Source organism: Melanerpes formicivorus, unplaced genomic scaffold, assembly GCF_026170545.1.
Source record: "Melanerpes formicivorus ecotype bairdi unplaced genomic scaffold, bMelFor1.0.p_v2 SCAF_69, whole genome shotgun sequence".
In the NCBI taxonomy this organism is placed as follows: Eukaryota; Metazoa; Chordata; class Aves; order Piciformes; family Picidae; genus Melanerpes; species Melanerpes formicivorus.
Window position 1 is genome coordinate 1071240 of NW_027142421.1, and position 71453 is coordinate 1142692.

The 71453-nt window shown below is 44.8% G+C and overlaps 1 protein-coding gene across 1 annotated transcript; it reads right to left on the minus strand.

Moving 5' to 3' along the window:
- Positions 1 to 17227: 17227 nt before the first annotated feature.
- Positions 17228 to 53141, minus strand: LY86 (lymphocyte antigen 86). Its single transcript, XM_068162942.1, has 5 exons — positions 52839 to 53141; positions 36283 to 36369; positions 34576 to 34704; positions 21654 to 21706; positions 17228 to 17896 (listed from the first exon to the last, which is right to left on the minus strand). The coding sequence occupies exons 1-5, from the start codon at positions 52957 to 52959 to the stop codon at positions 17801 to 17803; spliced, it is 486 nt and encodes a 161-aa protein (XP_068019043.1). The 5' UTR covers positions 52960 to 53141; the 3' UTR covers positions 17228 to 17800.
- Positions 53142 to 71453: the final 18312 nt, after the last annotated feature.

Consider the following 71453-nt stretch of genomic DNA (forward strand, 5'->3'; position numbering starts at 1 on the left):
ATAAGAATTAATTATGAATAAAGGCTCTGCTTCCCCTTTAGCTTGCAACTTTTACTCTGGCAAACATCTCCAAGGGTCTCTTGAGTTTTCTGATTTGTGCCATGGTCATCATGACTACAAAAGTTCCAAGTATCGGAGAAAAGAAAGAGGTGAACTTTTTTTAATGTTGCTGCCTTGGGGACTGTGAAACTAGATACCTGCTGAATCTTCAGCTGATCCTAGGGATATCTAGAGGAGAGAGGAAAGCAGCTTAAGTTTGAAATGTAAAATAGAGGGAAGATGAATCAGCACAATGTTGATGCTGGTGGATCCACCCACCTGTTTTAATCTGCATCTTCACCTTTTCCCTGCTGTAATCTTTCTCCGTGCATAGTTAGAATTATTTTACAGATCACTGAAGGCCAGAAATGATGCAAGTTACACTGTCCTAGTATCAGTGACACACACATCTTGCTAATTTATATTGGATTTGAAGATAATTACCCACGACTTTGGGCAAGCAAGTCTACAGTTTAGCTGAGGGAGAGTTCTGCAAAATACAGATGACAAAACACTGCAGCATCTGTACTGCTGGTGGTGTACTGAAGGCTTTCTTGTCCCACTGCTGTGCAAACCCCTGCATTATCCCCTCCCACAGCCATCCCATCACAACCAAAAGCTTATCTATCTGAAGAGCCAGGCAGTTGGGAAGACGTTGGATGATATTGAATAACAGCTCTGTTTCTCCACATACATACAGTTTTCATGGTTAATCTCTCATTCCTTTGCCTCTAAGAGGAAAAGTTCATGCATCTTAGCCCTGAAAACAGCTCTGTGTTGCCCAAGACAGTTAGCTAAACTTGAGATGCACAAGATTATTCCACAAAGGCATAATTAAGACTGAGGACTGAGTTTGACAAGAGGGTACAATACCACCTTTTACTGCCTGAAGTATTGGCCAGATGCAAGACACTGCCTTTGCTGTGAGACTGCCTCACAATGAGCAAAGTCTCCAGCCCAAGTGTACCTATACTCCAGCTTCTTCCCAAAGCCTCACACCCACAGATTCCTCCCAGCCTCTCTCAAGTTTTAGGCCTCTCATTTTTTTGGTACATTCTGGGCTGCATATCTTCAGTAGCTCTTTGGCCAGCCTAGCTCTGCTTCTGCTTAGTTTTGCTATGGGCTTTGGCTGGGAACCATGATTATATTGCATAGTAACAAACCCTTAATTGCCCCTCCATATAGATGCTTCCTCCTCTTAGCTGAGCTGAACTTACAGTATGTGAGTTCAGTTTTAGGTGCTAATAGAGAGCTTAGTTACAGCTGGGATCATTTCCAAGCTGTAAGGCCCAAAAGAGCCTGAGCAACTTTGTATGTGGAGCTAGGAGAAGGGGGATTTGCCAAATGCTATTAATTCAGCACTCCCTTCCTTTTAGGGCTATCCTAAGTTGCTTACCTGCTTTAAGTCAAATGATGAAGCAGCAGCTGGTGCAACCCACCATTTTCACTGTCTTTATATTTGGCCCTCCAGCAGTGAGGGAAGACAGTCTGGATGAGGTCTTACATTCTCTTGGAGAATGAAGGTAGAGATCAAGTGGTTAGAAACATTGGTCTTAGTGCAAGTTCCTGTCCTCTCCAAGGAGAGAGAAGCTGACCTGACATTCCCTCTATCTCCAGGAGCTTCTCTGTTTCTGAAGATACTGTTGCCAGGCTATTTTTAGAGAAGTGTATTATTTCATCCTGTAAATATGAGCAGAAGTTCACAGGCAATTGTCCTTTTAATTGTTCTGCTTTGAGAATTGTTAGACCTAGGCTGATGCTCATTATCAGAACTTGGCATTCTGTGGTGTTTTGAGGAGCACAGGGAGGAACAGCTGCCTGTGGAGTGCTTTTTAGCAGCCAGTGGTGTTACCCTTATAAAGATCTTGGGAAAACAGTTTCCATGGATCACAGTCCCTCATTGGATGGCTAAGCAGTTAGATATTTGATACTGCTTCAGAAGTCATGTATTTCTGAAGTCAGATGCTGACATCAAACACTTGGTAACTTAAGAAGGTGGAAATGGATGTGATGTTGGTGTATTCTTCTTTTTCCTCCATGTTTTCCATTCCTCTAGATTGCCACTCTGTTTTCTGCTTTAACTCTGTGGTGTCAGAAGGCATTTGAAACATGTTGTTCTCTCTTTCAGCTTGAGCAATTCTAGTAAAATCCAAAGAGTTAATCTTTTCCACATATGCTAAATACAAAGGTTCTCTCCTGGCTCAAGTGCTGCTTTGCTGAAGCAGCACTTTTCCTCCCTCTGCTCTGCTAAGGTCTGTACTGCCTTTTCTCTCTCGTTCTGGAAGCAAATTTAGGGTTGCTTCTCCACAGAGGCTGAAGGTTTCTTTATATTATTCTTATTTTAAGTGAAAAATATAACTGTCGTGGTGTCCCACTTCCTGCATTACATTGGGAACTTTATGTGTGGCTACTGACATTTCAATGGAACTGTCTTATACAGGCAGCCTCTGTCTGGCTAAATTTAGCAGCCACAGATCAAGTGGCAAGTATGTTCCACCCTGAAAACTATTTTAGGGAGGAACTTGCCAGAGACACTAAGAGGTTAATAAGTTGTGGGGGGGAGAAGAGGGGAAGTAAAAGAAAAAAAAAGAAAAGAAAAAGAAAGATGCAAGAATTTTGCAAGAATCATTGCTATGTTCTGAGCTTCAGCTCTTGAATGCTGGGGTTCTGAATCACATTCACTGGGGAAACAGCTGCAGCTGTTCGAAGATGCTCCTGCTCCTCAGCTCTTTGTTACCATCCTTTTGCAGGTTGGGCTCTGAGCACAAACTTTCCTCTGCAGCTCAGGCTTTGTGTACTGGCTTCTAACCTGATGGCCTTTTCCCCCAGCAGTGCCTGCCAAAGGGCTGGGGATGGTGGATGGTGTAAACAGCCCCAGCAAGATTCTGCCCTGGGTTTGTAAGGGTTGTGTTTCTGTGTGCTGGAGTGTCCTGACTGTTCTCTGCAGTCCCAGATCATGAAATGTTTCTTTGGATTCAGTTGTGACTGAGTTAGTTAAAATTGCTTTGGAAAACTGACTTGGTTAAATCACAGAGAAACTGTGGTGTGGACATACTGGTCTGTAATTAATCAGTGAGAGCTAATCAGGTAAACACTGGTTGTTGGCTCCCATAAGTGCATTCATACAGGTCTGTGTGCATTTAGCCAAACAGTTCAAACCTTGTTTTGATTCAGCTGCTTCTGGACCCTCTTTAATCTCTCCTGTAAAACTGTACATAAGCAGAGAAGGGAGGTGTACCTCTGTGTGCCCATCCTCTCCATGCTGCCAGGGCTGCATTGTGATGGAAGATGCAAAGCCAGCTGGGACCCCTGCCAGGAGCTGACTCAGGGTGAAGTACCTCTGGGACTGAGTGTAATGGATAAGAGCCACACCCTGGCTGGTTAAGCAGAGCACCTGGTGCTGTCTGCTCTGGCACCGATTGAGAAAGACACTAGTGTTCACTGGTATAGCCCTGTGACATCATGCTCATAGCTTACCTGGCCTGTGAGCTCTCACAGCTTCAAGGTCTTGCTTTGTCCCAGCCTGTATGAGTGGGGAGCTGGCACAGACCCTGTCCTTGTGGGAGGATGGAGATGCTTGAAACTAGGCTGGGGGCAGCTGAGTCACAGGCTGGCTCCTTTGCTTTTTCTTGGGGCTTCTTTTTGCTTGAGGATCCAGAGGTATGTTAAAAACAGGAAAGGGACAACTCATTTATTGTGGGGATGCTGGGCTGGGAATCTGAAAGAGTGCAAGACTCCTAGCTGTTTACTGACCTCAGCTTCCTCTAGGAACAAAGTAGGGCTAATACCTACTCTGCCATGAGATTCAAGCTCTGGATTATCGAACAATACTTAGAATCATAGAACTGTTTTGCTGGGAGAGACATTTAAGGTCATCAAGTCTAAATATCAACCCAGCACTGCTGGGTCACCACTAAACCATGTCCCTCAGCACCATATTTATATAGCTTTTAAGTCCCTCCAAGGCCAGGGACTCCACCCCTTCTTGGGGCAGCCTGTTCCAGGCCGTGACAACCTTTTTGGGAAAGAAGTTTTTTTCTAATCTCCAACCTAAATCTCCCCTGGTGCAAGGGAGTGTTTAAAGGAGCCTTCATGGGACTATTCAGTGGTTTTGTGGTTTTACTGGCAACACTGACACTTATTAAAATGAAAATAATCTGGGGATCTAACAAGCTCTTCCTCATGTAGTTGCTTGCCTCCACTGAGCTCCAGTCAATTGACAAAGCAGTTTAGGGTCGTCTTTGTCAGGTGTTAGCACAATATGAGACTAAGGTTGATAAAGACTGTTTTGTTTTGTTTTGTTTGTTTTTAACAAAGAAAAAACCCCAACAAAACCTCCCAAATTGTCCCCAAAACAAACAGACCAACCCCCCCAAAACCCCAAACAAATATTTTTGTACCATACTTGCGAGAAAAAGAGGAGGGTGTTCCCTTTTTGTATTAGGATGGAAGGTATCCTGGCTGTGAGTAAACTAATGCAGTAAGTACTTTTGGTACCTGAATGCTTGGGAGAGATGCCTTCCCAAGTGTTCAGAACTCTTCTTGTTCACAGAAGTGATGAAAAGCCTCCTTGCTCAGCTCTAAAAACCTCTTGGTTTCTGCAAAACCAGGTATTCCTAAAGCCAGAGAAGTGGGAGAAAAAATCCAACCCCAGACCTGAAAGCAAGCATGCTTAATTTCTTCCTCTCATGGGAAACAAAGTACTTCTCAAGCCAAGAAACTCCCCTGAAAAAGAGCTGAAAATAAATTTAATATTGCTATTTTTTGCAAGCAGCCTTAATCACAAGAAAAGGCAGTCAAACCTCTTGAAAACCAGTTCCACCTTTTGGCTGGATGTTAGGAAGAAGTTCTTCACAGAAAGAGTGATTGGCTATTGGAATGGACTGCCCAGGGAGGTGGTGGAGTCACCATCATCGGAGGTGTTTAGGAAGAGACTGCATGGGGTGCTTGGTGCCATGGTTTAGATAGTGTTGGATGATAGGTTGGACCTGATGATCTCAAAGGTCTTTTCCAACCTAGTTAATTCTATTCTAGTCTAGTCTAGTCTATTCTGTTCTATTCTAAAACATCCTCTTTGTGGGGCAACACCTGTTGGAGTAGGAGTTTTGAAATTAGACTTGTCCTCTCCCATTTTCATGTCTCTGAAAGTGAGCAGATGCTCCAAGCAGTCATTTCAGCCCCTGCTTGCAGGATGAAGCATTACTGAAAAGCAGAAAGTAATACTTCAAGGCTGCTTGGAAAGAGAAGGAATCTCATTCCCATCTTAGTGAGTGCAATGGGCTCATTCCTATCTACTTCAGTGAGGGCTGCCTCATGCTAGTAGACTGAGGTGAAACTGTGAACAGATTAAGCCTTGTGAAAACTGGTGGTGGAAAGAGAATCTGTGTCCTGCTTAGGGCACAAATAGGAAATAGCTGAGCTTCTTGAGGGACCTTGCAAGGTAAAAATACTGGAGTCCCTGCCCCAGGCACACACCTGTGACAGGTGGCAGGGGCTGCAGCTGGCTATTGACTTGTCAAATATGAAAGGACTGAGAAATGCAAAGGAAAATGGTGCCCTTTCAAGGGGAGAGGAAGGCTGTCTTAATGCCTAACTGCTCTTGAATACACCATCCAGCCTTCTCTTTTCCTCTGTTCCTCCTCCCTGACTCTGAAGCAAGCTGCTTGGGAGGTTCTCTTTCCCCTCTACTCTGAACTCTTGAGGCTACTTCTGGAGTATTGTGCCCAGTTCTGGGTGCCCAGTTCAAGAGGGTCAGAGAACTACTGGAGACAGTCCAGTGGTAGGCCACAAAGATGCTGAGGAGACTGGAGCATCTCTGAGGAGGAAAGGCTAAGAGACCTGAAGCTGTTTTAGCCTGGAGAAGAACAGAAGGAATCTTCTCAAGGTCGGGGGGCAAGAGGATGGGGCCAGTGACAGGACAAGGGGCAGTGGGGACAAACTGGAACACAGGAATCATGAGTGAAAAATCTTTCTTGTGAGGCTGCCGGAGCCCTGGAGCAGGCTCCCCAGAGAGGTTTATGAAGTCTCCTTCTCTGGAGAGATTCCAAATCTGCCTGGACATTGTGATCCTGGGCAACCTGCTCTCAGTGACCCTGCTGTAGCAGGAGGATTGGACTAGAGGATCCCCAGAAGTCACTTCCAATCTCTCCCATTCTGTTATTCTGTGATACTCGGAGAGGCACAAACTGTAGCAGTCCTCCTCGCCCTCCCAACAGGGATTTTTTTTTTAATTGGTTTGTTTTTGCTTTTGTTTTTTTTTAAACTTTTTCAGTAGGATCAGCTTGCTGTGGAATGGCAGAGATGGTCATGCTGGCCTGATGGAGAAGCACAGCTGCAGCCGGGTGTTGTGAGGAGGTAAGAGGCAGTGATCTGAGGGTTATTCTCCAGGGGGGGAAAAAAATCTGCTGAGTCTTGTGTTGGCAGATGAAGTTCTTAATGAATTAGCTGTGCATCTGCTGGCAGATGGGCAGCTGTATTAATGGCTGGTATTGACAGGTTTGCTGGTGCACCAGCCTGTTACTGGAGGTAACTGTGTGCTTCTGCTTCACCACCCCCTCCATCCTCCCCCCCAGACCCCTGTAAAAAAGTGGCTGGTGACTCACGGCTTGCAATGCCCTTGAGACCTGCAGCAGGAACAGTCATAGCTGCTGTCGAGGTTTGAAGAGGCTTTTAACTAGAATATGGATGTTAAAAGGTGAAATGAGAACATGAGCAGATACCTTACTTTGTCTTCTTTGATCTCTGCTGTGTTCACAGGGGGGGAGGGGAGGGGCGAGGAGGGGGAGAAAAAGGAATCTGTGCATTCTTTTCAAGGGATGGAGGGAACATCTCCTTCAGCTACCAATGAGATGAGAACTTGCCGCTCCCTACATTTTTGGCTTGCTGCTGAGGTCAGAAGGGATAACAGTGGCACTGACCTGGGGTTAGCATTGCTCTGCGTGTGAGGAGGAAGCTCTGCCTGGTCAGTATAAGCTGAAATCATTTCTTCCTATGGATGCAGCTGATACCTAAACCATTAACACTTCGGCAATAAACCTCCTCTCATAGTAAATTCCTAGGAAGGTGGCTTTGATAAACATCAAGATTGCTTAACTGGAAGCCTTCTGTTTTCAAGGCACTTGCCCTGCAGTGTATGATAGTAGATTTATAGACCTCTAAGGTCGTAAAATCCAACCGTCAACCCAATGCCACCGTGCCCACAAGAACATCCCCTGAAGTACCATGTCTACATGTTTTTTGAACACCTCCAGGGATGGTGACTCCACCACCTCCCTAGGCAGCCTGTTCCAATGCCTGACCACTCTTTTCAGCAATTTCTGCCCCCCTATCCAGTTTCCAATCTAAGCCTTCCCTGACACATCTTAAGATCATTTCCTCTGAGCCTATCATTTGTTATCTGGGAGAAGAGACCAACACCCACTCCCTTGTTTTGAGGAACTGTAGAGAGCAATAAGGCCTTCCCTCAGCCTCCTTTTCTGTAGGGTGAACAAATGCAGTTCCCTCAGCTGCTCCTCACAAGACCTGCAAGCTTGCAATCAGGTTAGTTTGCAGAAAAATCAGTGCTTGAGGGTAGCTCTACCAACAAACCCCAAGTGCTCTTGGAAAGGGGTTTGTGCTGGTACCACCAACTCAGGACCATCCTTCTGATAGCCTTGATGGAAAGTAATGTGGGGATAGGCTTGTGTGAATGCCTGCAGTGTTTGAGAGGTGTTGAAGGGACTTCATGTCTGCAGGTCAGCTCTTCCTCCTGTGTGTGAAATGTAATGTTCAGGGAAGATCAGATATGTGGAACTTGTGGTGAAAAGAACTTGTGGCCTGTCTCTAGCTAGAAACTTAGGCACTGCTGTCCTAGAGCATGTAGCTCACAAATCCTTAATTGATAATAGTTTCTGCAATTGTTGTAGATAAAGGCCAGGTTTCAGTGGGGGTGGGGGGTGGAAAGACACCATGAGAACTTTTAAATCACTAAATAGAGACACAGACACTCCAGTATTTGCTATGACTCATCTGGGCTCCTACTTAAAAAAAGCAGGCTGAGCAGTCATGGATCTCCTTGCTCAAGGGAACAGCACTTATTTGTGAACTTGCTGAAACTCTGAAAGCAGAATTGGTGAAGGGGAGAAGTTCTCAAGCCTTCCGCCACTGATTTCCCTCCAACTATGGTAAGATGCACCTCAGGGAGAGCTAGCAGGCTAGTTTCTTCCTGCATGTTCTTTCCACTGCTGCTAAATGCTTTTGGGCAGTAAAAAAATCAGGAAGTAGGTTCTAGTGGTCATCTTTCTCTTGCATGCAAACAGTGAAATAGCTGCAGGTATCAGTAATTCCTGCAGGACAGGACACTGAGTGTTGCAAATGAGAGGTGAGGGTAGGGGGAGGAGTGTATGGGGGGAAAGCTGGTGTCTGCATCATGAAAGCATGAGTGAAGCAATGTTTTCCCCACTTCTTTTATTCCAGGTTGACAAGAGAGTCAAAATGCTGCCATGAACTGAAGCAGCATATCCGGTCACTTCCCTTCAGTGAACAAACCACACTCCCATGGGGCCTTTGCTGGGAGATGAAAGTGCTGACAGATGAGTTTTGGCAAACTTTGCAGTATTGCTGCCTCCTCCCTAGGGATTAGAGACTCAGTGAGTCTCTGAGGAATGATTCTGTCCCCTTGATTTGGCAGATCTTGGTGCATGCTGCTGAGAAGGTAGGGTAGGTAGGTCTGTACTTTTTCACTGTCGGGCAGCCCAGTTTCACTGGCCAAAGGAGCGCTACTGTCCCCAGCCACCGCTGGTGTTTGCTCAGGGAGCAGGAGCTGAGGTGATAACGTGTCCTTCGTGATAAAGCACTTTGGTTGTTTGTCTGCTGGGTCACAGCGAGGTAGGTGCTGTGCCTCGCTGTGCGTTAAGGGTGTAGGCTCTTTAACAGAAATTTAAAAAGGGACTTTGAATGGGCTGGGTCCAGGTGTCAGAGGGTTAAACCAGAACAGTTCCGGCAGTTGCAGGAGGGAGTAAATTGTGTAACATCACCTTGCAGGGAGTAAACATCCCTATCTGGGCTCGCCAGCCTTTAGAACCTTGATGCGAGAGAGAAACACTCGTACGTTCATAAGGCCATCATCTGCTCAAGGAGCTTTCTCTCCTTTTTAGCCAAGTTTTTGCAATACCCTATCGCCGTCCTCAAGGCAGGAAAAAAGATTAGAGGGGGGGAGGTAGGAGGGCGGAAAGGGGGGTGGTGGGACGAGACTTCTGGCCAGGCTTAGCTGCTTAACAGTGCCACCTCCTGGCTGGCCGTGCGAGGAAAGGATGTCCTAGCTTCGTACTGACGTGGCCCGCAGTTACCACATCCCAGCAGCCGCCCTGAAGTCCCACACGCACGTTTCTGGGGAAGCGAAGGGCTGCGAAGGGGAAAATCGGCCGTGCCTTATACCTGTAGTGTGCCAAGCCTGGCCCAGGCAGGATTTATCCACTTAAAGCAAAGGCTTTTAGTTTAATGTGATTATTATTTTATTTTTACTTTCTTTCCTCGTATATTTTTATTTCCTTTGATATTTTTATTTCCTTTGATATTTTTATTTCCTTTGATATTTTTATTTCCTTTGATTTTTTTAATGCAATTTTATTGATTACATTTCATTTTATATTTTAAAAAATTTCGTTAGATCTTTTTAATTTCATTTTCTATTTGTTTAAATTTTATTTTACCTTTTTTTTTTTTTTTTTAATAGTTTATTTATTTTATTTTAATCTGCATGGAATGAAGAAATGTCCTGATAGAATCGTAGAACCACAGAACTGTTTTGATTGGAAGAGAATGTTAAGATTGTTGCATCCAACTGGTAACTCAGTGCTGCTGACTTGCCAGTAAACCACGTTTCTCAGCACCAAATCTACGCAGCCTTTGAATCCCCCCAGGAATGGGGACTTCACCACTGCTCTAGGCAGTCTGTTCCAGGGCTTGACAATGCTTTTGGAGAACATTTTTCATACAGCTGTAGAATTGTTTTGGTTGCAAAAGACTGTCAAGATCATAGAGTCCAAACATTATCTAATTCTACTGATTTTGTCCTAATATCCAACCTAAACTTCCCCTTTTGCAAACTGAAGCTGTTCCCTCTTGTCCTATCATTTGCTAGCTGGGAGAAGAGAATGACCCCACCTTGCTGCAGCCTCTTGGTGTGTGCTTCCTGAGGTGTGCCTGCTTCCATGTACTCTCGAGCACTTGGAGATGCTCAGGATCTTCTAGTCAGCATTTTCCCTCTCTAAAGAAAAAGTTAACCTTGGCAGAGGTTCCAGTAACTGCATGGGTTTGGTGGGGTGTGTGTTTGTTTTTCTACATGGTACAAAATACAATCACTTGCATAAAACAGCAGACCAAGTTTCTAATCTTTCCTCTATTGCACCACTTTGGCAAGTTCCTTGAATTTCTATCTATAACCCACGATGTTCCCTATCCTTCTTGCTTTCATCCTATGGTGTTTCCTGTAAGTGTAGCTACTACTGAGGAAGCAGGAGTGGCTGAAATGTCTTGAAATGGCCGTGATGGAAAAAACCTGGTAGTGGGGCTGTGCCTCCTGAGCAGCACTTCAGCTTGTGGTGGAGGAATGTTGCATTGTGGGACACTGACCCCTCAGCTGAGCTGAAGGATTTGTGGTGTGAGCCAGACCAAAGAACTGGCTGAGCCTAAAATAAGTAAAGGCTATGTTGCAAGACCAGTGTGGTGACGCAGCCAGGAACTCCTTCAGCTGATTTTGCTTCTGAAGCCCCCACATCAAGGTACAACATAATAGTTTTGAACTTTTTTCCTAACTAGCTCATGATGCATCTTCTTAACAGACCTTTCTGCTGTGGGACTCCAGACTGTCTGGAAGACTCCTCCACTTGGTCCATCCTTTAGCCACCATTCTTTCCAGCCAAAATGCTTTGCTTCATCTGGATGTGTCCCCTGACACTGAGTGAAACATATTCAAACTTTAATATTTGTCTGTTAGCTCTGTCTCATCTGTGTTTGGGGCTTCATCCAAGGTGCAAGGTAAACCCTAGGAAACTTGCAGAGGAAATACTTCTCACTTGTGACAGTGGTGTCAGCTGTGTGAAGATCTGCACAAAAATTATTTCAGTTGAGCTAAGATGAATAAAATTTGCCAGAGTCATCATCTCAGGTGGACTAAGATTTTATCTATCTATTTATCTATATTTTTGCCACAAAATACTCTGGGGTGGTTAAACCTGGAGATGCTAGGAGTCTACCTTGGCTGCACTTTGGGTTTGTGTCCATGTTATTCTTTTTTTTGCTGGTTAATGGGAACAGTTTGCTGTTGTAGACACTACAAAAGAATTGTATGAGCAAGCTTCTGTGACTTGGAGGTGAAACAATCCCACAGTGGTCTTTGTTTGCTACCTTCTGCAACTGCAGTACCAAAGCTCACTCTGGTAGCAACTCTAGGCCTGTTTGTTTTATTCATTGTCCACACGTTACTGAGGTTATCTTTTAGTCCTCGTGTCTCTTGTCATGTGTTTACCCTCGGAGACTTTGATGAAAGAATTAGGAATGGAAAAGCATTGACTATTCCATTACAAGAAGACACTGATTTCCTGGAGAGTGCCAAAAGAGCAATGAACTGGATGAAGGATATTGAGAACAGGTCTTATGAGGAGTGGTTGAGGAAACTGGGGTTGTTCACCCTGGAGAAAAGGGGGCTGAGGAGAGGCTTTCTTGCTCTCTGCCAATCACCTGAAAGGAGTTTGGAGCCAGGAGGGTGTTAGTCTCTTCTGCCCAGTAACAAGTGATAGGACAAGAAGAAGTGGCCTCAGGTTGTACCAGGAGAGGTCTAGACTGGACATGAGAAGAAACTTCTTCACTGGAAGGGTTCCCAAACACTGGAACAGGGTCCTCATGGAGGTGGTCTAATCCTCATCCCTGGAAGTGTTTAAAAGATGTAGAGAGATGCTTGGTTTAGCATCATGGTTAGCACCAGGTTTGATAGAGTTAGATAGTGATTGGATTTGATGACCTTAAAGGTTTTTTCCACCCAAACCAATTCTATGGGACCTACAGCTCCCTAACACCCAGAGAAACTTGGATGTGATGCTACTTTCCTGTTACTTAGAGAATAAAGCAAGCTGCAAAATATAAGAGCTTTGGGGCAAAAATCTTCTCCATTTATAGAATTCAATGATAAAAATTGAATAGTAATTCCTCAGCCTCCTGCAAAGCCATAGGAACTTTCTGTTTTGTTTTGTTTTGCTGGGACTAGAAAGCTGTTGACAGCTTCATCAGCTTTTGTGCCATGGTTAATGAATTGGTTTGGCTTTGATTTGTATCTAGATGTAACAAAGATGTCTCTAGCGTGTGATGCAGATGAGTGTAGTTTCCAATCTGAGCCATTTGAACTTGAGAAAATAAAGATGAAACAAAGCCCCTTCTTTCTGTTTGCTTCTCTCTTGGCTTTCAGAATGGGAAATAGCTGGGGCATAGCTTGAATAAATCAAGTAGGAGGAACAGATGAAAGTTATGGCATTGTGTTTTGGAGTGAATTAAAACCCATTGGGCAGACACTGAAGCTTCTGCTTCATTGATGATGGGGTGAGAAATCAAATCATAGGATGCCAATAATCTTCTGTGCTCCTGATCCTGTAGTTATTTATTTCAGCACTTGAGGTGGGGGGTCTGTGGGAGCTCAGGAAGAGCACTGCTGGGAGGGAGAAAAGGGTAAATTGCTGTCAGCACAGTGGTGCAAAGGTTGAGGAGGATCTTTGATTTGCGAGCTCTAGGAAAGAGCATCTCAAGCATGCAGGAGGGAAACCTGATTATGACTTGCTCTGTTCCTGCCCTGGAGCAGACTGTTTTCTGAAGTGTTGTTTGTCAGGTAGTGGAGGTGAAATTTTGCAAAGGGCAGGAGAATATCCTGGATCAAAGTGTTTGGTTTTTCAAGGTGAAGCTGCCTTAAACTGGGGAGAGGCAAATGAGCAGCACTGAAGAACAGTCTGTGCATTTTATCACTCTCTAACCCCAGCTGTAAAACTTACCACAGGAAAGCCAATAAAATGGGAGCCACACAAGCAAACAGAGGCCACGGGATTATAGGCAAACATTTATTTTGGCTCTGGTGGAGCCACTCCTGATGAAAGCGGTTGGAGTTTGAACCTCTTTTAAGCTGCTCCCTGCTAGGGCTGGGAGTGCCCTGTTCTGGTGTTGATGGCATCAGTGTCCTCTGTGCAGCTGAGTGGGAGGAGGAAAGTATCGGTAGGGAGAATGAATGCATGTGTGAGGCTGCTTTGCTGCAGTGTGAGACAACAGGGGCTTATGCTAAAATAAGCTGCTGCCTGCTTTAGGAAAACAACTGAAGGCTCATTGTGTAACTAGATAGCACAGGGCCAACAGGGAATGCTTTCCCGTCTTGCAGGCTCCTGCCTGTAAGGCTGAGCAGCTCTGCAGCTGCTTATCAACAAAATATCCTGCTGGCAGAAATCACCTTGAGCCTCAGGCTGGGCCCTTCTAGAGCCTCTTCTCCATATGACATCTTTTTGTTCAGGGTTCTATCCCTCCTCCTCTAACCAAAGATGCTTGAGTATTCCTTGGCATTTGTTTTCCTGGCTGAAATGAGTTGCTGCTCTCTGTTCCTTTCAGGCTCCATGGATGGTGCCTGGGGGTTGTAGGGGGCTTGCCCAGAATGTGATGTTCTCGCCAAGTTTCACTTGCTGGGGAAACATTTCAAGATCTTCTAGGAGGAGGTAACATGGGCAAACAATGCACAGAGAGTGTGTCCTGTGGAGAGGAGAATGTTTAAGGCCTCATCAGAAGGATCTTTCTATGCAAACATCTTACATTTCACTTTAAACTGCTTTTGTTCTGTTCTTTATTTGTGTCTTTCATGCCTCCTTTTATCACTGCCCCCTCTCTCCCCCACCCCTTTTATATTTTTGTTTTGGGACCTGGAAGGCATTCATTTTCTAGGCTGGTGGGTCACATGTGCCACATTAGTCTGCTCTGCTCCATCCTATTGCTGCACATAAATGAGGGTCTCCTCAGTTTAGAGCCATGTAACTAGGCTGCGTGGGTGAGAGCTAATTTTGTAGGTGGACCTTCATGCTGATCTAGGGATGTGCTGATGTAAAGGAGTGGTGGGAGGTCTGTTCATTTCTGTCAGTCTTGGACTTTGCCTGCTGAGATCTGTGACTAGGTTGTGCATGACTTGGTAGAAGCTATCTAGTAGCTACTTGATCTTAGCTTTAACCACTTGAATATATTTGCTGGAGCTCCTGGGGACCAGACTCCCATCCCATCTGTCTTGCTGAAGCATTTTTCATTCCTGGGAAGGCTAGTTCAGAATAACCCACTAAAGAGACTGGGGTTTATAATCTAGGCAGATTCTTCATCATAGTCAATTGCATGAGAGCTGGAGGTAAAGACAGCTTCATGCTTTACATTCCCAGTGCTCTCTGGGACAAGAACTTGGGTTTTGTTGGATTATAACACCTTTTAGATGTCCTGTTCCTCTTGCTCCCCTTTCTCATGCTGCAGAACACTATCAAAAGAATAAAATGAAGCCATTCTGGAATTATTTTAAAGCTACGGTGGAGAGTGTGGAAGATGTAGGAGAAACAATGGGTCTTTGTGGAAAGAGCAAACAACATAATAGAGACCTTTCCAATGCAGGAAATCTTGCCAGAAAGAGATGACAGCCCAGAATGTGGCTGTGGAGTTTGCTTGTGCCTCACCCTTCTGACTTCAAATTGAGATGTCTGGGAATTTGTGGATCCTTGTTTTGGCCAAACCTAGCTGCTGCTGCCTTGCTCAGGTTGCGTATCCCTGGAGGATATTGCTGTGGCCCCTGTGCAGCTGAGTTATATTCAGGGCCTGGATATTCCTGCAGTGCCCTTTTTGAGGCTATTTCAGGAACACACCTGCAGTTGCTGCCAAATGTATTTGAATTTTGGTGTGATGGTGTGAATCCACCACAGACCCGCTGGGACAGCAAGGGATGCATTAGCTCTGCTTGGATAGCGAAGATTAGCCTTGGTTTTGTTACCTGACCATGGACAATGGTGTCCAACTGGACACAGGAACTCAAGAAATGGAGGCATTTCTTAGGCTGAAAGGACATAATTTGAATCTTTAGCAATTAAATTACCACTTTTTAAGTATTTGAGACCTCCTGTAGTAGCTTCTGCTACAGATGATCTAGGGAAGCCCCTTCACCATGTGGAGGACAAGACTGGCTTTTGTGCCGTGGTGGGCCTGGGGGCCCTTCCAGGTATGGACCAAGGTATAAGGAGCCTGGTGAATTTGGTTAAAAAAATCTTTACTGTCATGGGATTGATTTCAAGAAGGGCTTGAACTAGCACTGGGTTTGTTTTCCATCTGTTGGGTCTTCCATCAGATAACAGACCAAGAAGCTTGGTGGCAGGAATTTGGGTATTAGTCCCTCTTTTTTTGTGTGATTGTGGTGGGATGGAGCTGAGCAAGTGGACTGCTGTGCTCTGAATGTGGTCTGTTTGCTTCTCTTCAATGTATAGCTATTCTGGTATCTTATGGGAGTCATAGAAGGAGGTGAAACTAAAGAATTACTGACTAGAGAGAAAAATGACCTTGTGTCTGTATTGCAATACTCTTATTAGTTATGAAGACCTAAACCACAGCAGTGGGGGTGACTTGGATGAACTGTTTCCAAAACAGCATGAATACTTCTGGAGAGTGGTGACCAAGCTGTGATGAACCCCTCTGACCTGCTTTCCTTTTTTGTTGGTGTTTTGGTGTGGGATTTCCTCTCCGCACCCCCCCCCCCCCCAGCCCAGTTGTTTTCCCCAAACAAGGTGAAATAGAAACGGTGAAGCTGCAGTGTGTTAAACATGCTCTGTCCCATTTTCTGGCACTTGCTGGTTCATGTTCCATGGTGGTAAACCTCTAAGGTGAGCAAGACCACAAAGGCTTGCTCACCTTTGGGGTGGCAAGCAAGAATGTTTGCTGCACAGGAAACCCTCAGGTGGCTCAGTTGGTAGCGCATCAGACCCTTAATGGGAAGGTCGTGTGTTCAAGCCTGCAGTGGGCAGTAGTGTCCTATCTACTCTAGTCATGAGGTCTGTGGTGATAGGTTGGACTCGATGATCTTTGAGGTCTCTTCCAACCTTAGGAATACTGAAATGGTGAGGGGTGTACACTGAAAGGAACAGGAGAAATCATGCCATCAGCAAAAGTGAGGGACAAAAAGCGAGCTATCAGAAAGTCATACCTTTCTGTTAGCTGTTGGCTGCTCTGTGGCATTGGTCATCTGTGCAGCAGGATATTTTTGCTTCTCAGGAATTTATTTGAGCTGCAGTATGTGGGTGTGTAGGGTGTAGGTCAAGTGTCAGAGCTTCCGTGTAGCCAGCTGTGAGCCACAGCTGCCCTAACTGTACACACTGAACCTCACCAAGATATGAAACCCACTACTTGTTTCCATCCTTTGTAAGCCTGTGTTCAACTCCAGCACCCTCCCTATCAAGGTGTGGCAATCCTGCCCATACCTTTTCAAACTGGAGATCTTACTCCTGGTCCTTTTCCTACCCTTCAAGACTCCCAAACAAGTCTCCACACGTTCCAACCCCAGATCCTGATCCCATGTGCTGCCTTATGCTCATTTAACCACCCATCAGCTATGCCAGCTGCTAAGACTTCTGGAATGAGAAGGTTTGGCAATGTGTTACACTGGGGAGTAGACTGAGGTTGGTCTTTTCCCTCTAGCAACCAGCACCAGAACAAGAGGACACAGTCTCAAGCTGCACCAGGGGAAGTTTAGGCTTGAGGTGAGGAGAAAGTTCTTCACTGAGAGAGTCGTTTGCCATTGGAATGCGCTGCCCAGGGAGGTGGTGGAGTCACTGTCGCTGGAGGTGTTCAAGAGGGGATTGGATGTGGCACTTGGTGCCATGGTCTAGTCATGAGGTCTGTAGTGACAGGTTGGACTTGATGATCTTTGGGGTCTCTTCCAACCTGGGTGATACTACTACTACTACTATAATTTGTGTTTACTGCTCCTGGTGCTTCATGCTCAAAGCTAGAATGTGTATCAATGTGAATAATATTTCATATTTTTTAAACAATATGCTCATTTAACTTGCTTCCCTCCCCTCTTTTCCCTCTCCACTCCACCCACCCCCACCGCCCAGCTCACCCCACTTTAAGCTTTGGATAGATCCTGGAATCATGAGGAGAAGAGAGGAAAAAATTGCTCCTTCAGTATGAATTTATTATGAAGCATGATGAGGGCATAGCTTAGGTGCAGAATGATCCATGGATCACTTAAACCGAAAAAATCCAGGTAGATTCCAGAAGACTCAAATGATCATGGGTAAAAAGGGCATGGTCTTTCTCTTTGGTCTTTGCTTTGTAGTTCTAAGAAATTCTGTGCTAGTGGAGGCTCCAGGGAAGACTGAAAATGTTGAGTGCTGCAGCTGAATAATCTGTGATACACAGGAAAGTTGTCTTTAGTCTGTGTTAGAAATGGATACCTCCATAACTTGCTGCAGAAAAATATTTAGGCTCTCGCCTCTTCTGCCTGATGTTATTTTCATCACAAGATGAGAATGTTGCTATCAGATCCTTTCTACTTGCAGCTGTATACATTAGAAGCAAAAAGTGGGCCACAGCATGCATCTAGAGCTAAAATTACCACTAGAGGCTCTAGTGGCTTCTTGGAAATAGTGAGTAGTGGGGATTATTTCCTTCAGAATCGTTGCAGCACATAAGCAGCTCACTTGGCTGGAAGAGCTTTGGTAGCCTTCCTGAAATTGGGTTGTTGCTAATAATAATCTAGGTAATTCTTCACGGTGAAATCGGCACAAGCGACGGTGGCGTGCTGTTCATTAGTCAGCACCGCTGAAACGGTGTAATCTCCCTGGGTGAGACAAACAAAGCAGGAGATTAGTCCATCAGTAGTATCTAACCGCTGCTGTTTGCATGAAGGAGCCTTCCTAGAAACTGAAAAACAATTCTCCCATCAAATTCTTCCAAAACCCTTCCTGTCCAAATGTTTCAGAACTGGTGAAGGACTTGCCCATCTTCTCTGCCAAAATTCTCCCATCAGGGATATCTGACAACACAATGCTGACAGCACAAGTTCAAAATTAAAACAGTGCAAGGGGAACAAAATGTTTTGACGCATAAAAATAGCTTTCAAAGCTGTGGAACTTCTCCTATTTCTTGTGAGCAAGCACAACATGGCCTGTGCTGTTTAATAACTCGAAGGGGAAGAGGTGCTTAGCTGTCTGGCACTTCTCTTCCTCGGATCTTCTCTTCCCTGGATCTTGTTGTTCAGTGTGTGCACTGTTATCGATACTGATTTTTTTAAGAGAGCACCTTGGGGGATGTGTGTATGACTCAATCTGTGATGAATTCACAGAATCAGAGAATGTTAGGGGTTGGAAGTGCCTTAAAAAGATCACCTAGTCCAACACCCCTGCCAGAGCAGAAGACCTGTACCAGATTACACAGGAATGCATCCAGGTGGGTTTTGAATATCTTCAGAGAAGGAGACTCCACCACCCACCCTGGGCTGCTTGTTCTGGTGCTTTGTCACCCTCACAGTGAAAAAAAAATTTCCTTATGTTTGCATGGAACTTGCTATGCCTCAAATTCCACCCATTGCCCCTTGAACTGTCATTGGGCATCACTGAGGCTGTTTCAAACTAATAAAACAAGGCATAGTTTAATTTTAAATGGTGTAGCTGAAGCTAGCAATAATTCAGATTTTGGGGGGAACTTATAATTTTGGTGTAAAAATTCTCAAACTTAAAGACCTGCTTTCTCTAGACAGTTGGAGAAGGAAAGGCACTGAGCAAGGCAAGTGACAAGGCTCAGTTCACAGGCTCACATAATGGTAAAGGTTGGAAAGGACCTCTGGAGATCATCTGGTTCAACCCAAACATTTGAAGGAAGAGATGAACTAGATTTCATTCACTCTAACTTGCTGGCATTTGAGGATTTCTGTGCTCTGAAGTGGGGAGGGGTGTAGAGTTGGGACAGGAGATTTTGGCAGCACTGGCCTCCTGGCTTTGACCCACAGAGGGCTCTTGGCCCACTTAGAGCTCTTCTGGTTATGGAGTAGACAGGAGCACAGCTAGGATGAGTCAGATTCTTGGCATTTGCTTTCTACCGTGGGATTTCTAAAGCAATAACTGGCCTCTGTCCTCACAGAGAGGTTCAAGTGAAGTGTAACATCCAAATTTAGTGAGGCCCAGCGGCAATACACTCCTGAGAATACAATCTTGTTGCAATTGCTGCACAGGCTGCGCTAATGTCCTCTGGGCTGCTCAGATGAGGCTGCTCTTTGTAATGAGCAGGGGATGATTGCTGCATGGGATAACTCCTTATTGCCAGCGTGGAAGGATGGTGTTATTTGCCAGACTGATTAATTAACAAAAAAAGGCTTCCTATTCCCTTCCTCACAAGCATGTCAATTCTCCAAAATCTTAGTTTCATTCATGGAAGGCAGTTTATAATAACTCATTTCCATTCCTCATTAGTGATCAGGTTTGTTTTTTCCCTCTAGAATAATACTTTTTATTCTCCTGAGTAAAAATTGTTGCTAAAAGAGGATTGTGAGCAGTCTTACAATTTATGGCCGCAGTTTCAGCTAATTTGCCTAGAACTGGCACTTTGCTGCCTCGTGCAGACATTTCTATGACTTCTTGGTGTAAAGAGCTATTCTTCAGATTGTCTGGAGCCTCTACCATGAAAGTGTCTTCAGTGTGTTAGCAAAGCTATTCTTGGAGCAGAATGCTGACTGATGAGAGCTTGCTCTATGTGGTATCTCTAGGGAAGAAGGATAGGAAGGGTGGGATAACCTGCATGAGGGACCAGTCTTCCTGTGTGAAAACCTTGGAAAGTGAAGGTTGTGGTTGCTGCTGTCCCCAAAGGAAGATGGATGTGTATAAGATGGTAATTATTATGAAGGCTTGATTGTCCCAGAAGCCATCTGTCCTTGTTATCACCTCTGTAGATCTTGGCAAGTCCACTTCTCTGGGACCTGTCTCCTTGCTATGTATTCCTGTTCTAGTTCTGTTTTCTTTTCTTCCTGCACAAGGACCAATACAGTACTAAGCAGGCCCTAGGTAACTGTGAGGCTCTAACACAGGTTTTGTGTCTACTGATGAAGAACGGAGAGGTCATATTTCTGTGTCAGTATATGTAAGGATTGTTTTGCTGACCACCTGAACTTTACTTTTGCAGTCAGGACCGTCATCCTTTCTTCACCCTGTTCTCAGCTAGGTGCCTTGATGATCCAAAACTTACATTCTGCCACTGAAGTAGTAGTAGTGATAGGACTAGGGGGAATGGAATGAAGCTGGAGGTGGGGAGATTCAGGCTGGATGTGAGGAGGAGGTTCTTCACCATGAGAGTGGTGAAACCCTGGAATGGTTTGTCCAGGGAGGTGGTTGGGGCCCTGTCCCTGGAGGTGTTTAAGCCCAGGCTGGCTGAGGCTCTGTCCAGCCTGATCTAGTGTGGGGTGTCCCTGCCCATGGCAGAGGGGTTGGAACTAGATGATCCTTGTGGTCCCTTCCAACCCTGACTGATACTATGATACTACTATAATACTGAAGCTAGTCTCTTCGTGTATGTGGCTACAGGGGTTTTTGTCATTTATTCTCAAATATAGCTTCATGTTGTGCCCTGTTAAGGGACACAGCAGTGCCTTCAGCATGTCAGACCTATCTTGCTTTGCAGTGTGATTTGGTTGACCTTCTGGAAGGAGATTTACCTGAATGTGGAGAAGGCTGCTTGTGAAGAGCATCTGTAATGGATGACAGGGAAATTCAGAGCAGTGCTTAGGGTACTGCCTGGTTTCTCACCTTTCCAAAACATTATTTTAAGTCTCCATAAGTGATAGAATGAGAGGGAATGCTTTTGTGCTGGAAGAGGGCAGATTTAGACTGGATATTAAGAAGAAATTCTTTATGGTGAGGGTGGTGAGACACTGGAACAGGCTGCTCAGGGAAGCTGTGGATGTCCTCTCCTTGAAGGCATTTAAGGCCACGTTCGAAGAAGCCTTGAGCAACCTGGTCTAGCAGAAGGTGTCCCTGCCTATGGCAAGGGATTTGAAACTAAACAAACTTTTAGGTCCTTTCCAGGCCCAACCTGTTCTTGGACTAGTAATTCATACTTTCACTTGCAGCCTAGAAGACCTCATGCAGGTAAGACCACATATGTACAGTTGAATACATAGAGTTGCAATAGTCATCTAAGTTGTCTTTGTAGCCAGTGAAGATGAATGAGCTTCTCCAGACTGTTCAACCCAACAGGGACTGAGCTGAATTGCAGCTCTGCTCTCTTAGGAATCCCTTGTTGCTGCTGCTTCTGCTGTTATTTTAAGAGTAATAGAGGAAGAGCTTACTAAAGAACACACAGGTGCACAATGTAGTGTTGGTAGAGGGCATCTGCCATCCTGAGGAAAGATGACCATCTCTGCATATGGTGGCTCTCTAAGGCTATAAGCAAAGCCACTTAATTTCATATTGGAAGGATTGGTCATGTAAACACTATCAGATCCAGCATGTTAGCAAGGGGAGCTTGGAATATTCTGCTGTGATTGCTGGTAGTGCTCTGATCATACCTCATCCGGAAAGGCCTTCATAGCACAGCTGTCACCAACTTACCTGAGGGATTTCTTTGATTCCCAGCGTGATTGGTCCTTCATAGTAAAAGTGTTCTGAAAAGCAAAAATGGGGACGGGCAGTTAGATGTGCAGCACATGAAGGAAACAAGCAACCTGATCTTATTGAAGATGTCTCACTGCAGAGGAGCTGGACTAGATGACCTCTAAAGATCCCTTCCAATCCAAACCAGTCTGTGAGTCTGTGACTGTAGGTCTATTTATTTATTTATTTTTCTGCACTTCAAAGTGTTCCAGTGACAAGTATTAGGGAACTGCAAACTGCTTTATGTTCAGTCTTGCAACAGCTTTCCTGGGAGAAACATCAGGGTGGCTTCTACCTTCTGGGTAAAGCAGGGCAGTCCTTGGGCTCAAGCTGAACCTGCATGTGGTCCCTGTTTGAGTGGAGAAGAGCATGGCTTTGCACATCTGGGTGACTGTTCCTGTATCAGTAGGCACACTGCAAATGGGGAAATGAAAGGGGGAGGAGGATTGGCAAACACCACCCCTTGACCATGATCTATTAAACACATGCAGCTGCAAGGCTTGAACTCTGCTGGTTTTGTAGCTTTAAGAACAACCAATCTGAGCTGAGTTTTCCTTTGGTGTGGATTTGTAATTGCTGAACATGACCTTAAAGTAATAAGTGATCTCATTCCTGCATTCACCCAGAAGTTGTTGGTGACTGGAAGAGACCCCAAGAGTTTCACCTTTCAATCACCATCTCCCTAATCATGAGGTCTGCTTGCTTTTTGCTGTTGAAGAAAGGACAACTGTGGCATTAATAGACAGAATTAGCAAGCTGTTCTGCAGTCCCTCCTACATTTTCCATAGCTTGCTGGGCTAAATTGTTCAGACTTCACTGAAAAGAAAATGTTTGGATGTTTCAGTGTTTAAGAACTTCTTAGACAACTTGCCCTCCAAGTGGTGGAAAAGTCTAAGAACTGCTTAAGTATTCTCTTTTGTAGGTGTCATGAAACAGTCTTTGACAGTGCCAGAAGTGTTTGATCATACTTATGAGTGTGTGCTGTCATCTTGATGCTTGTCACTTCTAGGGAGTTGTTTTAGTCCAGTCTCACTGTGCTGGTTTAAAGTGTTTCTTGTGAAAGGTTGGGCAGAATGCATGTAACACATTTATGTCATAGAGCAGTGTCATAGAGCTGTTGGTGTTGGAAGAGAACTTTGAGACCAAGTCCACCCACTGGCCTAGAACTCGCAGTCTCACCACTACTGATAGGCTACTGCTGCTGAACCATGTCCCTCAGCATCATATTCATGTATCTTTTAAGTACCTTCAGGGATGGTGACTCCACCATTGCCCTGAGTAGCTTGTTCCAATGCCTGACAACTGTTTCTGAAGAAATTTTTCCTAATAACCAACCTGAATCTCACTTGTCACAACTTGAGCCTATTTTTTCTTGTCCTGTCACTTGTTGCATGTGAGAAGAGACTGTTTCCACCTCATTTCAACTCCCTTTGAGGTAGTTGTAGAGAGCAATGAGGTCTCACTTCAGCCTCCTCTTCTGAAGATTAAACAACCCCACTTCTCTTGGCTGTCCCTCATAAGACTTGCATTCAAGGCCCTTCACCAGCTTAGATTCTCTTCCTTATACATGCTCCAGCACCTCAGTGTCCATCTTGTAGTAAGGGGCAGAAAACCAAACCCAATTTCTGGACAGTGGTGAGTACAGGGGGACAATCACATCTCTGGACCTGCTAGCCACATTATTTCTGATACAAGCCAGGATGCTGTTGGCCTTCTTGGTGCACCTGGGCCCACTGATGGTACATATTCAGCCACCCATCAGTCGACACCCCCAAGTCCTCGGCACTTGACCTTACTGAATGTCATACTGTTGGGCTCAGTTTGTCTATCCAGCCCATCCATATCTCTCTGTACAACCTTTGTGCCCTCCAGCAGGTTGACATGCCCACCCGACCTGGTGTTGTCTGCAAGCTTACTGAGGGTACACTCAATGCCCTCATCCAAACCATTGAGAAAGACATTAAACAGAGCTGGCTGCAGCACTGAGCCCTGGGAAATACCACTGGTAACTGGCCATAAACTGGATTTAACTCTAGTCACTGCTACTCTCTGGGCCTGGCCATTTTAACCTGACTTAAAGCGTGTTTGTCCAAGCCATGAGCAGTCAGTTTCTTTAGGAGGTTGCTGTGGGAAACTGTCAAAGGCCGTATTAAAGTTGAGGTAGATAACATCAATAGCCTTTGTGTCATCCACCACGTGGGTCACCTTGTCATAGAAGGACATCAGATTGTTCAAACAAGACTTGCTCTTCATAAACCCATGTTGGCTAGGACCAATTATCTCATTCTTCCATGTGTGATGCATAATTGCATAATGCCACTCATGATGATCAGCTCCATGACTTTCCCTGGCACTGAAGTCAGACTGACCACCCTGCAGTTTCCCAGAAAATAGCTGGGAATTACTTCAAGAGGGTAATAAAAACTCCTTTCCTTGCTACCAGCCAGTCAGCAGGTAGTTCACCCCACCATGGGTCTTGCACATTGCCCTGATGCTCATCCAGTCTTTGTGGGATTAAAATTTCTTCTCAAAGCATCATGGGGAGATCAGGCCCACAGAACTTAGTCACATAGAACCATAGAATCAGTTAGACTGCAAAACTACCCTTGAAGTCATTGAATCCAACCATGAACCCAAGACTAATCCACTGCTAAACCATGTCCCTCAGGACCATGTCTACATGTCTCTTAAATAGTGCCAAGGATGTTCCATTCCACATTGTAGTAGGTATCTGACTTCAAAAAGAATCCACAGAAGGTCTTCCCCACACATGCTATGAAATCTTTGTGCCTTCTAACATATGAAAGGATCATGACTATAATATAAACTAGGAAAAGAAGAATCTTGAGACAGTACCAATTATCTACACTTTTGCATTAATGAGGAGTTAGAATCATAGAATCAGTTCAGTCAGGGTTGGAAGGTACCACAAGGATCATCTAGTTCCAACCCCCCTGCTGTGGGCAGGGACACCTCACAGTTGGTTAAATGTAGTGTCTTGATCATCCTTGGGAAGGTGCAGAACTTCGTAGTGCTGCCCTGAAAAACCTAATATCAATCAGAGAGTAGAATAAGTAAGCTTTGGCTTGTTGCTGTCAAACTGATCAATTGTGTTAGAGTGGTCATACTGTACTTATTCCTTTCTGCATCCCTGGCTGCTTCATCTGGCTACCAAGAAGTCATTTCTTTTCAAAGAGCAGTCACCATTGCTGCTTGCTTCTGTGCATGAAACAAGAGCCCCTGACTGAGTCTGACACATCTCCACTGCAGAGAGTGGTGACTCAAAAGTTTTAAAAATACAGCACAGCCCACTTCTTAGTTCACAACTTTGGTAGAGTCGAAATGAGAGTCAAAGGCACTGCAGGCTGCATGACTTAAAGGATGAATCACTCCCCTCGGAGCTGTGCGTGCGGTGATATGAGCTGCCTCCTCAGAGCGGTCTGGACCCTGCGATGGTGTGGGACAGTTTCGGTGTCCTTTACTTCAGCAGACAGCCTTCTCTCTCCTTCAGTCAACTCAGCCAACCAAATCTTGGATGGAAGCAGTGGAGGGTGGAGAGGAAACTGGGCTGTGAACAATCACCTTTCCCCAAAAGTCCTCATCTGCAGGGACATGGAAACTCCTTTTGGATCACATGGCTTGTCAGAGTTGTATTTAGGCTGTTGGAAAGCCATCCAGACTCTAAACATGCAGTTGCAACATTCAGGCTCTGCAAAGCCTATATTTTAAAATGAAGTAGGAGTCAACAGGCCATAAATTTGCTTCTGAAATGATGGCAATGCTAATCTCTCCTTCAGTGCTATTTTTTCCCCTCCTCTTTGCTGTCACAAAGAAGTGGTTACATCAAAGCTAGATGAAAGTAGTTGTGTGGCTCTCTGAGAAGTTTTCTGTGATTGCTTTGATATGTGGTAGCCATAGCTTTGCTCAGTAGTCAATGGAATCACCCTCATTGGCTTTACTATATTTTAGGGAGCCTCCAACTGTGGAGTTAAACGCTATCTGTCCAGATTACAGTCCCGGTTTGCTGCTTTGTGCTTCAGCATTGCCCTTTATTTAGCTCTTTCTAACCAGGGGTCTTGCAGCAGGTCACAGTTATTTATGGACGATTAAGGAATTGGAGAAGAGAAGGTGAGGGAATTCAGACTGTTCAGCCTGGAGTACTGAAAGATTAGGGGAGAGAACATCAGTGTGAGCAAATAGCTGAAAGAAGGGTGTAAAAAGGGTAAAGCCAGGCTCTTTCCAGTGGTGCCCAGTGATGAGATGAGGCAGAGAGCACCAACACAGAAGGTTTCTCCTGAACATCAGGAAAGACTGAGTGCTGACTGAGGTTACTTAGGGGTTGAGGAGTCTCTATCCATGGATGTGTTCAAAAAAACCTGCCTGGAAATGGCCACGGGCAACCAGATGGATATTAGGAAGAAATTCTTCACAGAGAGAGTGATTGCCCATTGGAATGTGCTGCCCAGGGAGGTGGTGGAGTCACCATCATTGGAAGTGTTTAAGGGGAAACTTGATGGGGTGTTTGGTTGCATGGTTTAGTTGATTAGGTGGTGTTGGATGATGGGTTGGACGCAATGATCTTGAAGGTCTCTTCCAACCTGGGCTGGGCTATGCTTTCTTTTCTATTCTATTCTATTCTTTCTATTCTATTCTATTCTATTCTATTCTATTCTATTCTATTCTATTCTATTCTATTCTATTCTATTCTATTCTATTCTATTCTATTCTATTCTATTCTTTTCCTGCTGGAATAAGTCACAGAATCATAGAATTGTCAGGACTGGAAGGATCATTTATTTCCAACCCTCCTGCCATGGGCAGGAATACCTCCCACTAGATTAGGTTGCTCAGAGCCCCATCCAGCCTGACCTTAAAAACTTTACAACCTCAACCATTCTGTGGTTCTGTAATAACTACTCCTTTAGAAAACTCTTCTGATGTTCTCTTCTTCAACACTGGTGGTGGTGGGGAAAGATGATACAGTTTTGAAAGCATATCCTGATAGGAAATCAAGGGCAGCTTACGTTTTCAGCTAGTTAAGACCTACCTGCCAATAAAGAATGTGGATCCCTAGATCTGCTGAACTTTATTACTCATGTTCACTTTGGATCGTGGCAACATCTTCAGTGCCTGTGCTGGAGGGTTTTCAAAGCTCATTCAATGTTTCTTTCACATGAGGATTTCTGGTATAACTCCAGAAGTATAAACATCTGAGGCTCTAAGGACTGACTTATAGCATCCTTCATATACTTTTTTTTTCTCCCCTCCCATGTATTCATACAGTTTTACATTTCTCCATTGAAAAAGGAGGGACACATCTGCTGCAGTAAGTGTAACTGTCAAAAACAATGAGCCTCACTCATTGAGAGAATTCTGTGGGGTTTTTTTTTAGAGCAAGCCCAGATGTAGTTGCAAAAAAAAAAAAAAAAAAAAAAAAAGCCCAAAATAAAATACAGGAATGTTTGGAACAGGATAAAACAGGAGGGTATTTTTCCAGTTAAAAATAGTTCAGCTGGTGAGTTATGGCATATCTCAAACATGCTATCACTAGTGATGTGTTTCATAGTTTCATAGTTTCATTCAGGGTTGGAAGGGACCACAAGGATCATCTAGTTCCAACCCCCCTGCCATGGGCAGGGACACCCCACACTAGATCAGGCTGGACAGAACCTCATCCAGCCTGCTCTTAAACACCCCCAGGGACGGGGCCTCGACCACCTCCCTGGACAACCCATTCCAGGGTTTCACCACTCTCATGGTGAAGAACCTCCTCCTCACATCCAGCCTGAATCAGTTCACATTCTATTTTCAGCCCTTTCTCTTAAAGACTTAAGGTGATTTCTAGAGAACATCCTAGGAAACATTCCTGATGTACCACTGATTGAGTGTGATGATGCTGTATTTGCCGTAGCAGCTTTTCACTGCTGTTTCTACCAAAAGTAACTTCGTCTTTTTCCCTGCCAGTGAGCAAGCCTCCAGCAGCTCCTAGTCTGAAGCAGAGTTTTCAAATGTCTTCCTGAGGATTACTTCAAGGTACTAGTTACCATTTATCGTGAGGAGGCCTCTCATCCCTGACAAAACACCTATCATGAAATTCTCACTCCTCTTTCTCAAATCTTCCTTGCAGTGAAAATCTTTATACATTCTCACACTCTTGTGCTATATAAAGGCCCTGTACATCTGCACCCACCTCTTCCCTTTTTTTTTTCTTTTTATGCTTCAAATCTTTTTAGAACTTAAATGCTCATGTTGGAGTTCTTTTAGGACATGATCTTGCACCCATGCAACTGACACAACTTCTGTGAGTTTTAGGGATGATCTCAGTGACTACCAGCTGTAGATGTATAGTTGAGTGAGAAAATGTATATAAATACAGAGCTAGGTTGAGAAACATCCACTCTCTTCACTGGGAAGGAAGAAGTGAGATGAAGGGGCTAAGAAAGACAGAAGACCTAGCTTTGTGGTGTAGCTGTTTTCTCAGAAGCATGTACCTAAGCTCAGTGTGATCCTCAGCTCTGTAATTCATAAAATAGTTTGGGTTGGAAGAGACCTTAAAGATAATGTAGCTCAAATGGCCCTGCCACAGGCAGGGATGCCATCCACTACACCAGGGCACTCAAGAGCTCATCCAGCTTGGCCCTGAACACCTCCAGGGAGGGGGCATCCATGACTTCCCTGGCCAACCTGTTCCAGTGTCTCACCACCCTCACTGTAAAGAATTTCTTCCTAATATCTAGTCTAAATCTGCCCTTTTCAAGCTTCAATCTGTTCCTTCTTGTTCTATCACAGAAGGCCGTCCTAAAAAGTCCCTTCTTGGCTTTTCTGTAAGTCCATTTCAGGTACTGGAAGGCTGCAATAAGGTCCCTCCAGAGCCTTCCTTTCTCCAGGCTGAACAGCCTCAAATCTCATCTTGGCAGCTTCATCCTTCTGATCATCTTTGTGGCCCTCCTCTGGGCCTACTCTAAAGGAGCAGTACATGGAGTACTGAATGCAGTACTGAATGCAGTACTCCATGTGGGATCTCAGGAGAGCAGAGGCAGAAAATCACCTCCCTTGTCCTGCTGGTCACACTTCTCTTGGTGCAACCTCAGATACAGTTGGCTTGGACCCACCTCTCAAGCCTGTCCAAGTTCCTCTAGATGGCATCCCTTCCCTCCAGTGTGGCAACTGGACCACACAGCTTGGTGTCATCTCTATGCTTGCTGAGAGTGCTCTCAATTCAATTGTCCATATCACTGACAAAGATGTTAAACAGCACTGGTCCCAGTACCAACCCCTGAGGGAGGCTGCTTATCACTGGTCTCCATTTTGACATCAAGTTGTTGACTACAACTCTTTGAGAGCAGCCATCCAGCCAATTCCTTACCCAGTGAGTGGTCTACCCTTTAAGTCCATACTTTTCCAGTTTGGTGACCAGGTTGTCATGCAGGACAGGGTCAAATGCTTTGCACAATTCCTGGTAGATGACATCAGTTGCTCTTCCCTTATCCCCTGATTCTGTGTTCTGTCACAGAAAAACCCCAAGCTCATCAGGCATCATTTGCCCTTGGTGAAGCCATGTTGGTGACCACCAGTCACCCCTTCTTCATTTTCCAAGTGCCTTAACAAGGCCTTCAGGAGGATCTTCTCCATGATCTTGCCAGGCACAGAGGTGAAACTGACTGGCCTATAGTTTCTGGGGTCTTCCCTTTTTCCCCTTTTTGAAGATGGGCCTTATGTTTCCTCTTGTCCTGTCAGCAGGGACTTCACCAGATTGACAAGGTCTTTCAAATATGATGGATAGCGGCTTGGGAACTTCATCTGCTGGTTCCCTCAGGACCTGAGGGTGGATCTCATCAGGCCCTATGGACTTGTGCAACTTCAAGTTCTTTAGATTGTTTGACATTATAGTTGGAAGCTCTTCCTTTCCCCACTCCCCACCTGTGTTTCCTGGATCTTGGGTGGTACTGCTAGAACTGGTGAACACTGAGGCCAAAGTAGTCGCTGAGCGCATCAGCTTTCTCCATATCCTTCATGACCAGGTCTCCATTTTCTTTTTGCAGAGTTCATGTTCTGTTCTCTACTTTTATTCTCAAATACAGTTTTAGAGATTTGCTCACTGTAACACTTACTGAAAGAAGCAATAATGTAAAGAATGGAATGTCCAAAGGGATGACCTATACACTCAGCAGGTTTGCTGATGATACAAAACTGGTAGGAGTGGCTTACACACCATCAGGCTGTGCTGCCATTCAGCAAGACCTGGACAGTGTGGAGAGTTGAGTGGAGGGGCATCTCATAGTTCAACAAGGGCAAGTGTAGAGCCCTGCACTTGGGGAAAAATAAACCCCTGCACCTGTACAGCTTAGGGTTTAACATGCTGGAAAGGAGCTCTGCCAAGAAGGACCTGGGAGCACTGGTGGACAAATAGTTCACCATGAGTCAGCAATATACCTTCATCTCCACAAAGGCTAGTGACCTCCTGGCCATGGAGGTTCTCCCCTCTACTCTGCTTTAGTCAGGCCACGTCTGGAATATTGTGTCCAGTTCTGGGACCCTCAGTTCAAGAGAGACAGGGAACTACCAGAGAAAATCCAACAGAGGCTACAAAGATGATGAGGAGGCCACAACATCTTCTGAGAAAAGACTGAGAGACCTAGTGCACAAACTGAAACCCAGGAGGTTCCATCTGAACAGGAAGAGAAACTTCTTTACTTTGAAGGGGCCAGAGCACTGGAGCAAGCTGCCCAGAGAGGTTGTGGAACCTCCTCTTGAGAGATTTCAAACCTGCCTGTACATTGTGGTCCTGGCAAGCCTGCGGTAGGTGACCCTGCTTCAGCAGGGTGGTTGGATGGGAGGTCTCTTCCAAACCCCATCACATTGGGATTCTGAGAAACCAAGATGGGGTTTCTCTCTGGTTTGGAGTTGTGCTCAAGGAATGGTGAATGAGCTCTGTCTGTGCCTTTACTTGTGCATCCTAAGGGAAGACTTGTGAATCTGAAAAGGATGCAACTATCTTTTTGTTAAGAAGCTTTGTTTTAAGCAAGTTTTGGTTGGCAAGTTGCTAGATATTATTCTGGTAGGTCTTTTTTTATCCTGGTTTTAGTGATTGCATTGGGAAATTTGTTACATCTTCTGCAACTGTTTTCTTTGGAGGAAATGACCAGAACTTTTGACTAAAAAAGAGGAAGAGCTGAGTTCATGTTGTGCCACAAAGTATTTAGCGCTTGTGTTATCATTGTTCTTAAATTTACAATGGCCCATTTCCTTGCAACCTTTGAGCTAACAACTTCACAACAGGCTTATAGCTCCAAGAAAAAGATCTTGAAATTCTATTTAGGAGTCCTGGTGAGCAGTGCCAGATGTGACCTCGCAAAGTAATGTAAGCAAAGGCTTAACATGAATAGTAAATACTGCATGGTTATGATGAACATGAAACCTCCAGCTATACTGAGTGTCCTAAAATATTTCCAATCACAGCAAACCCAGAGCATTATAGGAGAGCAAAGAAAAATAATAAAAACCCTGAACACCCAAGATTTTGCCACATCCTGTTCTTGTAAGTCTCTTTTCCTTGTAACTTCTGCTCAACTTATCCACATCAGTGAGTAGATCAACAAAGCCTGTAGCAGAACTGCACTCTGTCTCATTCTGGGAGAGGGAGAAGCAGGCAAATTATGGTTTCTTTGTGGAAGGGAAGAAAATTCTGTGTAGAACTATATTTAAACTCAGGTTGGGTCTTGCCAGATGATGGAGATTTGCCTGTACCACATGGAAAAAAGGGACTCTGCATGAAAAGCTTCCAATGAAAGTGTTATCTCCTCCTCTGGACCTTTGCTAGGCTTCATACTTGGCCATTCACAGTGTTGTCATTTCTGCATAGATCTTAGGTTGGATTTAGAGCTCTGCTATTACAGTAAATTGCTGGAAGGTAGAGAGGCTCTGCAGAGGGACCTCGACAGACTTGATAGGTGGGCAGAATCCAACGGCATGAGATTTAACACATCCAAGTACCTAGGGGTGCTGGTTGATGGTAGGCTGAATATGAGCCTGCAGTGTGCCCAGGTGGCCAGGAGGGCCAATGACATCCTGGCCTGTATCAAGAACAGTGTGGCCAGCAGGAGCAGGGAGGTCATTCTGCCCCTGTACACTGTGCTGGTTAGGCCACACCTAACTGTGTCCAGTTCTGGGCCCCTCAGTTTAGGAAGGAAGTTGACTTGCTGGAATGTGTCCAGAGAAGGGCAATAAAGTTGGTGAGAGGTTTGGAGCACAAGCCCTATGTGGAGAGACTGAGGGAGCTGGAGCTGCTTAGCCTGGAGAAGAGGAGACTCAGGGGGGACCTTATTGCTCTCTACAGCTACCTTAAGAAAGGCTGTAGACAGGCAGAGGTTGGTCTCTTCTCCCAGGCAGCCAGTACCAGAACAAAAGGACACAATCTCAGGCTGTGCCAGAGGAGGTTTAAGCTGGAGGTTAGGAGGAAGTTCTACACAGAGAGAGTGATTGCCCATTGGAATGGGCTGCCCGGGGAGGTGGTGGAGTCACCATCACTGGAGGGGTTCAGGAGGAGCCTTGACAGGGTGCTTGGTGCCATGGGTTAGTTGTTTAGGTGGTGTTGGATGATAGGTTGGACGCGATGATCTTGAAGGTCTCTTCCAACCTGGTCTGGTCTATCCTATCCTATCCTATCCTATCCTATCCTATCCTATCCTATCCTATCCTATCCTATCCTATCCTATCCTATCCTATCCTATCCTATCCTATCCTATCCTATCCTATCCTATCCTATGGCTGTGCTGAATCACCTCAAACTGGTTTTCAGCTCAATTCAGTGTTCCAAACCATGAGTTTAGAATTATGTCAAATAATTAAGAAATACCACACTTCCAGTTTGAACCTTAAGATGGGCAAGTTCATTTATTTCCCACCATGGCTTAATTACTAAGTAAAAAACAGCTACTGAGCTAGCAGGTGGTGTATGAAAGTGCACGGCAGAGGTCCTTGCACGAAGTCAGGGGTGTTTCTAAATGAAGATGTATAGTGCTGTTTAAACAACCAGCTCTGGTTTTATATCATAATGTACTTCAATTAGAAGAAGCAATCACCTGTCAGTTTAGGATTAAGGAACTTTGCAGCCCCAGGAGATTTAGGCTTTGTGGCTTAATGTGTAAATAGCAGTTTGTGCTCAGTGCAGGACTGCCTTTACTTTTCCTTAATGTGTTCTCTGAAGGATGTTATTTAGCACTTCATCAGAATAAGGGTTTTTCAGTGGCTCTGGGGAATGGGTGTGGGTGTGGTGTGTTCCTCCTGGCAATTCAACACACAGTTGAAGAAGCCTAGGAATTTTGTGTGTGTGTGTCTTTATGGTGTACAGAATTTATATAATTGGTTGCTCATGTCGCATATTTCTAGTTTTCTTTGTGGTGTCTCTGTGCTGTGTGAAATGTCTCAGCAATTTTCCAAGGGCTATCTTAGCACCAGTGCTGTGCATGGCCTCTAAACTCGTGGCCCCTGCACATGAATTATTTCAGTGTTATCAGGATGGAGGTGCAAGTGGATCGAAGGAAAGCAGAACTTCTAAAACTACCTGCTGCTCTGACAGCTCTGAAATGTCCCTGCAGCTCTACCTGCTTATTTTAAAATCTGCCTAAAGAAAGGATCATGATGCAAGAGGGATTTCAAAATAACTGTGTAAGACATGTGGATATTGCAGTCCAGAGACATGACCATAGCTCTTCTGGACATTTTGTGGCCAGCTCAGAAGTCCACAGCACAGGTGAGACACAGCAGACCTCCTGCTGCAGGTTCAGAGGAGGCCATAACAATGATCCAAGGGCTGAACCCTCCCTCTACTGTGAAGACAATATGAGAAAGTTGAGACTGTTCAGCCTGGAAAAGATATGGCTCCAGGGAGACATTCTTGTGGCCTTCAGTACTTAAAGGGGCCAAGCAGAAAGATGGAGACAAGACAAGGGGTGACGACTTTAAATTAAAAGAGGGTGATTTAGATTAGATTTAGGTAGATTCCTTATCCTTGTAAACATTCCAGGTCAGGTTGTTTGGGGTTCTGAGCAACCTGATCTAGTTGAAGATGTCCCTGCTGACTGCAGGGGGTTGGATCAGGTGACCTTGAAAGGTCCGTTCCAATCCTAACCATTTTACACAATGGCTAACTTTGTACTAACTGGCCTGGGTCATGGCAGAAGGGACTTGGAGATGACCAGGCTCACCTGGGACCAAAGTGGAACATGTTTCTGCAGGCAGGTAATGGCACCATAAACCAAATAGTGCAAGGCAACTGGTGCAGACAGTTTGACTGGCATGAACTGAGATCATGGGACTGCCACAATAGGCATGTGTTGAGCAGAAATAAGATGCAAGCCATAGATGATCTCAAATAGTATTTTGGATTAAACATTCTTGTTCAAGCAGAATTCCCCCTAAAGTGAGCTAAGAACTGCTGTTAAGGACAGGAAGTGTTACTTGCTTAATAGTGAAGAATGTTTGTTGCTCAGCCATTTCTTTTACAGAACTGGCCTTTATTTTTATCATACTTCTCACTTGTATGCCAACCACGTGGCTATAAATAGGACTCATGAACCTCTTTGCTGCTCGACGAGGCCACATTACCACAGTTAATTCTTTTGGTGGACTTGAAATCCTTTATATGTGCAGTAGTCTGTGATTAAAAGAGAAGCAAGCAAACAGGTTGGGGGGCAGGGGAGGGGGGACGGCAGACTCTGAAACGAAAATGTCACTGTCCTACTGTGCATCAGTCACCCCTTAACATGCTGTTAAAGTAAATGGGACATTGTGAGGTATTGGTGCGTTCAGCAGCATAGCAGGGGCATCCTGCTTGCAGCACTCAGTAGCCATCAGATGCTTAGAATGCTACCGAAATTACCTCCTTTCTTCATTCCACAGAAACCAAGCTCAGAATGACCAGGCTCACAGATTGAGTCCGAGTAAGTTAAGACAGTCTTCCCATTTATGATCAGGTTAACCTTGACGTGGAGTTCCTTGATGCTGTGTCCTAGACATAAACAGAAGGATTGCTCAGTGGAAGTACAAGGATAAATGGTAACCACTCTTCAAAAATTCTGTTTTTCCCCTGCCCTTTAAGCCACTAGATGTTTTCTCTGAGAACCCTGGTATGTAGAAATTCATGCTTCAGGAACATGTTTCTAAGTCCCTGAAGGTATATTACAGGTGATAGAATAGCATATGTCTTCATTATTAAATAAACTACGATCATTCACTGACTCTGAGGCCAATTGGTGTAGTAAATCTTTTATCCACATCTGAACCTTCTTTCCTCCTGTCCCTAGCAGAGGGACCATATCCAGTGGGCTCCCAGAAGCAGCCTATTGCCTGTAACTGCTGTCTGGGAGAATGTTAAAACTGCGCCAGGGACCAGTATTCCATCTGAACATGAGGAAAAACTTTCCTGTGAGAATTCTAGAGCACTGAAGCAGAGTGTTCAGAGAGGTTGTGGAGCCTCCTTCTCTGGAGAGTGTCCAAACCCACCTGGACATTATTATCCTGGGCATCCTGCTCTGGATGACCTTGTTTAGTAGGTGGATTGGACTAGATGATCTCCAGAGGTCTTTCCAACTCCCACCATTCTAGAATTCTGTAATAGCAGCTTGGTAGGACCAGGAGATTGCCCGCTTGTGCCTGGCTTGCTAGCATATATACAACCAGGGATGTGCTGTAATCTGTGTTGAAAAAGTATTTGTAACACCTGTAATGTGATTTTGCAGGCTTCTCTAACTGTGCAGCCACTTAAAACAGATGGTACCCCAGGAAAAGGATCAACATGTCTCACAAGAGACAGACCTCTCAAATGCAAGAAGGCTTTCCCAGGTGCTAAAAGACACACAAACTTATTTTGAGCACCAGGAGTGTACAGCAGCATTTTCAGGTTTACACTCTGTTAGCAGAGATTCTAGGTGAGCTCAGGGCCAACAGGGTTGCAAGAAGCTGTTTTTCCCTTGTACAAGAATCACAGTGAAAAGCTGTGGTTAACATTAACTTGTACATCCAGCTGAAGTGGAGTTTTACTTTTGATTTTTTTATTGCTAATCAGGCAAGGGCTGAAGGATATAATTTTGGCCAACACAAGTGGTAAACTGTTGGCACAACTTGCCTCAGGATAGCGATTCCCCAGCATGCTTCTCTGCATGGTCAGGAGGGAGAGAGCTGTGGTCTCATCTTGCCCTTCAGTCTCCTACATACAAAGGCCAGCCTTGACTGCTCACGCTGCACACGAGTGTGGATGCTGTAGATGTCTCGTTCAACAAGACCCTGCCCAGAAGATGTAGATGTAAAGAAAGCTCTAAAGCAGCCCCTACCTTGGCTATCCATGTGTACAAATGAAGGGTGGGAAAGTAACAGGGCCTGAGGGCTGATATGACCTGCTTAGGGGCACACACGTGCTCTAAAGCCGTACTGGTGACTGACATTTCTTGTAGTCCTGCACAGGGTTTGAAATGTCTCAGAAATGAAAGCCATTCATATCTGAAAGGAGGCTGTCACCATTGCTTACTTAGAGTCAGCCCTTATGCTTGAATTACCTGGTTATAGCATAAGAAAACAGCAATTCACTTACTTAGCGCCATGGAAGCTCTGATGTTAAAGGTGTGGGTTGTGATATCAGAACAGCGGTCAATAGTGAAAGCAAAGTCTTGCTTGGGATCTGTTCAGAGACAGAAAACAGTGAGTAATGAGTAGTACTTTTAATGTGATACTGTCTGTATAGAAGAAAACAATAAAAAAACAATACTTAAAAGGGCCTACAAGAAAGCTGGGCATAGATTTTTATCAGGGCCTCTTGTGACAGGACAAGGGGTGATGGTTTTCAACTAAAAGAGGGAGATTCATACTGAACAGAAGGAAGAAAGTTTTTACACTGAGCCTGGTGAAACATTGGCCCAGGTTGCCCAGAGAGGTGGTAGGGGTCTTATCCCTGGAAACATTCCAGGTCAGGTTTTCTGGGGCTCAGAGAAACCTGCTGCAGTTGAAGATGTTCCTGCTGACTGCAGCAGGGCTGGGCTAGATGACCTTGAAAGGTCCCTTCAACCCTAATCATCCTGTGATTATATACCATGGATAGCTTTGTACTACCTGGCCTGCATCATAGCAGAAGGGACCTTGTGGTGCCCAGGCTCACCTGGGGCCAAAGTTGGATGGTTTACACAGAGCTGGTGGTGACAAAACATAGACTTGAGAATGTAATTATCTTTTTAAGTTATTGCTGTTTGAGGTAGTCTTATCACTGAATTAAAAACAATGTGTTGGGAGGATTTTCCTTTGTTGAGGTGAAATTTGTCATGACTGTCCCCTGTGAGGCTGAGCTGGCATCTCCATGCTCTGATTTTGTAGCAGTGCTGCGCAGATGAAGCACCTTGTGTGGAGCAAGCCTATGTGACCAAACCTTAATTAGAGGGAAGCATGAAATGAAAATTCTGGGAGGAGCTGGGGGCTCTAAGCCAGGCTCTGCAAGCACATAGATCATCAGTAGTCCAAAAAGAGCTCCCAAGTCTAGGTTTTGGCAAAATAAAATAACTATTTCAAGAAGTGAAGTAAAAGGCACTGGTATTTACCACAGCTCTGTGTCTCTGTGCTGGAGTTTTGTTCTCCCTACCACTATGCAGTTGCATGATCTTCTTGGGACAAAATTGCCCAAGTTGTTTATTGGCTCAACCATAACAAGAGTCAGAGGGCTGTCTTTCCTCCATTTCCCTATTCCTGTCAGTTTTCACTTTGTTATTGCAGCTTAGAAGCTGTTGCAATCAGGCAGGAGGGCAGTTTCCTGCTCCATCTGGAAAGTGTGTCAAACTTCTCTTTTCTCCAAGACCGTTAGTCCTGCTTCCTCTCTGGACTCTACCATCTCTCAAGGCTTGGTTTCCGTTTTCCTCTGGAGTCCTGCAAGAGCCCCTCTCATTTCTGTTTTGTGCGTGATGTGATGATAACTTTCAGGAAGCAGCTGCTCAGATTCAGAACAGCTTGGGCATTCATGCCTCCAAACAGCATTGGTTGTCAAATGACTAAAATAGTTGTCCCTGTAATTTCCAGAGGGAGCTCTGGTCAAAAACAGCACTGTATCATCTACGGTGCTCTCCTCTTTTCAAAGAAACTAGGATGTCAACAAATTAAATCACGAGGTTAGGGTTATAGGCAGAATTTTTAGTTCAGAATTTCTCACCAATATCTGTTTGGATGGAAAAGGGACATTTATGAATATTAGGTTAATGGTTGAACTTGATAACCTGAAAGGTCTCTTCCAGTCAAAATGGTTCTGTAAAACCAAGCGTCTCAGGAAAGTATGGGCTTCTTTCCATGAATCTGATCTCAGGCTTGGCTTAAGTTGAATGTTTGGGGGTTTCTTTTCCCTATGATTTGAGCTCTTTTGCCAGATGACATCTTTTATGGTGCACTATAGCTGTGGGTGTCTTCTACTGCACCACTAATGATGTAGCACTGGACTCTGGTGTATCTAGAGAAGTGTTGTCAGGTTCCTGGAGAGGAAGAAATTATGACAGTGCTCACTTGAGGAGTTCTAGTCAAATTTGTGAATTGGAGTGCTTGGGTATTGTGACATTACTCTGTTGCTGAGAAATGTAAACTTTTACACTGGCAAAAGAACCCTCAATTAATTTTCTGCCTGTCTCCCTGTGGAAGTTCAGGCTCTGACTGAAATTCATCATTGTGGTGTACATGGGAGCCTCATACTGAAATCAATTGGAAAGATGGCTGTGTTGCTAAAGCTATAGTTCCAGGCAGCTTGGGTTCCAAAATGTGTAGACAGAATGGTTGCTGCTAAATGGAAGCAGTCCAATTCAAGAGGGACAGGAAACTACTGGAGACAGAGTCCAAAGGAGTGTATGAGGATGATTAGGGGAGTGGAGCATCTCCTATGATGAGAGGCTGAGAGACCTAGGTTTAAAATCTCCTGATTTTATGAACACTGGTCATGAGGATGGGGCTGGCCTCTTTTCAGTGGTGCCCAGTGACAGGACAAGGGGAACAGGCCCAAATCAGAACACAGGAGCTTTCACTTGAACTTGAGGAAAAGCTTCTTTACTTTGAGGGTGCCAGATCCCCAGGCTGCCCAGAGAGGTTGTGGAGTCTCATTCTCTAGAGACTTCCAAAACCCACACAGACACTTTGTCTAGGTGTATCTAGTTGTACCTGCATTAGCAGGGGGAGTTAAACTAGGTGATCTTCAGAGGTGTCTTACAAACCTTACCACTCTGTGATTCTATGAAACTAAATAGTGGTTTTAACCCCTTGACATGTGAAGATGTCTGTACATTCAGCTGTACACTGGAAACTGAGCATGCCATAGCGTGGCAAAAGCAACCCCAGGCAATTGTCATTTTTGTGTTTCATCTCAGCTGCACAACTGTGAGTCACTCTGTGTCTCTTTCAATACTTATTCTTCCTTATTTGTTTAAATCTGAAGCGAGCTGGTTAGACTGGGGAAAAAAACCCACTGAAGTTATGTCTTTCACATGTGCAGAGCAGTAACATTTACCGTTACATCTCTCAAATACGTGGGGCTGCCCTTCAGCCTTCCCCATCTCTGCAGCGTTTCGTAGCACACAGTACTGCATGTTCCCAGACTTCCCTCCACCCACTCCCTTCAATCTGCTCTATCTTCCATAATTAAAACTAGAAACTCTTCAACTGGTTGCAGAGTTTTGCTGTTCCAGTTCAGCTTTGATATATCACCAACACTTGAAACATCACTGGAGATTGTGCAAACACGTTGAGGTTTAGCAGTGCAACTCTGCTTACTTGGGGGGGAAAGTGATGGATTTTTTTCCTCTTTTTAATTTTCTTTTTTTTTGGGGGGGTGTCTGAGTATCTAGTGAGAAGGGCTTGAGCTGCACCATGTTTGCAGCAAACATGGGGGCTGGATTTTTGTTTCAAGTTTCTCTCTAGACAGTTTTAAATCTTAGGCAACTGTTCTGAGATGAGTCTTGGGCTTTTGTGAGCAACTGATAACCATAAGATCTCTTGTACCTGCTGTTTCATCTTGATGTTGTGGCTAATACTGAGCTGCCAACTCATTGGATGCACAGCTCTTGCTGAAAACTGGTTTCTGTAGTAACATTATGATCTGAGAGGTGAATGTGGGACATACCTGGCATCTTGCTGTTCATCTCTCCTTACATGGCATAGTGCTATCTGGTCCCAGGCCTCCCGCCTCCCATTTCTCTCCTACTCAGGTACCCACATGCAGATTTATTGCTATGTTGGCATGGTTGGCAATTTCCTTTGAATATGACCTGTAGTAGCAGCATAGTGTAGGATTTCAGCCTGGCTTATTGTGAGCTGATAGAATAGAATAGAATAGAATAAACCAGGTTGGAAGAGACCTTCAAGATCATCGCGTCCAACCTATCATCCAACACCACCGAATCAACTAACCCATGTAACCAAGCACCCTGTCAAGTCTCCTCCTGAACACCTCCAGTGATGGCGATTCCACCACCTCCCCGGGCAGTCGATTCCAGTGGGCAATCACTCTCTCTGTGTAAAACTTCCTCCTGACATCCAGCCTGAACTTCCCCTGGTGCAGCCTGAGACTGTGTCCTCTTGTTCTGGTGCTGGCTGCCTGGGAGAAGAGACCAACCTCTGCCTGTTTACAACCCCCCTTCAGGTAGTTGTAGAGAGCAATAAGGTCACCCCTGAGTCTCCTCTTCTCCAGGCTGAGCAGCCCCAGCTCCCTCAGTCTCTCCTCATAAGGCTTGTGTTCCAAACCCCTCACTAACTTCGTTGCCCTTCTCTGGACTCGTTCCAGCAAGTCAACATCCTTCCTAAACTGAGGGGCCCAGAACTGGACACAGTACTACTCATGGTGATAGATTTGGGTTTGTAGAAGACTTAGCACATATTTGTAGTGGAAACTCAGGTGTGTTTCTCACCTTTTCTTCCTAGAGTTTCTTTTCCTGCACTTGTTCTTGGCAGAAAGTAAATTAGGTAATCATAGGTAAATCAGCTCAAAATACTTACAATGCTGTATCTTCGTGACTGTCCTGGCGCAGCCTTTGTACTTTTGATGGAGATGATTACCCCAGCAATGGGGATGACAGATGGGAGCACACTTTCATGCCTCAGTTATTGCAGCTGTGGGCCATGAGTTTATGCTCTTACTTGAAACATGGATGTGCACTTAGCTACAAGGCTGTAATCTGGGGCTGCCCTTACACCTCACATTCTCCTGGTCTCCAGCAGGAAGATGAAGCAGACAGCTGGGAATGACAATGTGTTAACCCACTTTGGCTATATCCTTTAGAGCCTGAGCAGCTAGATGATTAACTGAGCATTGCATGGCCAGATGGGATGTACCTCTTAGAGAGATTTTGCTGGGCTGGTGTATAACAGCCTCTGCCTTTTATTTTTCTCTCTCCCTCCCCCCATCTTGTTAACTTTTCTCTGCTGGCTTCTCACCTGAATCTGTTCTAAAATTGCATTATTTCCATATGAGCATGAAACACACTGATAGGAATAAAAAGGAGCAGCAAGCAGGCAAGCCTTGCTTGGAAGAGTCCACATCTATAAGTCCTGCAGTGGTGAGAAGACTCTCCAAATTAGTAAACTTTGGGTGCTTCAAAATAATGCCACAGAATTTCCTGGAATGACACAGCTGCAATTAACTAAGGTCATACAAGGAGAGACTTGGTGCTGGGGGAGATGGAAATTAGCACAACGAAGAAACATATTTAGTAACTACCCAACACTTCTCACCTTCAAAGCTCTGAATGAAATCAATTCATTAATTCTTACAACAGTCAAGGTGATGAAAGGTGAGGGAAAGAATGAGGAACTCTTTGGCATCTCAGACTTTATGTATTCACTCAATATTTTCCCTTTAATGTCTGTTTAAATAAATTAACTTGAATGCTCAAGGTTATGCTAGACACTGGAATCTGTTTATAAGGTACTGAGGAAGAAGCATCAGATGAATTAGCAACTCTCCAGTTCCTTGAGTGCATTCAGTTTGAACTTCCCTTTGGGCCTACCTTAACTGCATGCTACTCCAATGTTCAGGCATGGCTGGACAGAGCAGAGTGACCTTCTGACCAGAGCATGTCAGAAGAGATGGTGAGACTCTCATCTTGGCTGCGTCCAGTTTGTCGTAAGGATGCTTCATCCCAAGATGCTTACTTTGGACATGACCAGCTCCAGGCTTTTGCCTAGTTCAGACAAGAATTCTGGCCTCCTTGGAAGGTATCTCCTGTACTTTTCTGTCTTGCTCAGGCAAGATGGAGGTGAAAGGATAGGGAAGATTACAGTTCAGATTAATGTGCTGGGGGCACAGGCTGTGTTAATTTCCTGTTGCAAGAATACTGAATGCTGGTAATGCAAAAAGCAATTACATGCTGCTTGGCTAGATTAAGACACATGAGTTACTGCCTGGTGTTTATGGATCTAGTTTTGGAGCAAGGTGATTCCAGTGACTTACAAAATTAGCTTAAAAAGGACAAAGGCTTTTTGTCTCTTGCTGTTTCTAATAAAATTAATTGCTGAGTGTGACTGATGTCCACATTCACAAATATTCAGAAGCAGTAACTTGAAAGGCTGGTAGTTTTTCAAAGATGTTGCTGGGGCACTGACTGCAATATTACCAGCATTTGGGGTGTGAGGAACAGGTGTGGGATAGAAGACTCAGCCCATGAGCAAAGGGCTTAAAGTGTGGCAGAAGAAGAAGAGAGGAAGGGATTTGCCCAATACCAAGCTAAGGTCATACATTGAGCCAGGAGGCCTGGGGAAGTTGAGAGGAGTCCCTGTGAAGATGGCAGATGTGAGGGGCTCTCTGCAGCTTCAGGGATGGGTTTGAGAGAGGGAGTGTCACCAGCATGCATAAAACAACCTTGCTAAAGACCTGACCAGATTCTTCCTGCCATTTCCTGCCCAAACCACCTTTATGGCAGTAAGCTTGTTGGAGCTGGTTGCTAGGGCTCAAGGGGAGACCTGAAGGTTGTGGAGACTTCCCTGCCCTTTTGCCAGTGGTAGTGTTTGGAAAGATTGGGGTTTTTTGATTTGTTTTCTTAATGCTTTGTCTGATAAGACAAAGCCTTGTCTAAGGCTGATTAAGAAGACAAAACTGAAGGATGCTGTCTTTGAGAGATTGCACATTCAGATCTGTGTTTGTATTTCATAATCCTGGTTTGTCCTAGTTAGCTTGAGAGAGAAACGGGAGGCAGGGCAGACTTCAGCTACAGCACTGTAATGAGCAAATGCTGCATTAATTTGGGCCCAGCAGGGAATGTATTAGAGAGAGTCTTTATTCTTCTGTACAGTTGGTGAGAAAACACCACTGCACTGCCTGAGAAAGATGCCTACAGTCATTGCCTGTATTCCTAATCAGATTTGTCTCCTCTCTTCATATGTCTTTTTATTGTTCTTTATACTGCCCTGCTTGAGACAGATGAGACAGAGATCTCTGGACATCAGTGCTTCCCAGCACGACTGGGGATTCACAACAGAATTCCAGGCTTGTATCAGAAACATCATCAAACGTTCCCAGCAGCTGCCCTGCTGCTAGACACATGCCATGCTCTGGGACAGCAAGCTTTACTGATTGGTTATACAGCACAGTAGTCAGCAGCATATAAATGGGCTTAATGTTCCCACTTTCCCAGGATGGGCTGAAATCCAGGGCAGGAGAGTGGTAGAATGTGCCATGATCCCTCTGCTGAGGAAACTTACTGAGCTCCCACTTGCCGTATCATTTGACAGGAGCCATCCATCTTCAGGTGAGGAGGAAACTGGTGCATGGAATTAAATCATGGTAGCTTTCAAGATCCTAGCATTTGGCAACTAGAAGCTCTCCTGAGTCTAAAAGAAGCATCTAGGACAGATGGATTTGGTACGTGGTGGTTCTGTACGGGATGTTTAGGTATCGTGTCCCTCCCTAGTTTTAGGTTGCCATAAGCTGCCCTGAAGTTGGTGCAGTGATACCAACACAAAATAATATTGAAGTTCCTTTTGCACTTTTTGAGGTGTGTTCATTTTTCTGAGATTATTCTGGATATTTTTGGTGGTGGATATTAAACCACCACGAGAACCTTATCTCCTTCCTCTGCTTTCTCTGTTAAACTGTACCAGTCATAGGGTCCTATTCTGAGGCCGTGATGACAGCCCTAGATGGCACAGTGTGGTGTCAAGAAGGTCTATCAATACTTCATATGCTTACACAAAAAGCTTTGCATTGGAGCACTTATGAGCAGATGTGGTTTGTTCTTGCTCCTGATGCAGGGAATCAGAATCATTTTTGTTGGAAGAGACTTTTAAGATCACTGAGTCCAACTGCTAATGCAACACCATCACCACTAAAACATGTCCATCAGAATCACATCTACAAGTCTGTTAAATCCCTCCAGGGATGGGAACTCCACCATTACCCTGGGCAGCCTGTTCCAGGCCTTGAAAACACTTTGGGGGAAAAAAATTTCCCTAATGTCCAATCCAAAACACTTCTGGCAGAACTTGAGGACTTTGTCTCTTGTTACTTGGGAGACTTACTTCTATGTGGCTCCAGGGTCCTTTCAGGGAGTTGTAAAGAGCAAGAAGGTTTCCTCTCAGCCTTCTTTCCTTGAGGCTAAGTAACCCCATTCACTCAGCTGCTCCTCAGAACACTTGTGCGCTAAACCCTTCACCAGCTTCACTATTGTTCTTTGAACCCACTCCATAAACTCAATGTCCTTCTGCTCTGCCCTGGTGAGACCACACCTGGAATACTGTGTCAAATTTTGGGCTTCCCAGTTCAAAAGAGATAGGGATCTGCAGGAGAGAGTCCAACAGAGAACTATGAGGATGATTGCAGGACCTGAGCATCTCTCATCTGAAGTAAGACTCAGAGACCTGGCACTGTTTAATCTTGAGAGGAGAAGGCTGGGATGGGATCTTATCAACATCTATAAATATCTGAGGGGTGGGTGCCAAGATGAAGGTGCCAGGCTCTTTTCAGTGGTGCCCAGTGATAGGACAAGGAATAACTGGTACAAGCTAGAACACAGGAGATTCCACCTCAGTATGAGGAGACACTTGTTTACTGAAACAGGCTGCCCAGAGAGGTTGTAGAGTCTCTTTCTTTGGAGACTTTCCAAACCTGCCTGGATGTGCAATCATATCTCTAGTCCTGCTGGACACACTGTTGTTGGTACAGGCCAGGATGCTATTTGCTTTCTTGGTCACCTGGGTGAGGGCTGGCTCATTCATCTTGCCTACACCAATATCCCCAGACAGCTTGATGAGGTTGTTGTTACCCAAGTGCAGGACCCTGCATTTGGCCTTGTGAATTTGTCCTTTGATAATTTCTACTTTATTTGGCACAATCATAGCTGTGACTCACCTTTTCAGTATGTTAGAGAGCTCCCTCCATGGAGACTCAAATTTAGTATGCAGTAACAAATGGCAATTCTGCCTTGCCCACAGAACATCATGACTGTAATGCAATCTACAGTGTTTTAGATATGTCTTCTCTTACTTGTTTCCGGGGGGGGGAAACACATTTTCCTATGACTTGCCTCATGATTCCTTAGTGACTCAGGTACACAACTGAGGATGTGCCAAAAGTCAATAGGTGTAAAACACATCTACCCATTTAGGCTTAGGAGCTGGAGATAAGCAGGAGGAACTGTCACACACAAGCAAGTCTCTTTTGCAGTCTGTGATGCAGGACTTTTATTGACTTGGTGAAGAAATAGACAATGAGGAAATCTCCAGGAACTAAATGAGATGGGAAAATTTAAAGCACGGTGAAGAAAGTTCAACTGAGGTTAATTCTTTCCAATACTAGTCTCAGCAAAAGCATTAATATTGGCTTTACTAAGTTGGTCAAAGTCTAGATGCTAAACCTAATGTTTTTGCCAAGGTATCTTGTAGGTATGAAACTGTTTTCTGCTCCTCCATACTTTTTATATCTTAAAACTTACTCAATATTCTCCTTTCTCTGAAAGATGAGTTAAATTCAATCAGAACCACTTTAAAAGCTCACGAAGGAACATGAAGTTCTAATCCTCCCCAGTATGGTAGAAAATGAAAAGATAAGGTAGTTTTAATTCATGGAATGACTTTAAAAGATTCTTGTCTGTACATTTATCTGTGCTACCTTGACTCTGATGGTACCTTTCATTTGTTAGGATCTGGTGCCAGAGATAGGCATGTCAACATCTGGCCTTTCCCCTGGAATAAGTAAGCTAAACCAGATGACTGCAGCAGCGAGGTTGTGACACTACGATGGCTTGGACAGAGCAAACAAACACATATAAATGTTTTCAAGTGAAATTCTTCAGTTCTTTAATTGTTTGCCCATTAGTGATCTATGCAAGAAGAGATCAGAGGGAAGTTGGTGTTCTGTCTCTTTGCATAATTTAGAAGCAGAAGCAATTGCTGGAGAGTGCTTGAGGGAAATAAATAAATAAATACAAAGAAGCATCTGGTTTAATCTGTCTGCCAAAACCACAGGTAACAATGGAAAAAGAACCTTCCTTTACCAAGTCTAGAAGAACATTTGTCCTGAAGATACATGAGGAGAGAATATTTTGCCAGTCAAAGCTATGGGATTACTTATATTCTTTAGCTGAAAGTTGTGTGTGGTCAGGGAGGGGAAAAAGGACAAATAACTTTGACACAGAAAACAGAAAGTGATGTGCTCTGAAATGAGTGTTACAGTGACACTAATTTAGCAGTTTTATTTACAGGGTATTGATGATTGAACGCGGATGGATTTGAAAGTCTATGTTTATGAAAGGGGGGAAAATGATTCTGAAATCACTTGGTAGGTAGGAGAAAGTTTATGACGGTCTGTGTGCGTGAAGGGACTGTAGTAAGGCTGAAAATATTCATCATGGGCAAAAAAATCATCAAAAAATTACCATTAACCAGTTGATCAGTCTCCACTTCTTCTTTTCTAATGTACTTAAAGTCTGCTTTGAGAGAGTTGGGGCTGTTCAGTCTGCAGAAGAGAAGGCTCCGAGGTGACCTAATTGTGGCCTTCCAGTATCTGAAGGGGGCCTACAGGAAGGCTGGGGAAGGACTTCTCAGGATCTCAGGTAGTGATAGGACTAGGGGGAATGGAATGAAGCTGAAGGTGGGAAGATTCAGGCTGGATGTGAGGAGGAGGTCCTTCACCATGAGAGTGGTGAAACCCTGGAATGGGTTGTCCAGGGAGGTGGTCGAGGCCCCATCCCTGGGAGTGTTTAAGAGCAGGCTGGATGAGGCTCTGTCCAGCCTGATCTAGTGTGGGGTGTCCCTGCCCATGGCAGGGGGGTTGGAACTAGCTGATCCTTGTGGTCCCTTCCAACCCTGAATGAAACTATGAAACTATGAAAACTTTTAACAAGAGAGAGTCTGTACTGTGATACCTGAGCAGAGCAGGTTCTACACTGGAGTGGCACTTGGTGCCATGGGTTAGTCATGGGGTCTGTGGTGACAGGTTGGACTTGATGATCTTTGAGGTCTCTTCCAACCTTGGTGATTCTCTGTGTGTGCCTTCAAGGAGCCATTTTAAGAGAGATCCAAATCTGAACTGACAACTTTAAGGAAAAAAATATAAACAAGTATTTCTACCTGTGAATGGTATCTAGGGGAAGCTTGTGCTGAACTGGGAAGTTGAATAGGAATTGGGAAATGTGTTTGTCTGTGATAGCAAAAAAATCCATTGTGATCTGAACATTGTTTTATAAAGCCTAAGTAATACCTTTTAAGATGTCACCTTGCAATCACAGAATCACAGAACTGTTTCAATTGGAAAAGAATTCTAAGATCATCAAGTACAACCATCAACCTAAGACCACTGTGGCCATTAAACCATGTCCTGAAGTGCCATATCCATCTTTCAATACTACTACTCTGATTCTCTTGAAGATCTCAGGGCCACGAGGATGATCAGAGGGCTGGAGCACCTCTCCTATGAGGACAGACTGAAGGAGTTGGGGCTGCTCAGTCTGGAGAAGAGAAGGCTCTGAGGTGACCTAATTGTGGCCTTCCAGTATGTGAAGGGGGCCTACAAGAAGGCTGGGGAGGGACTTCTTAGCATATCAGCTAGTGATAGGACCAGGGGGAATGGAATGAAGCTGGAGGTGGGGAGATTCAGGCTGGATGTGAGGAGGAAGTTCTTCATTGTGAGAGTGGTGATGCCCTGGAATGGGTTGTCCAGGGAGGTGGTTGAGGCCCTGTCCCTGGAGGTGTTTAAGGCCAGGCTGGATAGGACTCTGGCCAGCCTGATCTAGTGTGGGGTGTCCCTGCCCATGGCAGGGGGGTTGGAACTAGATGATCCTTGTGGTCCCTTCCAACCCTGACTGATTCTATGATTCTATGATCTCCTACAATTCCATGCTATTTACTCCTGTGCACAGGAAGTAAACTCCTTAATGGTTGGTGCTCTTCAAACCCTTTCTAAGAACTGTCTACCTTACCACTACCACTTCTGCGCTGTCAAGAAACCCACAGTTTCAGTCAGCTCTGAAATTTCCCAGGTCCTAAGCTAAATGTAGAGCTTGATTAATCACCCAGCACACTGCTCTGCTTTTGCTTGTTGAAACAAAACCAGGCATTCCAAAACACTGATTTGTTGATGTAGATCTAACTAAAGTTTCAAGAAAGAGCTGTAAAAATAGTTGGAAAACGGTTTTTCATGCAGCAATCACCCCATGAAACGGATCCATTTGAACACTGTATTGTAAGAATGTTTCTGTGGATAATTAAGACAGTTTAGGCTTTTGGGAATTGTCTGGAAGGAGGTGTTGGAAGGTGTGTTGAGGAGTTACATTCTGTAGTCTCTACTCCATTGCACTTTTCACTTTAAGGTGGGTGAGTGACACTCAAATAACGCTGGAATCTGCTTGGGGCACTTTGCTCTCAAAGACACTTTGCCTTTCCACCTTTCCCTTCCCAGATGATTGCCTTTTAAAATGTAGCTGGAGAAATCAAAAGTGTTATTAATGTAAAAATGACTGTGAAATTAAAAGGGGTAGGAATCAGACCCTGTGTAGCAGGTTTGTTTCATGTTTCTGCACAGACCTGCCAATTAGAATTCTCTCTTCTCAGCCGGAGATGTTAACCTGTGCTGCTTTTATCTCAGGATCCCTGCCAAGGTTTCTAAAGAGATTCGTGGTCATTTGAGATCTTCCTTTGTCTTTGTCACTTCTTCCTGGGAGGAAGGGAAGAGTGGCACTGATGGGAAATGTCTTGCTATTTATGGGCCGTCTCGGTGTTGTCTCCTGTGGTTGTAGAGAGGAGGCGGCACACTGTCTGTTTACTTTACTTTTAGACCACCCATGTCTCGGCCTGAGTTTCTCACCATGAACTTGCTGCTGAGAATTTTTTTCTGATTTATTTGAGATTACTTTTTTTTTTTCCTCACAAGTATATTATACTGATCACAGCATGGGGAAGGTTTGAAGGGACCTCTGGAGGTCACCTAATTCAACCCCTCTGCTAAAGCAGGGTCACCTAGAGCAAGGTCTTGTCTAACACTTCTTTGATGAATGCTTTGGGGTCCTGGTTACTGAGTGTTTAGTCTGACACGGGCAGGAGTGGGAATCCCTTCTATATGATTCAGAATATAGAGTGAGGCTGAGGGCTTGATGGTTGCCTCTATCTCATACATTCTAGGAACAGGATGCAGCTCGAGAAAGTGCTTATGAAAAGGAATTGGGGCTTGCTCCTGGGTACAGGAAATTGCTGTGCTTTGTCTTTAGTTTTCCACCTAAGCTTCTTTGCTACCTTTATCACAATTCTATTAGCTCCTATTTTGCATAAAATTGCAGAATTATTTTGGTTGAAAAAGACCTCTAAGATCATCGAGTCCAATAGGAGGGGATCTGATGAGCTGCAAAGTAAAAATGAATGCTTTCTTCCTCTTTAAATGCTCAGACTGAACTCTATCCTATTCATAGAGAAAATCCAGCTCCACAAATAAAGTTGTGAAGTACTTCACGAAAATTCTCTGAACTTTCTTCAATCTTACTTGATTCAACCCTGATTGACTGATAACATCTTAGAGTTTACAGTAAAAACAGAGATGAAATCTTGACCCTCTTGAAGCCAAGAATTCTTTACTCAAGATTTCATACTAGGGACCTCACTGTGGCCACTCTGTCCCCAAAATGTGTCATCCTCTGGCATCTTCAGTGGAGCAGGAAATACCAGACTCAGGCTGGAAGGACATGCAAGGCAGTCTTCCCCTGAACTAGCTAAAAAGGCAGTTGTGTAGCGTGGCTCTATGCTTGCTGACATTTCAAAGTTGTCATGAAAAGGTTTATTTGGAAAGGGTCTTGTTACACCTAGGCTCTAACATGTCTTTCACTTCTGGGTGAGATACAGCTAAAGAATGAAGCTGTGTTCTACCCATCTAGTTGTGGTTTACAGTGAAATGTAGTCACATTAAAGCTTCTTCTGTCCTGAAAGGGCGATTGGCATCTTTGGCACTGTTGTGAGCTTGCTGGTGAGGTCAGTAAGAGCTGTGCTCTCTCTATAGGAGATACAGACTCATGTAGATACAGACTCACCTGTAGATGTGGAACTGGGGTTGTTTAGCCTGGAGAAAATGATGCTCAGAGGAGACCTTCTTGCTCTCTAAAAGTCCCTGAAAGGAGGCTGGAGCAAGGTGGGGTCCAGTCTCTTCTACCAAGTAACAAGCTATAGGGCAAGAGGAAATGGCCTCAAGTTGTGTTGTTGATTGGACATTAGGGAAGATTTCATCCCCCAAAGGGTTGTAAATACCCTGAAGACGCTGCCCAGGGAAGTGGTGGAGTCACCACCCCTGGAGGGATTGAAGAGCCCTGCAGATGTGGTGCTGAGTGACATGGTTTAGTGGTGACTTGTCAGCTGGGTCAGATTATGAGCTGGGTCAGCAGAGATGCAGATGATGCATCCTGGTCTGATGCTACAGTTTTGGTAACCTCTGGAGAAAGGCAAGGAAGAACATTAGGACAACAACTGTGAGTATTGCCACAGCTGAATCTGTCAGAGCTTCAAGAGATCAGGGAATCATACTTCCAACAGGTAGTCAAACAATTCTTGCATTGTTTCCACATGTGTGTAATCTCCTCTCCCATAGATGTACCCAGGAGAACAGAAAGCCATTCTGTGTTTGGGACCTGACCTGTGTGATCTCTGGCTTGTGCTTCTTGAGTTGTAAATGTGTGGCAAACCAAAATCAGCGACACATAAAGCTCTAAACAAACCCACTTGGGTAGCTAGGCTAATGGTACTCTTAGTAAGAAGCAATGCAGTCCTAGGCACAAATACAGGCTGGGTGACAAGGGGATTGAGAGCAGCCCTGTGGAGAAGGACTTGGGGGTGCTGGTTGATGAGGTACTCAACATGAGCGGCAGCTCAAAAAGCCAACCATATCCTGGGCTGCATCCAGAGACGCTTGGCCAGCAGGTCAAGTGAAGTGATTCTACCTTTCTACTCTGCTCCTGTGAGACCCCACCTGAAGTACTGTGTCTAGCTCTGGAGTCCTCAACACAAGATCATGGATCATTAGAGAGGGTCCAGAGGAGGGCCACAAAGATGCTAAGAGGGCTGGAGAACCTCTCTTTTGAGGACAGGCTGAGTGAGTTGAGTCTGTTTCAGGCTGGAGAAGGCTCTGGAGAGACCTTATTGTGGCCTTCCAGTACCTGAAAGGGGCCTACAGGAAAGCTGGAGAGGGACTATCTGTAAAAGCCTGTGGTGATAAGTGACAATGGTTTTAAACTAGAGCAGGGTAGATTTAGATTAGCCATTAAAAAAAAGTTCTTTGCTATGAGGGTGATGAGACCCTTGAACAGGTTGCCCAGAGAAGCTGCAGATGCCTCATCCCTGGAAATGTTTAAGACCAGGTTGGACGAGGCCTTGAGCAACCTGGCCTAGTAGGAATTGTCCCTGCCCATGACACAGGGTTTGGAACTAGGTGATCTTTAAGGTCCCTTCAGTCTAGAGCCATTCTATGAATCTGTGATGCCTGACCTACATGGGCCCTACAGGCAAATTTTATACTATTTGAAATTGCCTCAAGCTGCAGTTTGTGCCTCTATGTCAAGGCATCTTATGCCAAGCCCTGTTAAGTGAACAGAAGTAACTCATACAATGGGTTCTTGCTAAAAGAAAGGTAATGCCAAAGCTCATATTCAATATCTAATTAAATATTTTCCTAATGCATAAAATATGTGAAGCTTGACTTCAGTCTCCTGGGAGCAGGTTGGTAAAGAATAGCATTGCAAATATTTATTTACTTCTCTTGTCCCTCACTGGCTTTATTTCAATGGCTCTGCAAAACTGCATGAAAGCTACAGGGGAGGATAAAAGCCCCCTGGGAAACCCTTTGTATGGGGATGAATTGGAAAAACAAACTCTTGGGTGCTCATTTGCCATTGCTTTTCACATCACGTGCTGAAAATGACTGAGGCGTCTGTGAATCTAATTCCCTTTGTCCCAGTTGTAAAGCAGATCAGCACAACAGGAGAGGCACAAGGCCAGTTAAGCCAGAGGTGTAAAGCAGGCACCATTCAGTGAATAGTTTTCAGTCATTCCAGAGTTGCTTGCTCCTTTTCTTCTCTGTGGATTTTTAATGAACAAACCAAACCCTATGGTCCCTACATGTCTCTGTTAAGTGCTGCTGCTGAAGGCTCACTAAGCATGGTGGCAGTGGTGGGGAACTCCAACCTTTCCCACTGTCACACTGGGTCCCTTGTCACTGTAAGTGGGAGGACAGAAAGAACATCACCACATACTTGCCCTGCATTAGAAAACCAGCACTGAAGAATCTATGTTTTCCCAGGAATAAAACAGATAAAGATCTATGGTCTTCCTCTATTTTTCAGCTGAACTGCAAGATAAAAATCCTAGACATCTTTCATGCTGAACTGGTTTTTTTGGGGGTTTGTTTGGTTTGTTTTGGGTTTTTTTGACAGCTGTTTATTATTCTGATTTGGGTTGCATCATGTCCTCTTTATTATCTTTTGCCTAGGCAGGGTTAGATTTGTGTGTGTGTCAATCAAACCAGATGTACCCGAAAGACTAAACATATTGCAGCTGCGAAACCCAGCGCTGCCTCAGGAGTACAACCCTTCAGTTCATTGCCTGACTTAGAAGCCCCTTTCACTGCAGAAGAAAAAACTTATTACCCAGCTAAAAGGAAAATGGAAATTTTCAATATCTCACCACAGCTTTTGTAATATATTTCCAGGTTGTCCTCTTTGCAGACGGTATGCGTAGGCCACCCTGTGCTGACATCGATGTAAAGCAGGACGAAGGTGAGAACAAGGACATTTGCTGTCTTCATGGTGGTGGTGGTAGTTTGCAGGATGAATTCTCTATCTCTTGCTCACCCTCTGTAGAAGGAGGTGTTTCTTTCTTCGAGGGAGACAGGAGTCAGTACATCCACGCCTGTGGAAGGGTTAAAGTGAGCCAAGGCAGGGTTAGCTTACCACACTGTGGTACAAACAAGAAGCTAATCAGAACTGGAGGGTGCTGTTTCCGCATGCTTGGACTTCTGCTTTCTGCTTCACATTAGTTTAAACTAGTGACAAGTGACCTAATCACACCTCATCGCTGCATGGCATAGCCCTGCCTTGGTGCCTGCTGGAACAAGGCAGCAAACTGTTTTGGTTTACTCTTGCTGCCAGGTTCTTCTCCTGAAGCCAAAGTATTTGGGTCAAGGCTTCAGACAGGCTTATTTGGCCATAAAATATCATGATCCAAATGACTCCATTTTAACTATGCAAACTCAGACCAAATTTTGCAGGGTGACCAATTTGGTTTCTGTATTTTCTGTGGTAGCCAGTGATAGGACAAGGGACAGTGGGTGCAAAGTAGAACACAGGAGATTTCATTTAAGGAATAGCTTTGAGAGTGCTGGAGCACTGAACCAGGCTGCCAAGAGAGCTTGCAGAGTATCCTTCTAGTGACACTGTCAAAACCCTACTGGACTTGCTCCTGTGCAGCCTGCTCTAAGTGAACATGCATTAGCAAGGGGTTGGACTAAGTGATCTCCAGAGGTCCCTTCCAACCCATACCACTCTATAATTCTTCGTGATAACAAATCTGTCTGCTAGAGGGAAGAGAAGTGTGCCTGATGAAGCTGACACTAAACAAGCAAGCCTTGAAACTCTGAGGATGAATCACAACCTCCAGATTACTCTTTGCTTTTTAATTTCTTATTTTTTTTTTCTCAAGGAATGACATAATTATGGTTCTTAATTCGAAATGTCAAATTAATGCTCAGTAACAATGAATGAAGCAAATCAAATGAGAGGTCAAGAGCGGTCCACTGGTGATCACTAAATAAACCAAATCAGGCTCAGCACCTCTCCTGAGATAAAAATCATTGAAATCTGGGCAAATACATGGGATAAATACTGTACATGCTTAACCTGCTCTTACTCTTTTCTGAATGCCTGCTTGTTTCATACTGTTAGGAACAGATCACTGTGTTCAATAGAGCCTTGGTCTGAACTGGAATGGTCTACCTGAACATTAGGTTTGTTCTTTACTTCCTTCTGCCCACTCATCCTGTTTGAACAGTATTCTTGGTTCTCAGGGCTGACTTGCCGCAGTCATTCATCTTTGCAGAACCCCTGTAGTAGAATCATAGAATTGTCAGGGTTGGAAGGGACCTCAAGGATCATCTAGTTCCAACAAACCTGCCATGGGCAGGGACTCCTCACACTAGATTAGGTTGCTCAGAGCCACATCCAGCCTGGCCTTAAAAACCTCCAGGGATGGGGCTTCCACTACCTCCCTGGGCAACCTATTCTGGGGTCTCACCATCCTCATGGGGAAGAACTTCTTCCTAACATCCAATCTGAATCTACACATTTCTATTTTCTTTTCCATTCCTCCTAGTCCCATCACTACCTGACACCCTAAAAAGTCACTCCCCAGCTTTCTTGTAGGCCTCCTTCAGATACTGGAAGGCCACAAACAGGTCTCCTCAGAGCCTTCTCTTCTCTAGACTTTATAGCCCCAACTCCCTCAGTCTGTCCTCATAGGAGAGGTACTACTGCAGCCCTCTAATCATCTTTGTGGCCCTTCTCTGGACATGTTCCAGCACCTCCAGATTCCTCCTGTAATAGGGGGTCCAGTAATACCTGCTCTGTGGATAACAAGGGGTCTAAGAAAAAGCAGACATCCTATGAGAAGTGGAACAACAGTGGGCTTTTGGGATACAGGCTTCCAGCAGGATGGCTGGAGTAGATCTGGAGTAGAAACTGACCTTGTGGATGAGCTCAGGAGCTCTGCTATACCCAGGCAAATGTCTGCACCATTTCTCCATCTGCTGCATACACTCTTGCTCTTTTGAGACAGCTATTTCATCCTTTCTTTTTTTTTTTTTTGGCAGTGCTCCTGACACTGACTCAATGTGACAAGTCACAGAATTCCTTTGTGGGTGCGAGGTTGGAACGTGTGTCTCGAGCATTTTTTTGGGTAGCTGGTGTTCTGAGGTGGAACAGCCAGGATAGCTTGTGTTTTGGAAAGGCCTGCTCTCACTTCCACTTCGCCCCACCATATTGTTCTCAGTGGGAAGGGAATTTTGCTTCAAGTGGTTTGAGTTTACAATGTGTACTCCAGACGCTGTTTTGCTGTTTCATTCCTTTTGCAATCCTTGTATCTCCTAGAAAGAGCTTTATTACCAACTCCATCTGTTCCAAGAACTGCTTTACCTTCAAGCAGCCGAAGCCTGGGGGATGAGAAGCTACATCTGAAAGAAGTGGTATCAGTGATGGCAGTGGGAATTCTGGTTTGGGAGGTTGATTTAGCTGGCCAACAAGCTTGTTCCTTTATTTTGCCTGATTGAGGGCTCTGACCATTGAAATAAGCATCTCAAAAATGCCTGTAAAGAAAGTTATTAACTTAAAGAGAGGCAGCAGCTTCATACATTGAGAGCACTCTTTGCCCAGTTTGCATGCTTCTGCAGTATTAAAGAGGGGAAAAGCCTTTTGTTCCTTTTCAAGAAGATTATTGTATCTGTAATGTAATTGGGAAGAGTAGAAGATATAAAGATAGCAGACTCATGAGCAAATAAATCTTACACCACTGTCTGTAACATCTTGGGCTGGTTGATATAAACTGTATCAGTAAATCACACACACAACCACACCCTCAAGTAGTTTATATCACCTGCCTCTCACACCTATAACCAATAGTGAGTACCAGTTTCTTGGAGAAAGCATAGAAATAAAGAGTTGGTTGGGGTTTGGGGGATGGTGACTCCACCATTGCCCTGGGCAGCCTGTTCCAGGGCTTGACAACCCTTTTGGGGAAGAAACTTCTCCTAATGTCCAACATAACCAACCAACCCCCTGGTTCAACTTGAGGCCATTTCCTCTGGTCCTGTTGCAGCTCACTAAGACAAATTATCCTACCCTAGCTTTGATCCCTCTACCTGAAATGAATACAAGTAGCTTAATGTCTGAGGTGCGAGCTTCTTACCAGAGCAATGAAGCTACACCTTTCATGTGCTTGCACAACATCCTTGCCCTTGAGTTGTTTTATTTAGTCTCTGGGCTCCTGGAGAAACTGCAGAAGTTTAGCCAGTCATGAGGCCAGATCCTGTTGGTATGACTGCACCTACACTGTGACTTTAGCCAAAACACTTCTGGGTATGTTGTATTCCCTATGCTCCCAGCCAAGTGGTTGTGTTTACAAAACCATTTCAAGCATAGACCTGAGCTTCACCTGATCTCAGCAATGGGGCTTACTCTTAAGAATTTCTTCAAACCAAGGATTTTTCTTCCCCTCTGTGGTGCAAGTTCAACACCAAGTAAGTTCTAACCAGAGTTTATGTTTGTTCTTTCAATCCAGACTCTGTTCCTTGTGTGCTTGTATCATACAATTGAACTTTTCGACAGGGAAAGGCTGACATTGAAAGCTTTGCTGATTTATCTTCCTTTTTTTCTTGCAGCTCTCTCTAAACAAAAACTTTATGCTTCATATTTCTCAGCATGGGGCTCCTGACAACAAAAATTTCTCACCAAGTATATGAGAGTTTTCAGAGGAGATACCTTCACTCTCTGTAAAACTCAACTTCTCCTGCACCTGTAATGGCATATTTAATACTTTAGTTAAACAACAAGACCTTGAAATGCAATATTGATTTGGAAAGGTTTTGTTGATGGTATCAGGGAGTAATTAGGCATCCCTGACCACCAGCACAGGGGCTGCTGGTATGAAGATGAGCCAGCCTATGACTGGGTGGCCAAGAAGGCAAACAGCATCCTGGCCTGGATCATCAGTAACATGACCAGAAGTAGGGCAGAGATCATCCCTGGTACTCAGCACTGGTGAAACCACACCTTCAGTATTGTGTTCCGTTTTGAGTCCCTCACTCTGAGAGGGACATTGAGCTCCTGGAGTGTGTCCAGGTAAGGGCAATGAAGGCGGTGAAGGGTCTGGAGAACAGGTCTTGTAAGGAGCAGATGGGGGAACTCTGTTTATTCAACCTGGAGAAAAGGAGTCCGAGGGGAGGCCCTTATTGCTCTCTACAACTCCCTTAAAGGAGGTTGGAGCTAGGTGGAGGGGCATCTCTTCTCCCTAGTAACAAGTCACAGGACAAGAGGAAATGGCCTCAAGTTGTGCCAGGGAAGATTTGGGTTGTATATTAGGAACAATTTCATCCCCAAAAGTGTTGTCAGGCCTGGAACAACCTGCCCAGGGCAGTGGTGGACTCCCCATCCCTGAAGGGCTTTCAATGCCATGTAGATGTGGTTCTGAGGGACATAGTTTAGTGGTGACCTGGCAGTGCTGGGTTAACAGTTGGACTTGATGATCTTAAACGTTTCTTCCAAGCAAAATGATTATATGGTTTTGTGAATACAAGGTAATGTGCCACACTTGTGGTGTGGATAAGGTGACCTGTATCTGTGTACAGTGACTGAGTGTTTGGGATGTTATTCTTGGATGACCATTTTCATGTCTGTCAGTTCTTCCTCAGTGTATACCTTTGACTAAGGGAATTGGAAATGAGGAAAGCAACACTTGGCACCACATGGAGCAGAGGCAGCAGTACATGGATACATTTGTTTGTGGTTTGCATTGCATATTCATGACACAGATATGCACAAGCCTAAGGCTGTTGAAAAGAAATTCTGGCCTTGGAGTCATGTGGCCTCTCAAACCATAGCAGGGGGAGAAGTGATAAAAACAGCTTTGAAAAGCTGTTGAAAAGCCTTTAGCTACTTCTGCATCTCCACTCTTTGGTTCTACCAACTCAGTAGCCATGTGGAGTTGTTACAATGGCAGTTGGGTTTTGAGGTGGGTGGGAGTTTTCTAATGAATGTTGATCTCTGAAAAGGTTTCCTTAAGTTCAAAGCTTCTTGTGGAAATGCTGGTAATGTGTGGTTGGAATGTGCATACCAGCAACAGGGGCAGTTTTCTCAGCACCAAGAGCAACCACTGCAGTTAGCAGAATGCTCCCCTTCTAGAAGAGATTGAGGAACCTTTTTACTTCTTCTGAGGCTGGAATTTAAAGCAGCTGCTTGTACGGTGACTTCTCCCAGGCTAACAGACTCTGAGCTACCATGAGAATGGCCTCTTTGTTCAGGTGAAGTTCACAATGGAAGAACCTTTAAAACCTCAAGCTTCAAAGGGTTGAGAGAGAGTTTCATGGTGCTGTGCTGTCCCTTTGGTGGACTGTCTCTTTGTGCAGCAATATGTTGAAGAACTGCTTTGTTGAGGGACCTTTAATTAGCTAAGGAAACAGCCTCTAGCTTAACATGACCTTAGCAGGTGCCATGATGTCAGGAGTCGATCTTTGCTGTGTTACTTCATGTCTGTGCATCATGAGCAGTTCTTTGGCCAGGAAATATGTTTAAACCAGTGTTGATTAAGAATCTCTGTGGATCAATGGCCTCTATTAAAACTTCATGGCCTTCTGGTTGGACTGAATTTGTTTTCCAACATTGCAGTTCCAGTGTGCAACCTTGGATCAATGAGGCTGGTGCTAGTTAGACAGTAAGAAACAGCACACCAAGGCAGTTGAAATGAGGTGTGCTGTTGGCTTTTTGTGACTAGTGAAAATGGGTGTTTCTCCATCCTGGCTAACGGAGTTCACTCTGTGTTCAATGAGGAAGTGACTCTCTCTGCAGAGCAAGCTCAGAATCCAGGTGTTCCTTTCATAATATGTCCTGGACCTTGTGACAGAGCAGACCTAGCAAATAACTAGTTAATGTTTGATGTCAGGAATGGAATTTCTATCCCTACACATAAATTCCATTTACAGGTGACTCAACAGGGCAGGAAGTGATATTTACAGTTATCAAGTATCTATGGCCAAATGCACGCAGTGAAATGGTGTAAAATTACCTTGTTGCACAAGTACTGTATTGGGGAACTTGGCAGCTCAGCAGGGTTTTGGGTTGAACAGCCATCCACAAGAAGGAATGAAGATCCAAAGTAGCTGCCCTTGTGCTTCTGGATCACCTAGCGCTAACAGCCTTTCTCCTCCAAAGTGATTCAGTTTGTCCACCAAGAAATCTACAAAACAGACAGCAATTGAAAATGGAGGTCTCTTACTAGTGACAGACATTGTGAACAAACAGTTCAGCCCTTCAGGACAAGAAAACAGGGTTGAAAATAAGCAAGAATTTTGGATTTCATCAAGCTACTTTTCCATTTGCTCCTTCTTAGTACCTGTGCATTCCCTCACCTGTATTTCTCCTCTTCTTTCTTGACTGACAGGTGGTGAAGTTGGATTTGTTTGGTTGCATGGAAAAAAAAGGAGCCAAAGGAACTACAGATGAAGGAAAACTAAGTTTAAAATGTATTCTGATGGGTTTTAGGAGTGAATTTCAGACTGGTCAGACTACTGCCAAAAAGTTGTGAGTCTGATGCAAATGAATTTCATAGCTGCTGCTGATATTCTCCCAGCAGAAATGTGTCTGCTAAGAGAGTTTGCAGTTGCTTCTAGTGAAGCTATTCCTGAGTTTATGCTGCTGTTTTTAGACTGTAAAAACCTAGAGTTTCTAACTGTCCCCTTGTCATCAGCACAGTGCCAACAATGAGAATGCATAGAGATTGTTTTCTTGGTAGTTTGTGCTGTTTCAAATGCTGCTTCAAACCAAAGATGTTTCTCCCTTTTGTGTTGAACATTGCTGTAATTGTGCAGAGAGGGCTTGACTACTGCAACCAAATCTGCCAGGAGGGAGCAGAGCCTGGTACAGGCTTCTTTTTCCTAGGTGGGGGAAAGGAAGCTACCTGAATCCCACCCTCATGGTTCAGAAGTGGTACAGGGATGGCTTCACCCAAGGCGAGGGGTTCAGATTTGCTGCAACCTGAGTTTCGCTCTCCTGAGGATGCCAGTGCAGTGAGCTGTTCCTCACACTACTACCTCATCCTGGTGCTCCAGCAGGCACAGGGTGATGTGGATTGCATCTGATGGAGCTGAGTGCAATCTGTGACAGGATTTTGCCAAGGCAACAATTATAGAGGTGGGATTATAAGTATGAAGGGCCATTGCCAGATCCCTAATGCTTCCAGAGAGGATAATGGGAGCCATTTTAGAATGGGACTGCTACTCCCTCTTCTGTGTTAGGGGCAGGACAAGAAGGCAAAGAATTCCAGAAGCAGATAACTGTAATCTGTGCATTGCCTCTGGTTGCTGCTGAGACAAAACAGTGAGAAAAACATTATCTTTGGTCCAGGTCCTGGCCAGATATTGCAATGTTATTGTACATCCCAGGAAGCCAAACTTGCTTTCTTTAAGAAGAGTTTCTTAGGGATGGGGCAAGTAATATATTAGGGTAAGCTGCTTTTTCTCAATGGATATTCAGAGAGCATCATCTGGGAGAGCTTCCAGCTCATGCTATCTTCTGTTTCCTTAATAGCAGTCTGTATGGATCAGAGTTAAAGGTATTTCTAGTATGCAAATTGTCAGGGATCTAAAATCAATGACTGGACTTGCTTGCCCCAAGAGACAGTGTGGCTCTGGATAGCTTTCTTCAGAAAAGCCACTTTAGCTGTCTTCTATAGCTTTCCTTTCCAGGTGGGCAAATACAGGCTTTCTGGGTTAGAAAATGACAGTTTGGACTAGCTAAACCAAATTTGGGTGTTGCTGAGATCAAAAAAGTGGGATTTTTTTTTAGACTCTCATCTGGCAGAAAGAAGTTTCACTAGCTGTCTTGGTCAAAGCCTGTCTGAATCCATTTTCTAGCAGAAACGTGCTCATCTTTCCTCCCACTTCTGTTGCGATCTCTTCCAGAAGACTGGCGGTGGTGGGAAGGAGCAATCGCATTGATTTTGAGGACTGAGTTTGCTGTGAGCACCCCAGCCCAATCTCTGTCCTGGCTGGGAAGAATGACGTGAGGAAATAAGATCGCAGAGCCTGGGGAGACGCTTTGCAGACCACCTGGTGTTCAAATTCCTGGCACCGCTCAAACTTGTCTCTGTAGGAAATCCATATTCCATGTGAAACTCAGGTCACATGAGAAAATGAGTTTTGGCAGGAATATCATGAGTCCCTACTGATCTGCCAACAAATCCACCCCAAGCATCTTGCTCCATGGCTCCACGCTTAGAATAGAGCAGCACAACTGACAGCCCAGTGTAGGAAAAAAATGTACTTACAGAAGTGCCTGGAGGTAGCTTCTGCAGACATTCCCAGGAACCAATGCTGCTGCAGGCTGACTTTCCTTAACACTGTGTTCTCCTTTTACAAAGAAACTAAAGGCAAGGTCTGTGGAAAGGCTTAAAAGCAAAGAGAATTAAGGTGGCAGGAAAAAAGAGGCGTTCCCCTCAGGACAGTAGAAGCACTGAAAACTAGGAAGGCTTCAGTTCTCTTGAGTGCTGCTTAGTCCCTCAAAAATGTAAAACTGTAGGGACAACTGAATCTTCTGTGCTGACCTGACCTCCTCTGACATCATTAGTAGGAACTGCTGAGATGTTGCTGTCTGCATTTAAGTGCTATTTTGTGCATTGTTTTCCTCAAAATATCTTCGCTTCTGAGCAAGGCACATAAAGAAAATGAAACCCAAAATGACTCTGGCATGATTGTAAGCCTAAATAAGCAGCTCTGGAGCTATACAGGAGCCATGGTGGAAAATAGGATCTCATTTCACTTTCTTTGTTTTTGCTTGTTGTGTTGGGTGTTCCATTAGCATCTTTATGTGGGGCACTCAGAAATTTTAGTGCATTGAACATATCTGGGAATTGTGAGGCCTCTTTATTGCAGAAGGCACAGAGTTTTGAGATGGGTTGTCAACATCTTGCAATGTTTTCATATCCCTTCAAGGTGACTGGAAGTGCCACTTGGAGCAGCGTAACTGGAAAGAGGCCTTCCTCTTCAGGCCACCAACTGCTAAAAGTGTGAGGCCTGAAATTACATTTGTGAATCAAAGTTTCTATGTGCATAAACCCAAACACACCTATGGAAGACTCTGTTTTTCAGGGTTACTGCTGCGAGATCTGTGGGTGCTCAAGGATGAAACCCTGAGCTGTGGTGTTTCCTTTCTATTTGGATGACCTAAGTTCCATTAAGAGAAAATTAGAAATACCATATTAGTCACTGGAGTGAGGAAAATCATGAGAGGAAAAAACCCAAAACCTTTAAATCCAGATATGACAAAAAGGAACTGAGTTTGATGGCATATATCACTCCCTTGAGAGTCATGAAAATGGTGTGGGCCTGCTGTAGCCATTGAGGCTAGAACAGTATGTTGTTTTCCCTCAGACTGTCTCATCCAGTGCTCTCTCGTCTTAATGAGGATAAGCGAGGATGGCAGACAGGAGTCTGAGGGCAGAGGTTGTGACATGCCTGAGGTCTGCAATCTGTGAACAGAGTTTTCCTCTCTTTATGTGTTTTGGGACTTTATCTGCTTTGTGACTCTCAGGGAATGGGAGGGTATTGGCTCATTTGTAGGAAGTGCTTCTGCTCCCAATTTGCACTAAACAAATATGTTAGCAGCAAGAAAAGGCAGCAAAAGTGCTGAAGGAGCCAGATTATTTCAAAAGCAGTCCTTGGTGAAAGAACACCCGCTCAAGGCCAAATGAGGCCAATGGTATCCTGGGGTGCATTAAGACAAGTGTGGCATCAGGTTGAGGGAAGTTCTCTGTCCTGTCTACACTGCCCTAGTGAGGCCAAATCTCAAGTACTGTGCCCAGTGCTGGAATCCCCATTCTACAGAGACAAGGAAGTACTGTAGAGAGTCCATTGGAGGCTATGAAGATGCTGAGGGGTCTGGAGCATCTCTCTGAGGAGGAAAGGCTGAGAGACCTGGGGCTGTTTAGCCTGGAGAAGAGCAAACTGAGAGGGGATCTTTTCAATGCTGATCAATAACTAAAGCGTGAAGTGCAAGAGGATGGGGCCAGATGCTTTTCAGTAGTGCCCAGTGACAGGGCAAGGGGCAACGATCACCAACTGGAAACCAGAAGGTTCTATCTGAACATGAAGAAAAAATTTGCTGTGAGGGTGTCGGAGCACTGGAGCAGGCTGCCCCAGAGAGGTCGTGGAGTCTTCTTCTCTGGAGAGATTCAACACTCGCCTGGACATTGCAACTGTGGACTACCTGATGTGGGAGACCCTGCTTTAGTAGTGGGATTAGACTAGATGATCTGCAGAGGTCCAGTTCAGCCACCACAACTCTGTGATTTTTGTAAAGCTGAGGTATATGCAGCTGTCAGGATTAAAAAGTACAAGACATGAAAGCCTTGCATGGCAAAGAGCAGAAGCACGGTGGAAGGCTTTTTTTTTAAGGCTTTTCCTGGATGTGCCTTCCTGACGTTTAAGTTTCCTCTTACAATTTTAGACTCCTTTTTTTCAGAAACGGGCTGTGAGCCCTCCCTGTTCACAGGATTGAAAGAGAAGAAGGATGGCTAGGTCCTCCTGGAGATGTCCTCGGTGTCTGCACACATCCATTTCTAGGCGAACCACCTGATGGTGCTGTTTGTCCAAGTTCCTGGCTGCGATGCGTGCTTAGCCTGCAGAGCTGTGGACCTGCATGTAGATCTGCTTTAGCACAGGCTGTTTAATTAATAAATAAATGATAAAAAAGGTCTGCATCACCCACCTGGATTTGGTGATGGGAGCTCACCTTTCTGCGAGGCCTCGGGGCAACAATAGATGAGGATTTTAAGATCCATTTCAGGCAAGTGCCTTGGAAAAAGCCTGGGGGAGGCCAGGTTTGGGTGCCTGCATTTTGTGGAGGCTGACGGTGGCTCGCTAGGTTTTCCTAATTTATTTTGTATTCTTGTCACAGTTTCCATTGTGGAGCTTTCCCATATGAGGATTAACCATCAGAAGCGGTGCAGTGCAGCACTGGCAACCTCCCTGAAAATCACGTATCCTGAATAATGATGAGAGCTGAATGCAGGACAGAAAATCCACTCTTCTGCTACCTAAATCAGCACTCGCTAACACCACCCCAGACAAAGAACATCACATGGTGGCTTCTCCCCTATTCTTACAGCCTTACTCCCTGGCAAATTCAGCTCCTTTGCTGCAGAGGTTTGCATCAAAACATGCAGGGAAGGCAAGAAACATAAACTGGGGGGGATGCCTCTGCCCAGTCCCAGGCACTTACAGGGAAGGCCAGGCTCCCCATTTGCTCTGGAGGATGCAGGCTTGTGATTGCCATCTTAGGGACCAAGTCCCTCGGTGAAGGGTGTAGAACACAAGTCTTGTGAGGAGCAGCTGAGGAAACTGGAGTTGTTTACCCTGGAGAAGAGGACCTTCCTGTTATCTACATCTCCCTGAAAGGAGGTTGGAGTGAGGTGGGGAGGTCAGTCTCATCTATCAAGTAACAAACCATAGGACAAGAGGAAATGGCCTCAATTTGCACCAGGGGAGGTTTAGTTTGGACATAAGGAAAAATTTCATCCTCAAAAGGGTTGTCAAGCCCTGGAACAGACAATGATAGAGTATCCATTTGTGGAGCAATTTAAAAGCAGAGTAGGTGTGCTTCTGAGGAACATGGTTTAGTGACAACGTGGCAGCGTTTGGTTAATGGTTAGACTTGATGATCCTAAAAGTCTCTTCCAACCAAAATGATTCTGTGACTGGTGGTGTGGTACTTTGCAGTGTGGGTGTAGTGGATGATGGCAACTGGTGTGAAAAACTGGGGAGAACAATCCAGCTCATCCTTCTGCCATGCTCAGTTCATTTTCTGATTGTGGCAGAAGGCAAGGACTAAAATTTAGCCTGGGTTGCCCTGCTTGCTCCTACTGCCACAGGCAGTACCGCCAATGGGTCCCTCTGGGGTGAACAGGCTGGCTTCTCATTTGTTTCTCACTCAGGATGATGAGTCCAACTAGATTTCTTTCTGGTTATGTTTGCTGCTTGTCTGTGCTGACAAAACAGGCATAGTTTGTAGCTCCCTTGCCTCAGCTGGCTGATGTTCCATTTTAATGTGAGGCGCTTCGTCGGAGGTCATTTTCTCCGTATGTTGCTGGGCAATTTACAATTAGGAGCTAATGAATATTTCATCATTGTTCACCAGGAATGCTGTTGAAGTGTAGAACTTTCATGGCAGAAAGTCAGGACGTGATGCACTCAACCTGAAATTGTTTCCTTGCATCTCTCATCAGACAGGCTAATTGCCGATGTTGGGGAGGTGAAGCTGATGGAAGGGGGAGGAATACATATATATGTATTAACATAATAATGCTCTTTATCTCACCTTGATTTTACTTTAAATATCCCTGGAAGTGGTGCTGTTTAGGGAAGAGGCTCTGTTGCTGAAGTAACAAGAGCAGCCACCTCTTCCCAGTCTCTCTAAGAGCAATATCCAGGCTGGCTCTTCTTCCTGTAGTGCCACACCTCCAGATGGGAGGTACTGCTGGACTTGGAGACTCCCTCGTGTGTTAGGAAGAGTGACTGCTTGCAGCAGAGTAGGTGGTAAGACCAATTTATCTTGCTGTGAAACATCCTAGTGGAAGTAGAGCTGAGTGTGCAGGGAATACATGCTGGTGTTAAAGCCTGCAAAGAGCCCGCAGCAATCATTCTGCAGAGGGACACCCAAGCCATTTTTCCAAGTCCAGTGATGATTCAGGCACCAGCACCATGAGCCAGACGATGAACATGGAGGCTGCTAAAAAGTACCAGGGTTGCAGGAGGGGTCTAGGAAGGTAGTTGACCCAGCACCTTCAAGCTGAGATGGCAGGAGGGTTGGACTACATGACCTTTAAAGATCCCTTCCAACCCAAACCTTTCCATAATTCTATGTTGTGGTATCATAACAGTGGAGTGTCACCAGACAGTCCCAGCTGGATGTTGCATGTGTGCTGGTGGCAATGGGAAAAGTAGGGGGAAAAACTAGTGGGAAGGTGCTTTTCTCTTAAAGTGCTGTTTATGCCAGTGTAAACCAGTTAGTATTGCATTCCTGGATTTTTTGGACTGTGATACTTTGAAGGTGGATGACGTCTTACTCTGATAACTAGTGCTATGGAGAGCATTAAGGTGCACTGTATTTCAGTAAAGAATGCAACCAAAGAGGTCCTACAACTGAGGATCTGCAAGTTCTTCAGTCTGTTCCCTTGGAGGTGCTGACACCTAGGTCTGCCAGTAACAAAGGCTGTTGCAACTGTCAGACATAGGAGAGGGAAAGGAAGACATATATGTGCAAATACTCTGCTTCCTTGTATGCTCAGAAGCTTCTGCCTGCTTCCCAGACCACAGGCATGGGTTGCAAAATGTGCCTGCATTTACTGCAGACTGGCTGTCTGGGTGCTTCAGAGCTAGAGCAAAAGACAGAGACTGTGGATATATAATTTAGTAACTGTGTGGAAAGTAGGAGATCATCTTAACAGATGCAGAGGAGAAAGATTGGTAGTTTGGAACTACCAATTACAATTCTTCTGAGGGTGAGCTAGAGTCCTCTTTCACTTCTGCATCTCCGTTTACTTTATGTTACACAGCTCATACTCCCCTTGATATTGCGATTTTTCTGGTACAGCATGTCCTTGTGCAACAGGCCATCCCATACTGCACTGTAAGTAATGTTCTGCAATCCCAGATGGGGTTTCTGCTTTGTGTGAAACTCTTGCCATGCACCTTGGCAAACAGAGACTGTATCTGGGAACTGTGCCTGTGTGGATTTAGCTTTGTGTTCTCCAGTCTACTGGCTTTTTTGGGACTGAACACAAGTTTTGTGGTGATGGTGCTGTCCAGGCACTGTTATTCAAAGGGGTCTGGTGTGAACTTATGGTACGTGAACTGGCCCTCAGCACCATAACTGCTTGGAATGAGCTTTTATCTTAATGATATGTGGGGGCTTAAGATCTATGAAGTCTCTATGTCATGGACAGTTCACCACCATGCTATTCCAGTATGTGACTGCATCTGCATGTATGTGTATACATACATGTGGTATGTTTCCTCTTACTGCTTGTTTTGACACAGCTTCTGGAAGCATCCCAAGGAATGGTCTGGAGATCCTAGATACAATGTCACAGCCACACATTAGGTCTGGGGCTGGGTCCTCACAGAAAGAGCCCAAAACTGTGTAAGGGAACTTGGGCTGTTCAGTCTGGAGAAACAGAGGTCAAGGGGATATCTTCTCACTCTCTCCAGCTACCTAAAAGAAGGTGTGAGTGAGGTGGGTGTTCATCTTTTCTCTCAGGTAATGTGATGGGATGAGAGGAAATGGCTTCAAGTTGCACCAGTGGAGGTTTAGTTTGGATATTAGAAGAAACGTCTTCGCCAAAAGAGTCCTGAAACACTGCAGCAGGCTGTCCACAGAAGTGATCCATCTCCATCCCTGGAGGTGTTTCAAAGCCACAGAGATGTGGTGCTGAGAGACATGGTTTAGCAGTGGACTTGGTAGTCTTATGCTAATGGTTGGACTCACTGATCTTAAAAGTCTTTTCCAATGAAAATGATTCCGTGATTCTGTGTGGTGGGTTTGAGAGAGAAGGCCTCAAACGGTCACATTCTGCCACTGGGAACATCTGCCATAGAAGTAGGGTTAGGCCTGGATGAATGTTTGCGACTGCAAACTTTAATCCTTCCACAAGCTTCATTAATATAGCTGGGAAAATCAACCTTTTTGACCCCTTTAAACCTCTCTGCGTTGGTTTTATTTTTTTTCCACTAGGTTTTACATGGGTTTTTTGTTCATGTTTTTTTTCTCTTTAAACTTGTGATTCAAAGTGCTCACTGAAAACCATTAAAGGACAGGTCAGCTTCTAAAAGGAGGATGTTGTCTGGAAGCGTGGTGTTTGGGAGTTTGATGCCAATATTCATAGAATCAACCAGGTTGGAAGAAACCTCAGAGATCATGAAATGCAATAAAAGCTGGCAGTGTGGGAAAAAAAATTGTGTGGGCATCCTAGACTTCATCATGGTCTTTATTTGGCTTCTGAATAGATTTTTTTTCTTCTTTAATTAGATTTTCAATTTGACCATTCTAATGTCAGAGTGAAACTGTAGCCTGTTCTTCCAAAACAGCTCCACTAACCTGTAGGTCTTAAAAATAGAATTCATAACTTCTTGTAGAGTCCAACTTATTTTCTGTGGGGGTGCAGGTGTATGGGGGTGGTTACTGAGAATACATGGCACTCTAATAATTTCCCACTGCCTCTCTTCCAATCTTTCTGAAGCACAGGGAAAATATGGGCAAAAATTTGGCACTTCTGTCATCCCCAAAATAGACAAAACTAGTCATGGGGCAAAATGTGACTTACTACAAGTGACAGAAACTGTCACACCTGGAGAAGGAACAAAAATAGTAATATTTGATAACAGTTGGTTAGTTTCCAAAGTGGAGAGTAAATGAACTTGTATTATGTTCTAGGAGAAGAAAAATTGTTAGTGTTGTATATTCTAGAGACACTTGGTTGACAGAAGGACAATGCCCCTGTGAATTGGTATTTGATGCAGAGTCTAAATTTTGATTCAAGGCAGGTTTGCTTAGCAGCACAGCTGACATATCTCAGATTTTCACACCATGATATTACAGTGCTTCAGCCATTAGTTAAGGTAAGTTCACATATTCCACCGAAGAGTAAATATAGCAGATTTTACATTTTTGCTTAACAAGTAGGTGCTGTGCTGGTGCAAGTCCTCCATCAGTTACTTTGTCATGACATGTATGATCTATTAGTCCATTTGCAGCTGATGATTTTGCTTGTCCATGTCTTAAGGGAGCCTAGACTGTGAGAATCATCAAACATGCTTCAGACCCCTGTGTAAACTGGTGTAAGCCCTGCTACTGTTCTTGGCTATTTCCAGGGTGGTGGTTTGGCAGGCAGAGGTGCCAATAAGAACCCCAAACAAACATGGAGGCAGGGGGGAAATAGCCCTCTTGTTTCTGTTCCTTTTACCAGCCTATGCAGAATCTCTTGGCTGCTGGCTCTGGCAGAGCCGCATACTCAAGACCAACACACACTGAACTGTTAGAAGGGTCTTATCCATCAGGTCAAGGGAGGTGATTGTCTTCCTCAGTGCCCTACCTGGCATAGTCTTGCCCAGGTCTAAGTCCCTGGCACATAAAGGATATTGGCAAGTTGGAAATGAATCTACTAAGATGTGTAGAGGGTTGGAGGACATGATGTACAAGGAGAATCAGAGGAAAGATGAGAGGCACAGACAGAAACTGCAGCATGAGAAATTACAGCTAGATGTAAGGAAGAAAATCATCACAGACAAAGTAGTCAAACAATGAAAGAAATTGCCCAGAAACACTGTGGGATCTCATCTTTGAATATTTCCAGAGACAGAGACTCCATGACCATTTTGAGCAGCTTGCTGCAGGGCTCCCACAGCCTCACAGCAAAGAAGTTTTTCTTCTTGTTCAGGTGAAACCTCCTGGGTTAAGTTTGCACACATTTCTCCCTGTCTTGTTGCTGGATACCACTGAAGAGTCTGGCCCCATCCTCTTGCACCTCAGCATTTAGCTACTGACAAGCATTGAGAAGATCCCCTCTCAGTTTGCTCTTCTCCAAGCTAAAACAGTCCCAGACTCTCATCCTTTCTTCCTCAGACAGATATTCCAGCTCCCTCACACATCTTTGTATCCTCTACTCCTCAGCAGTCTCTCTAGGACAGAGGAGTCCATAACCTGACACAGTTCACTGAACAGATTCTCATGGAAAGCTTCTTCCTCTGGCAAGTCTTAGGCTTGAGAGAGAGGGTATCAACTGATGAACTCTCCTCTCTTTTCCCCCCTGAAGTTAAACAGATTGCAAATAACCACTCTATCAGCTTTTTAAATGAAGCAGAGAACTTGACTTGGGTCTCAAGACATTGGAATGGCAATCCTTGCTTTGGGTTTGCCAAATGCTGTTTGCTTCATACCAGCATACATGAACAGGACATAAGAGCATATAAGATTTGGAAAAAAAAAAAAAACAAATCCAAACTCTCATTTCTTATTACATGGGAGAAAAAAAAAATACAGAAACCGGCTTATCCACAAGTATTTCCACATTTTCACATCATTACAAGATAATTCAGGTTGGAATTGATTGTGTAAAGTCTGTAGTTCCACCTCTTGCTCAAAGGAGGGTAAGCAGTGAGTTTAAATCAGGTTCCTCAGGACTTTACTCAGTCCTTTACTGAGTCCTTAAAACCTCCAAGGGCAAAATCTGCACAACTTCTTTGTTTCTTCCAGAGAGGTCAGTTGTTCCAAAATTTCTGGAATAATACTGGTAAACTGAAACTCCAGTTCCAAGGAGTATGTGGCACTGTCAGCAGAGAACTGTGAGCAACCTAGCTATGGCTTGAATAAATCATTAGAATGTCCTCCAGCTTTCCCAGTGTAATGTGGATCTAGTAGCAGTGAAGATGCCAGAAAGCCTGTATCCTCGTTTGAGTTGCAGCTGAGCTTCAATACAATCATGAGTACTGGCATTCTCCTTGTCTTCAGCCCTGGAACTCATCCAGTTCTGGACAAAGTCATGATGGCCTGAAAATCCAGAGCAAATCTGCAGGCAGCATGGACATTTTTGTTAATTTGTAGTGAATGTGAGAAACAGTCACTGAAGGGCACTGTCTTGTTAGTAGTCAGTAACATGGAGTCCATGGAATCATAGGCTGGTTTGGGTGGGAAAGGACCTTTCAAGGTTATCAGTATCACAGTACCACAGTCACAGTATAACTAAGGTTGGAAGAGACCTCGAGGATCATCAAGTCCAACCTGTCACCACAGACCTCATGACTAGACCATGGCACCAAGTGCCACGTCCAATCTCCTCTTGAACACCTCCAGGGACGGCGACTCCACCACCTTCCTGGGCAGCACATTCCAATGATGAATGACTCTCTCAGTGAAGAACTTTCTCCTCACCTCGAGTCTAAACCTCCCCTGGTGCAGCTTGAGACTGTGTCCCCTTGTTCTGGTGCTGGTTGCCTGGGAGAAGAGACCAACTCCTTCCCGGCTACAACCACCCTTCAGGTAGTTGTAGAGGGCAATGAGGTCACCCCTGAGCCTCCTCTTCTCCAGGCTAAACAATCCCAGCTCCCTCAGCCTCTCCTCACAGGGCTTGTGTTCAAGGCCTCTCCCCAGCCTTGTTGCCCTTCTCTGGACACGTTCAAGTGTTTCGATGTCCTTCTTAAACTGAGGGGCCCAGAACTGGACACAGGACTCAAAGTGCGGCCTAACCAGAGCAGAGTACAGGGGCACAATGACTTCCCTGCTCCTGCTGGCCACACTATTCTAATGCAGGCCAGGATGCCATTGGCCCTCTTGGCCACCTGGGCACACTGCTGGATCATGTTTAGGTGGCTGTCAGTCAGCACACCCAGGTCCCTCTCTGTTTGGGAGCTCTCAGCCACTCTGACCCCAGCCTGTAACTCTGCATGGGGTTGCTGTGGCCAAAGTGCAGCACTTTGCACTTGGGCTTGTTGAA

Bases quoted from the DNA above. Each gene is read 5' to 3' on its own strand.
- LY86 (XM_068162942.1), bottom strand. From the start codon at position 52,959: ATGAAGACAGCAAATGTCCTTGTTCTCACCTTCGTCCTGCTTTACATC. The intron at 36,370-52,838 runs GTGAGATATTGA...GTCTCTGAACAG, and splicing joins AATATATTACAAAAGCTGTG to ATCCCAAGCAAGACTTTGCT. The intron at 17,897-21,653 runs GTAAGTTGGTGA...TGTCTCACCCAG, and splicing joins GAATCAAAGAAATCCCTCAG to GGAGATTACACCGTTTCAGC.